Source organism: Marmota monax, unplaced genomic scaffold (genome assembly GCF_021218885.2).
Source record: "Marmota monax isolate L192 unplaced genomic scaffold, Marmota_monax_Labrador192_F-V1.1 WCK01_AAM20220418_F8-fsc00077, whole genome shotgun sequence".
Classification (NCBI taxonomy): domain Eukaryota; kingdom Metazoa; phylum Chordata; class Mammalia; order Rodentia; family Sciuridae; genus Marmota; species Marmota monax.
In genome coordinates, this window is record NW_026694610.1 from 5,124,197 (window position 1) to 5,196,285 (window position 72,089).

At 38.0% G+C, this 72,089-nt stretch overlaps 1 pseudogene; it reads right to left on the reverse strand.

The window, feature by feature from the left end:
- Nucleotides 1–39,545: 39,545 nt before the first annotated feature.
- LOC124077773 (large ribosomal subunit protein eL39-like) lies at nucleotides 39,546–44,814 on the reverse strand (annotated as a pseudogene).
- Nucleotides 44,815–72,089: the final 27,275 nt, after the last annotated feature.

The window sequence follows — 72,089 nt, forward strand, 5'->3', positions numbered from 1 at the left end:
TTTATGGTCGTCTAGAAATAGGTTAAGCAAGCAAATAAACATATAAATTACAAAATTGCAAAATACTAAGAAGAAAATAAAATATCATGTTGGAAACTAACAGTGAAGTCTTTGAGTAATCATAAAGAGCCTCCTATCTCATTTCTGGGTTATACAAAAGGGGCCAAAATATTATTTTACTGTAATCAATTAGGTTTATCTATATGAAACTGCTGGGCTATACTTAAGCTATAAAAATCGCTTGTCCATATAGGGAACCTAATAAAAAGAAACAATACCTTTGTAAATTAGCAAATTAAATTTGGGGAAAATTAATAAAAAATCGTTCTAAAATAAACACATTCTCTGACATGTACCTGCAAACAAACAAACTGTTGTTTCTCATCTTTCCACTCTTTAATAAAAATCTGAAAAGTATTAAAGATAGAACAAAAAGAAAAAGATTGAGGTAGGCATATTTTTATTTCTGTAATATGAGAAAATTAAGGTCCAGAGACATTAAGTAATTTTTCAGAAATTATTCAGTGGCGGAGTAAATGATTCAAATTGGACCTAATGACTGCTTACCTACTATACTTTTTACTTTTATTTGACTTTACTTAGAAATGGAATTTGTTAATTATTTTTACCTTGTCTTTGTGTTTTTATATTTTAAGAAAAAATGTCCTTGCTCAATTGTGGATGAGATTGCTATGCTTTAGTCAAATTCCAAATTTTCTTTCCTTTAAGGAAACATGGCTCAACTACATTTCATGGCCTTTCTTGAATTTAGGTATGTCCATTCACCTGAGCTCCGGCAACAGAATGTGGGTGGAAGCAATGTTCCATTTCCGGGCCAGGTTTATCAAATACTTCCACACAATCTTCCAAACACTCTTTCCTTCAGTGAATGGGAAGAATTCTAAAGTCATGGAGGAAATTGGAACCACAAGATGGAAGAAGGCTGAACTTGGAATGATCATAAGGAAAGTAACCAGACTAGAAATATTTGTCTGAATTATTTGGAACAAGTGGTAAATTTTAATTATATGAAGCCATAAAATTTTTAGACCTTTTTGTTATAAACACTAATATCACTTGTTCTATAATATACAGACATTGTTATTTTTAAGCTGTTTTTTTGATGGTTTTCTAGAGGCCTAACCTGAGTTAAAAGACGTATTACTTTTCCTTAGATGCTGTAATAAATTGCCACAATTTCAATAGCTTAAAACAATAACATTTATTATCTTATAGTTCTGCAGGTCACAATTCCAACATGAGTATGACTAAGCTAACATAGTGTCTTTTTTGGAGGTTCTAGGAGAGAAATCTGTTTGCCTCCCTCTTCTAGCTGCTAGAGATTACCCACCATCCTTGGCTTGTTTCTTCTTTCCATCTCTAAAGTTATCAACCATCAATCAGTCATTTTTTACATCTTGTCACTCTTACACAGACTCCTCTTCCTTCCTTGTCCATAGGTAAGGGCCCTGTGATTGCACTGAATTCACCTGGATAAAATCTTTATTTTAAACTCATGTTGATTAGCAATCTTAATTCCATCTACAACCTTAATTTCCCTTTTTCCATGTGTTCAAATAGATTCACAGAGTCTAAGGATTAGAAGACAGACACCCTTTATAGCCCATTATTCTGCCTGCCACTGAAGGGTACCTAAAGCTTTGCTTATTAATAAAGTGGAACTTAAATTGAGGCTAAGCATCTTTGCCCCAATCTCATTCATGTTCTGATATCTCTCAAGACAAAATTAGTATGCATCTAATTAATAGCAAAGTGACACATGCTATCAAATGTTTTTTAAAATAATTACATGGTCATTAACATCACATAGTCATTATTTAATTTGTACCTTGTTAGAGTCTGTAAACAAGTCTGGATGGCGCCTGGTATTTTGCCAGTGGGAGTGGTTTGTGAAGTAACGCCAGGGAGCCATTAAGTGTGGAGATTCCTGATTGGTTGACTAATGTATCTAGTTTATGCTAATTAAGATAAGCTGTGTGGAATGTATAAATACTGCTCCGGTCCTACAATAAATGGCTCCCACTCCTGCTGTATCAATCTACACAAGTTCTTCGTCACCCCCCACACCCCTGGCTATTTTGCTGCAGCCGGACTGTGGCAGTACCTCCTTTAGAATTCAGTATTTTTTCAAGATAGAATTTGACCACATTTGAACCACATTTTAGGACAGTCTCATCACCTGTGGTAGAAAACAAAAAAAAAAAAAAAAAACTAGGAAAAGTAACACCAAACATCTTTGTGTCAGGTAAGGTTTGAAGAGATGATCAGCCTTTGTATTTTTTCAGAATTCTTAATTAGAAAGAGTATCTATGTGTGAATTCATACACACAATCATATACGTGAATGCATTTCACACATGAGAAAAAAAGAGGTTGAGAAAGAAAAAAAGAAGATACTTGAGCTGAAGTTATAATGAGGAAAGACTCTGCAAAAATAACATTGTGGCTTCTGTGGGATCCCATATTTATCCTCCCAGATACTTCCAGAGCAAATATAGTCCATTTATAAATGAAAGGAGGACTTTGCTGTCAACCTAGAAGCTCCACCTGAGATCTGGGGAGGAAAAGCCCCACCCTGGCTCTTTTAGCTCTTACCTCATTGCCTGAAGCAAACACCTCCACCCCTGAAAATCATTCTTGGTGTCTGAAAATGTGGCCTTGGGTATCTAAGCTCATCTTTGCAGTAGAGAAGAGAGTATTCAAATCTACTCAACAGAAACGATTTCAACACTGTCATTTTTCAAACCTCAACAATTATATGTGAAATGACATTCAGTTAGAATCTAAGATTGTATTTCCTTGTCCTCTAGACTTAGGATGGAATACAAAGACTCTACCTGTGCTCTGCACAAGTTACCTGGGGACTGCAGGAGAGGTGAAAAGGGAAACTCAGCAGAAGATGTTGCCCCACACTAATCTCCAGAGGGGACAAGAATACAGTAGAAAGAGAAGGTTAACAATTTGGGTGAGATGGGTTTGAATCCTGACTTCACTATACTTAGTGACTTACCATGAACAGATTCCAAAAACCCTCTGATTCTGGGTTTTTCACCTTTAAGAAGTTGATAATCATTCTCATCTTCAAAGAAACACAGCTGTGATGACTAAATGAGAATGTGTTTGTGAGAGGACCTAACGCAGGACTTGGCTCATGGTAAGGACATTTGAGGGACTTGGCTCACGGAAGGACATTTGAGGGCATTCTTACATCTTCTCTCACAGTTCTGACCCTATATGCCTTCAGATGGTTCCCCCACCCTACCCTATTCTTCCTCTCTGTATCACAGAGGATATGTCCTGTAGGATACCTTCCTCAGGCTTTTATAAGCTTCTGGCTGGGTTTCACCCATGGGAAGCACTATGCTAGTTAGAAGGCAGGGGTTTCAAGGAGAATTCAAAGCATTTTATCCATCCCTTTACACCCCTAATTGTGCCCGTGATTCTGGCAACAGCTACATTTTCTATATGGTTCCACCTCTTGGCAAACAAGCCCACCATAATTCCAGCTTTGGTCAGGTGATTTCACCTTCTGCACATGGTTGATACCATCTCCTTCCAGGTGAAGGGTGTGGCGGCTAACCTGTGGGCAAGCTCCCAGATGCCTTTGCGGCTTCATTTGGCTTTCTGCTTCCCTATTACTTGTGTTCCTCATTCCCAGCATTAGGGTCCCTGTTAGATACTATAGATACTCAAGATGGTTTCTATTTCTCTGCCTGAACCTGACTAATACAGTTCTTTTCCTCTTTCTTTAGAAGTAACAGTTGAGGGAGCAAGATAAAGGTTGGGAAACTCACACTGTCTTAGATTTAGTTAATCCCAGTAAAGTTCGCTATTGTTACCATCCACTTCGTTAATTCCTTTGTATTTCAATCCTAATTTTTACTTACCAATTGCCTTCTCTCAAGTGATAATTATGATCTAGTGATATATAGAAAAAGAAAGAATACCAAGAATCACTATCTATGGAGGTGGTTTGAAGGATATCATGAATATTTTACTATTAAATGGAACATCTAGTCAGTTTAGCTGTTTGTCATCCTAAAGACCAGAGAGAAAGGATTTCCAAAGGGTAAAATAACTAATAAACCATGGACTAGAAGTATTCTCCCATACACCGGAGGTAACAAGATTGGCAGTATTATACTTGTTCATTATACTTGAGTGTTACAATGACACCTTTGAAAAGCCCTCCCAGGCCACCATACTTTGTGGCACTATCACGACTCTCTCTCCTATAACCCTGAAGTACCGATGAGTACTGACTGGATTTCACCTTACACCTTCATTCCTTTATCATATTTCCTGCACTAGTACAAAACTTTCAAGAGTGCAAAGTCTTTGTTTCTAACAGGCAAGAATATGGCACAATATGGCACTGTACTGGGCACATAGTAGGCACTCAGGAAACATGTGCTTTTGAATGACTAGATGTGAGTACACAGTGTACCGTGTGTCTGATCTGCCCTCTCTGGACCACACACTCCCTACCTCAGTCAAGAGTAGTACCAACATCTACCTGCAAACCCCAAGTTCAACACCAGGATGCCCTTTTTCTGCACTAGCAAAAACCATTTAATCACACCTTTGTTTTAAGCAATGGGCTGTTGTCACTTTCAAGAGCCTATTTTCTTCTTTGTTTCCCCTTTGTAAAATAGCTTTATTGATATATATAATTTACATGCCATAAAATGCAATTTTTGTAACTTTTCTAAAGTGAACAGTTCAGTGGTTTTACTATATTCATGGAGTTGTACAATCATCACCATTATCTAGTTTCAGAAGATTTTCATAATCCAGAACAAAACTCCATACTTACTAGCAGTCACTGTTCCCACCACTCCCATCAGCCCACCCCAGGCCCTAGTACCCATTAATCTACTTTCTCTATAGATTTGCCTATTCTGCACATTTCATGTAAATGATATGAGACATTATGCAGCCTTTTATGACCATTTTCTTGTATGTAGCACAGTGTTTCGAGGTTAATCCATTCTGTATCAGCATTTCTTTTTATCATCAAATAATACTTAATTGTATGGATATAGCTTTGTTCCAGCAGTTGGTAGACATTTGGGTTGTTTCCATTTGTTGGCTATTATGAATAATGTTGCTATTAACATTTGTGTACAAAGTTTGGTAAATTTTCTTTCTCCCTCCTCTCATCTTTATTAAAGAATAATTGACACATAAAAACTGTATCTGTCATGTATAAACATGATACTTTGTTGTTTACTTATTCCAGATCATCCTGTTTGTCTTGCTTTTGTTGTTGTTTGTTTGTTTGTTTCCCAAATATCTCCCTGGATTTGTTCACCTAAGCCTTACTTGACTGTTTGGTCTGAATACCTGGCTAGGTCTGATTGAATGTTTTAAACTAACTGTGAACCCATGTACATGCCTTCCCTTCTTGCTATTGACCTAACTGCTATCAGTACCTAACTTAGACTCTCAGTTGCTGGTTTCCCTTCTTACATATATCCAAGTCCCATGTGTCCCAGTGTTCATATGTTAAAATAACAGAAGGAAAGGGAAAGCACTGAGTGGAAAATAGGTGATACTAAAAATGAAGCAGTTTTTGCTGTATCGTTCTTTCTTGGGTTGGACTTTACTAAAAGCACCTTGAGTTCTGATTTGTTTGAGCTGCTGACTTAATATATAACCTTGAGGAAATCTACTTGACCACGTGATCAGGTTTGTCCCAGATAGCTATGGCATACAGCAGAAAGCCCAGTGCTAATGTCTGAACTGCACATTCCAGGAGGAGCTTCTAATCCTGCACTGAAAAGTAGTAAGTAAAATCAGCCCTGCTAACCCTTACTTGCTGCAGGCTTTAGTGATACATGCGGGCTGTTGAAGCAACATCTTTTTCAATTTCTTACTTCACATTATTTCATGCTTGAGAACAACCTCATTAGGCTTCCTATTTTACTGAGCTAAGATACCTCTTGGCAGAAAAGAGTTGACCTACAAGTTAAGAAAGTAGATTCCAGTTCCAACTGTGCTACTCTTCAGCTACGGGACTTTGAGTATTTTGCTTCTCTTGGTCTTAATGTTCTCATTTCTAGATGAAAGGTTTGGACTTGGATGATCTCTGAAATTATTGGAAACATTACAATCCCATGCAGCCTAGAAAATAAGGAAATGCACTGGTATATGTGGGATTTTGCCAAAATGATACTCAAAATAGTATCTTTACTATGATATGATTAGAGGAACCCTGGAATCCCAGTGGATAATCTCTTTCAGCTTTATAGCTTTCATTTTTTCTTTACCTGTAAAATCAGGAGTTTGAGCAAGATCAACTCAAGCTGGACTTCTCTTCCAAATGTCTTTTAATTCTTATTTCTGTGACTTTAGAAAGTCTATTTGTCTGACATATACTTTGGACACATTTGCATATCTTTGAAAACAGACAACCATGGAGTAGCACTTAGAATTTTGGTGAGAGAGTTGAAAAATCCTTTATCATCTTGATAAAAGTTGTTCAGCCTAGCAGATTTCAGGAAAGAAAATGTATTATTTTATTACTTATGATTAGACAGATAATTTATAGTAGAGGGATCAGAAAATGGAGTAGTATTGGCATGAATGTGTAACTTAATGTGATTGCTAGTATCAGACCATAAACCAGATTTCATCTGTGATGAAAAGTAGTTCCAACAGGGTCCACTCCTTGCCTTTGTTTTATCTTTCACATTTTTCAAATCACACCTAATCCCTAGAGATTGATCTGGTACAGCCAACATCTCTAAGACCAATTAAAGAACCTTTTTATTTTGAACTAAATTCTCAATAACATTGAGAAAAGTTCACTTGTTAGCTTTATTGTAAAATATTAATTGAAATTGGATTAAGAGTCACTAAGGACTTGAAATCTATGATTCAAGTTTTTATTGTTTTCCAACAAGACAAATGGTACTCTGAAAAGGTGTGGGAGGGAGTTCTCTAAACACCAAAGAGAAAGCTGCATGTGAATACCTCTGCTTGTCTTAAAGAGAAAGAGCATCATGGTCATTACAAACAAGGTGGACATGAACTCACGGTGCCTGGCACACGTAGACATTTGGCAGGTGTGACTTTCCCTCCTTCCTTTCTCCCTTGTACAGCAGATTCTAGACAACCCCTAAGATGACCTGAATCCTGAAAGTTCTAAATCCCCATCACAGGGTAATTCACTCTGCCTCTGCACTTTTACTAAGCCTGATAATATCTCTTCACATATCCCCAGGCTGTTCTTTTTGTTTCTGCTAGGGTTTAAGCACAAGATGTGCAGAGTCAAGATGCAGCATGCCTTAAGGATTCTGCCTGACAGGGGCCTATTTTTAAGTCTTGAGCACTGAGAACACGTTGTGTATGGAAGTGAGTAAGGCTTGTTCAGTTTTTCTGGTTTGGGACCTTCCCAAGTCCTTCTAGGACAGCGAAGCTCCAAAGAAATGGGTGGAGATCAGAATTCTCTGTGGGACACACCTACAAAATCTGCTGTAGGGCTCCCAGGCTTTAGAGCACAAACTAGCAGATTTAACAGACTTCTAACCTCCCCCTAATCACTACCACAGCTAATCCTATTAAGTTCTATTCTTTCAGTCATTAGTTTGTGCTTTATTAGTTTTTGTTGTTATTTTTGGTACTGGGGATTGAACCCAGGGGCTCTCTACCACTGACCTACATCCCAGCCCTATTTATTTTATTTTGAGACATGGTCTCACTAAGGTGTGGAGGTTGGTCTCAAACTTGCAATCCTCCTGCCTCAGACTCCTGGGATGATAGGTGTGCAACACCATGTCCAGCAAACTTTTTTTGTTTTTTTGTAGTGCTGAGAATTGAATCCAGGGCCTAGTGCCTACAAGGTAAACACTCTACTGATGTTACATTTCCAGTTCTTGTTTTTAAAATAATAACCATCCAAAAATGTGCTTAGTTTATTTATAAGTATTAACTTAAAATGATGATATGTCATATTTTTAGTTTGTTTATTTATAACCATACTTTTATCACAAAGGATTTAGAATGCTTTAATCAAAATATATGATAAATTTAAAAGACCGAGAAACAGGGCCAAAGGAAAAGGAAGCCTGCATCCAGTCTATATGGTTCCTGTGATTGGACATTTTGATTATGAATACCCTGGCAGCCAGGACCATAATTCACATCAGAGATTAAGCAGTATACCAGTGTCTAGAAAATAGATAAAACTCTTTTTAGTACTAAATTCTAAATAAAATGATACATGGGTTTTCATAAGAAGCAGGATGATTTAAGAAAAGATCTTCAATATACTTAGAACAAATTAAGAAGTGAATTTCAGATGGCATGTTTGATGGTGGCTTTCAATAAAACACTCTGGACACAAGATTAAAGAATAACCTGGACTCTGTTAGGTAATGTTGAGACCAATTCTGAAATGCAGCTGAGCCAAAGGAAGAATACAGAGTGCTTAGAGAAGGGTACAAATATGCGCCTTAGAAAAACTACCCAAAACTGCACTTCTTACAGCACAGCTGCTGAAAGATGATAGAAGAGTTGGTACTCTCAGTTTAAGGCCTAGGCATTTCTGGGCATCTGCCTCAGGGATGAACCTTAGAGCTTTGGAAATCAGATGAACCAGCACCAATGCATTAGGGGCTTACGTCACGCTCCAGCCTGAAGCCCACCCCACCTCTGTACAGAATTTGGCTCTATAGCTGTATGGCTTATGGGAGCATCACAATAACCTGGCTTTATTTAATTAAACTAGAATATGCTAAGGTATAAGTTTTTCTGTTGTTGTTGTTGTTGTTGTTGTTGTTTTTAATCAGTCTGAGCTTTCCATACATCCTTTCATCCAAGACCCAAGTGCACTTCAGCAGGGGGCTCTCCTGACCCCAGGTACTAAGGTAAGCCTCCCCTAGTGCTTGTCCTAGCTTGCAACTCACTAGTCTTTAGTTGTAATTAGGCATTGAATGCTTTTCTTCCCTTCCAGGCAAAAAGAGGTCAGGGAGTATATATCTTTTTTCTACCTAATTATATATCCACTATATTGGGAATAGAGCCTGATTTAATATTCATCCTCAAACCCATTTGTTAAATGATTGAATACCACAGATAATGCTATTTTTCAATGCTGCCTCATAACCACTTGGAAAATGCTCATTCCATTAATTAAGAGTAAGCTTGTGGAATATGTATGTGAAATATAGTAAGTATGACATAATTTAATCTTTAAAAATACCCCATGAGAGAAATATGATGATTATCTCTATGTACTGATGAAAAAGCACCAAGAAGGTAGGTAAATTCTCAAATTCATGCTTTTGGTAAGTGATGAAGTCAGAATTCACTCTCAGGTGTCCTGGCTTCAAAGTCTAAAATCCGTACCTCCAGAAAGTGTAAGACCTATAACCAAATTACCCTTAAGTGTCTTAATAATTTCTCCCCATCACGGAATATGCATCTCACTACACTCTCACTGACTTTTATTATTCATAACTTATTTTAACCTGCCTTTCTTTGATAAGAAGCTGAGATTAAATATTAACTCATTGCTTATTTTTCCCTGTATTTCTCCGGGATATTAGAACATGTATGTTTTAATCAATGGATGAAAAGGAAAAAAAGGACCAAGAGATAGACCAATAGAAAGATTTCAGGATGAACCAACAGACCTACCTAGCTAAATTAACTAAAGTTGTCCATGGAGAGCAGTAGGGGAGATGCCAACATCCACTGTCTCTGTCATTAGGGTGATCAGTAGTTGATCCTGCAGGCCAGTCCTCTTCAGAGAAGAAAGAGGGCTCTGTTTTAATTCTATTAAGACAACAGTCATAAACCAAGATTGTCCTAGACAAGCTGGTATGAGAGTCACCTTACCTATTTTTTACCTCAGCATCAGGCCAGTTTTAGTTTTTGAGCTGTGGTGACTGCTACTGGTTACCCCAAATAGTTTTATTCAATGTATGATGTAAATTACGTTCATTTTTTTAACATTCCAGGAATTCCACAACTGTTTGTACTGTCCCCTTCAATGTATCCTCTTGGGAGACTACACCTATTCCAACGATGTTGCAATTGTTCAAAATACTTTTTGTAATTCTATTTAGCATTACCTTCTGAACCAGCCAATGGTCTTTAAAAAAAAATCAATCTGAACATATCTTGTTAATCTTTTTATTTCACTTAACTCCTTTGCATGTAGAGACACTGTTTAGATATTTGCTGAATTCAATGTAATGGAATTAAATTTCAAATATCTAAATTGCCCTGAGAGAATGAAGATTCATCCCCACTGAGTGTATTCAGTAGACTAAAATTCAGAAAAAAAGACTAGGAAGATATATATACAACATTAACAACGCTTATCCCTGGGTTTTAGAACAACAAATATAAATTCAGAAAACAGACTAAGACAAAAACCAAATCTTTCAATATGAATTTGTATTACCTTTAAATTAAGAAATTCCAAAGAAGAATTTCTTTAAAATGTTACCTAATATTACCATCTTGAGAATATGTGTACAACTTTCAAAAGTGATCACTTTGAAAGGAACAACACACATTTAGGTGAACACATTCTGTAATGTTTGTTTAAAAAAATAATCCACTACTTTATAATCATGCTTCTATTTTAGATATTTTTGTGAATGTAAGTCATGACATGGATTCTATGAGGGACATGATTTTAAAAATACAGGAAATAAACAGATGACACTTAGGGTCAGGGCAAGTAGCCAGCTGCCCGGGGAATAGTCTCCAAAGCTGCGCTCTCCTCTAGGACTGTGAAACACGGCAGCAACACTGGTTCACCCAGAAGTTCTGCCTCACGATAAGCAGTATGGACCTCTGCCCAGACAGATATTTAGAGACACAGAACATGTATTATCATTCCGGTTGAACAGAATGAAATCAAAGCATAGACATTCCAACAATTTGCCTCCATTGGTAGCGTAGTGAGGGCCTGTTGAACTTTCAGACCAGAGCATTGAGAGGGCATACACAGAGGACCCACATCAATACACATATATTTCTGTCAACTGCATAACCAACTAAAACAGACACACCCTCAACACAAACTGCCCCTAAACCAAGAGCTAATTAAACACAAACAGAGTTGTTATCACTCACCGCTGGCTGGAGTGGTGTATGGTAAGGGTGTTCTGAGCCAGAATATCCGAGTCAATAATAAGGCTCTCTGTGAAGAGAACTTTCTGCAACATGTTGATGGGAGAACCGGAGAGGGAAGGGAGAGCACTGTGGCTGGTGGCTGAGAACTCAAGGCCATCCCAAGGCCGCAGTGACTTACATTGAAGGAGGCCATTTTACCAACTTCTTTCGAGCCAGGGCCATTGGAAGGGGGCCATGTTCAGAGCAGATGTTCCTGTGTGACTGCTGCTTTCTCTGTGGGTGCATAAGGGACTGGGCTGAAAAGGAGGTGGGGACCGTGGGAAGCCAAAGCTGGTTCCCCTCTCCCAGTGCAAAGGAGAAGCGTGCTGCCTGTCATAAAAAGAAAACATTGTAAAGTGCCTGTTTATGTGCTGAAGTAATTTCTAATTACTGGAGGCAGGGAACGTGGTCTGGTGTGGTTAAAGGAGGGAGCTGGGCACCAGGACAGTGGCCATTCTGTTCTTTCTGCCCTTAGCCTCCTCGTGTGACTGGCTGCCAGTCACCTCACCTCCTCCCTCCTAGAACTCCCAGCTATATGATTTGGGTAAAAATTCCCATTCATTCAGAACTTAGCATCTGGCAGGTCTCAAGCCCCTTAAAAATTCAGGCTAATTAATAACATCCTTTCGAGGCCGGAAATTACTATTATGAAAGTCTCCTTGCTTGCAAAGAGGAACACAGAGTTTAATGTTCTCCCTCCAGGGGCTAGAATCCCTCCGTGTGGGTAGGAGCTAATCTTGGGCTATCACCACTCAACCCCACACCCTCCCAGACCACACCAAGGAACTCACAGGGTGCTCTGAGGATAAATGAGTGTTTATTCAACCTTTGGGACAACTCAGATTAGGTGTTAAAGAAATACAAAGCATTTCTAATACAGATGGGGGCTTTATTTTCTCAAAGCCACACTAGTATTCCTGAACCCTCAGCGCACTGGGTAGAGCTACTTCCTGGCCATCTTCTCTCTACTGAAGACTGTCATAAGTACAGGCTGTTGGAACTAGGCTGAATTAAGTTTCTTCATTTTACTTGTTAATTTTTCTCTGGGAAAAAAATTACAACATGCTCCTTGAAAAATAAATTTCAAATACTTAAAAAGTACACAATGAAGAGTTGACAGAGCAAAAAGAAAAAAATTCTTCCTTAAAATTTATTCTAGGGGGATCCAACATGGCGGCGAGAGGGGAGGCAGCGCTTTCAGTACCTCCTCAACAAAGGGGTCAGAGAGACGCATGGATACGCTTAGATATGACCTGCTGAGAAACTCCTAGCAAAATTCCACTAAAGAGAGACCGGCCGGGAATTGGAAGGATTTTTGGAGGTGACAGTCTGCGCTAGACGAGTGAATCTCCGCCACGCAGCGCAGAGGTCCAGACCCGCCAGCCGCTGCCCGCGCGACTCGGCGACTGTCGGCTGCCTGCACGCCGCCCCTGCGTCAGGGCGGATAGCCTCCCCGCCACGCAGCGCAGAGGTCCAGACCCGCCAGCCGCTGCCCGCGCGACTCGGCGACTGTCGGCTGCCTGCACGCCGCCCCTGCGTCAGGGCGGATAGCCTCCCCGCCACGCAGCGCAGAGGTCCAGACCCGCCAGCCGCTGCCCGCGCGACTCGGCGACTGTCGGCTGCCTGCACGCCGCCCCTGCGTCAGGGCGGATAGCCTCCGAGGCGCAGCGCAGCAGGAGTGGTGCAGGGACTCTAGGAAGAGGTCTCTCGCCAAGCCTTCATGAAATAGCAAACCGGGAGCTGAAACCAACCAGAGACAGACCAGTCCCACCCCTCCCTTCGGACACTCTGGCAAGGAGCCTGGGGCCTGCCATAGCAGAGTGGTGACATCACCAGAGTTCCGCCGACAGAATTCCTTCCCAGCGGAATCCACATTAGCAGGTGTGTGACTCCCACCCCCTCCAGATACAAGCAGCCAGGAAACCACCGGGGGCGTGTCTGTAGGGAAGCAGAGGGGACTCCAGATCCCCACCTCCCCTTAACACCAGCGGCGACACCCAAGATCTTAGCCGCCAGTTTCTGGGGGCGTGCCCACCAAAGGGGTCCTGAAAAATTTAACTGTTGGTTCCCAGATCACCCCACCACAGCACTGGGGCTTAATTGAATGACAGAGAGGGTGTTCATCGTTCGGGATATAGGACACGCGGTGGGGCTGCAAGTGTAATCAGATCCTTGGGGAACCGCCTCTGGTGAACAGGACCTGGCTGGCTGGCTGGGAGGAGGAACAGGGGGAGGGGCCGGATAAGTGAAAGGGCTCTGGACTAACAGGATTGAGAGACTCCCAGGAGCCACCGTACAGGGATTTCTGTCAGCACATAGAGGGCAGAAGCTCAGCTCAGAGGGCACAGCTCCGCCTATTGGAAGAGAAGAAAATGGGATTCAGCCATAGAGCAGGGGATGCCAGCATGGCAGAGATCTGATGTCATCGGAGAGCGGCCGAGGAGAAAACTTCATCGGTGCCAGCGGCGACGGAAACAGTTGGTCCCCTGGTAGGGAGGGTGAGTCACAGATACCCGAGTCTCTCTCGCTTTGTCGTTGAGCCAGAGGCGAGGAGAGGGGCCGCCGCCCACTCCCGCAAGGTAGGAAGACCTGCGACCAACCTGCAGATCAGGCCCAGCGGTCTGCAGGCGTGGTAAGAGGGGCAGGGCAGAGCCACCGCCCGCGCTGGCAAGGTAAGCAGACCTGCGACAGACCTGTGGATCAGGCCCAGCGGCCTGCCAGCGTGGTACACACTCCACCCCAACTGGAGTAGGGGCAGAGCAGAGCCTTAGCCCGCGCCCAGATCAGGCCCAGCGGCTCGCCTGTGTGGTGGTCAAGTGACCCCAATTGGAGTGGGGGCGGAGCGGAACTGACACCCTTGCCCACAAGGTGGGCAGACCTGCGACCAACCTGCAGATCAGGCCTAGCGGTCCCCGGGCGTGGTAGGAGGGGCAGGGCAGAGCCTTCGCCCCCACCTGCAAGGTAGGCAGACCTGCGACAGAACAGCGGATCAGGCCCAGGGGTCCGCGGGCGTGGTAGACACCTCACACCAATTGGAGGAGGGGCAGAGCAGAGCCCCTGCCCGCACCTGCAAGGGAGAATTTTCAACTATACAAGAGCAACATAAATATATAGGGGGGGGAAAATTTCAAAAACACAACAGTTTCACCAAGAAGAAAGAAACGCAAGCAGTATGAAAAGACAAGGAAAGAAAGGATTACAAGCAATGCAGGTCAGCTCAACTTTAGAAGAGGTAACAGCTGCAGCAGATGGAATGTCAGATAAAGAATTCAGGATATATATGCTTCAGATGATCTGGAGTATCAAGGAAGAAATTAGACAGCAAAATCAGACAATGAAAGATCACTTCGACAAGGAATTACACAAACAAATCCAGGAAGCAAAGGATCAACTATACAGGGAGATAGAGGTTATAAAAAACAAACAAACAGAAATCCTAGAAATGCAGGAAGCAATAAACCAACTTAAAAACTCAATTGAGAGTACTACCAGCAGAGTAGAACACTTAGAAGATAGAACATCAGACAATGAAGACAAAGTATTTCAACTTGAAAAGAACATAGACAGCTCAGCAAGACTGTTAAGAAACCATGAGCAGAACATCCAAGAAATATGGGATAACATTAAGAGACCAAACTTAAGAGTCATTGGGATACAGGAAGGTATAGAACTCCATACCAAAGGAATGAGCAATTTATTTAATGAAATAATACGAGAAAACTTCCCAGACTTGAAGAATGAGACAGAATCCCAAATTCTAGAAGCCTACAGGACGCCGAATGTGCAAAATTATAAGAGATCCACACCTAGACACATTATAATGAAGATGCCCAACATACAGAATAAGGAGAGAATTTTAAAAGCTACAAGAGAAAGGAAGCAGATTACATTTAGGGGCAAGCCAATCAGGATAACAGCTGATCTTTCAACACAGACTCTGAAAGCTAGAAGATCCTGGAATAACATATTTCAAACACTGAAAGAAAATGGGTTCCAACCAAGAATTGTGTATCCAGCGAAATTAAGCTTCAGGATGGAAGATGAAATTAAAACCTTCCACGACAAACAAAAGTTAAAAGAATATGCAGCTAGAAAACCATCTCTTCAAAACATCCTCAGCAAAACATTACAGGAAGAGGAAATGGAAAATAACAATGAAAACCAACAGTGGGAGGTAGGACAGTAAAGGGGGGGGAATAATCAAAGAGGAAAACAAACCATGTTTAGTAACATAAATAAACAAATATGGCTGGAACAACAACCCATATCTCAATAATAACCCTAAATGTTAATGGCTTAAACTCACCAATTAAGAGACACAGGCTAGTAGAATGGATCTCAAAACAAGACCCAACAATATGCTGCCTACAGGAGACGCATTTGATAGGAAAAGACATACATAGGCTGAAGGTGAAAGGTTGGGAAAAATCATATCACTCATATGGACTTCGGAAAAAAGCAGGAGTGTCCATACTCATATCAAATAAAATAGATTTCAAGCCAAAGTTAATCAAAAGGGATAAAGAGGGACACTACATACTGCTTAAGGGAACCATACACCAACAAGACATAACAATCATAAATATATATGCCCCAAACAATGGCGCAGCTATGTTCATCAAACAAACTCTTCTCAAGTTCAAGAGTCTAATAGACCACCATACAATAATCATGGGAGACTTCAACACACCTCTCTCGCCACTGGACAGATCTTCCAAACAAAAGTTGAATAAGGAAACTATAGAACTCAATAACACAATTAATAACCTAGACTTAATTGACATATATAGAATATACCACCCAACATCAAGCAGTTACACTTTTTTCTCAGCAGCACATGGATCCTTCTCAAAAATAGATCATATATTATGTCACAGGGCAACGCTTAGACAATATAAAGGAGTAGAGATAATACCATGCATCCTATCTGACCATAATGGAATGAAACTGAAAATCAACGATAAAAGAAGGAAGGAAAAAGCATACATCACTTGGAGAATGAACAATAGGTTACTGAATGATCAATGGGTTATAGAAGACATCAAGGAGGAAATTAAAAAATTCTTAGAGATTAATGAAAACACAGACACAACATATCGGAATCTGTGGGACACATTGAAAGCAGTTCTAAGAGGAAAATTCATTGCTTGGAGTTCATTCCTTAAAAAAAGAAAAAACCAACAAATAAATGATCTCATGCTTCATCTCAAAATCCTAGAAAAAGAAGAGCAAAACAACAGCAAAAGAAGTAGAAGGCAAGAAATAATTAAAATCAGAGCTGAAATTAATGAAATCGAAACAAAAGAAACAATTGAAAAAATTGACAAAACTAAAAGTTGGTTCTTTGAAAAAATAAACAAAATCGACAGACCCTTAGCGATGCTAGCGAAGAGAAGAAGAGAGAGAACTCAAATTACTAGCATACGGGATGAAAAAGGCAATATCACAACAGACACTTCAGAAATACAGAAGATAATCAAAAATTATTTTGAATCCTTATACTCCAATAAATTAGAAGATAGTGAAGGCATCGATAAATTTCTGAAGTCATATGATCTGCCCAGATTGAGTCAGGAGGATATAGACAACCTAAACAGACCAATATCAATCAAGGAAATAGAAGAAACCATCAAAAGACTACCAACTAAGAAAAGCCCAGGACCGGATGGGTATACAGCAGAATTTTACAAAACCTTTAAAGAGGAACTAATACCAATACTTTTCAAGCTACTTCAGGAAATAGAAAAAGAGGGAGAACTTCCAAATTCATTCTACGAGGCCAACATCACCCTGATACCTAAACCAGACAAAGACACTTCAAAGAAAGAAAACTTCAGACCAATATCTCTAATGAACCTAGATGCAAAAATCCTCAATAAAATTCTGGCGAATCGGATACAAAAACATATCAAAAAAATTGTGCACCATGATCAAGTAGGATTCATCCCTGGGATGCAAGGCTGGTTCAATATACGGAAATCAATAAATGTTATTCACCACATCAATAGACTTAAAAATAAGAACCATATGATCATCTCGATAGATGCGGAAAAAGCATTCGACAAAGTACAGCATCCCTTTATGTTCAAAACTCTAGAAAAACTAGGGATAACAGGAACATACCTCAATATTGTAAAAGCAATCTATGCTAAGCCTCAGGCTAGCATCACTCTGAATGGAGAAAAATTGAAGGCATTCCCTCTAAAATCTGGAACAAGACAGGGATGCCCTCTCTCACCACTTCTGTTCAACATAGTTCTCGAAACACTGGCCACAGCAATTAGACAGACGAAAGAAATTAAAGGCATAAAAATAGGAAAAGAAGAACTTAAATTATCACTATTTGCAGATGATATGATTCTATACCTAGCAGACCCAAAAGGCTCTACAAAGAAACTATTAGAGCTAATAAATGAATTCAGCAAAGTGGCAGGATATAAAATCAACACGCATAAATCAAAGGCATTCCTGTATATCAGCGACAAATCCTCTGAAATGGAAGTGAGGACAACCACTCCATTCAAAATATCTTCAAAAAAAATAAAATACTTGGGAATCAACCTAACAAAAGAGGTGAAAGACTTATACAATGAAAACTACAGAACCCTAAAGAGAGAAATAGAAGAAGATCTTAGAAGATGGAAAAATATACCCTGTTCATGGATAGGCAGAACTAACATCATCAAAATGGCGATATTACCAAAAGTTCTCTATAGGTTTAATGCAATGCCAATCAAAATCCCAAAGGCATTTCTTGTAGAAATAGAGAAAGCAATCATGAAATTCATATGGAAAAATAAAAGACCTAGAATAGCAAAAACAATGCTAAGCAGGAAGTGTGAATCAGGCGGTATAGCGATACCAGACTTCAAACTATACTACAGAGCAATAGTAACAAAAACAGCATGGTACTGGTACCAAAACAGGCGGGTGGACCAATGGTACAGAATAGAGGACACAGAAACCAATCCACAAAACTACAACTATCTTATATTTGATAAAGGGGCTAAAAGCATGCAATGGAGGAAGGATAGCATCTTCAACAAATGGTGCTGGGAAAACTGGAAATCCATATGCAACAAAATGAAACTGAATCCCTTTCTCTCGCCATGCACAAAAGTGAATTCAAAATGGATCAAGGAGCTTGATATCAAATCAGAGACACGCCGTCTGATAGAAGAAAAAGTTGGCTACGATCTACATACTGTGGGGTCTGGCTCCAAATTCCTCAATAGGACACCCATAGCACAAAAGTTAATAACTAGAATCAACAAATGGGACTTACTCAAACTAAAAAGTTTTTTCTCAGCTAAAGAAACAATAAGAGAGGTAAATAGAGAGCCTACATCCTGGGAACAAATCTTTACTCCTCACACTTCAGACAGAGCCCTAATATCCAGAGTATACAAAGAACTCCAAAAATTAGACAATAAGAGAACAAACAACCCAATCAACAAATGGGCCAAGGACCTGAACAGACACTTCTCAGAGGAGGACATACAATCAATCAACAAGTACATGAAAAAATGCTCACCATCTCTAGCAGTCAGAGAAATGCAAATCAAAACCACCCTAAGATACCATCTCACTCCAGTAAGATTGGCAGCCATCATGAAGTCAAACAACAACAAGTGCTGGCGAGGATGTGGGGAAAAGGGTACACTTGTACATTGCTGGTGGGACTGCAAATTGGTGCAGCCAATTTGGAAAGCAGTATGGAGATTTCTTGGAAAGCTGGGAATGGAGCCACCATTTGACCCAGCTATTCCCCTTCTTGGTCTATTCCCTAAAGACCTAAAAAGAGCATGCTACAGGGACACTGCTACATCGATGTTCATAGCAGCTCAATTCACAATAGCAAGACTTTGGAACCAACCCAGATGCCCTTCAATAGACGAATGGATTAAAAAATTGTGGCATTTATACACAATGGAGTATTACTCTGCATTAAAAAATGACAAAATCATAGAATTTGCAGGGAAATGGATGGCACTAGAGCAGATTATGCTAAGTGAAGCTAGCCAATCCCTAAAAAGCAAATGCCAAATGTCTCCTTTGATATAAGGAGAGTAACTAAGAACAGAGTAGGGACGAAGAGCATGAGAAGAAGATTAACATTAAACAGAGATGAGAGGTGGGAGGGAAAGGGAGAGAAAAGGGAAATTGCATGGAAATGGAAGGAGACCCTCAGGGTTATACAAAAGAACATACAAGAGGGAATGAGGGGAAAGGGAAAAATAATACAAGGGGGAGAAATGAAGGTCAATAGGGGGGGTAGAGAGAGAAGAAGGGTGGGGAGGGGAGGGGAGGGAGGAGGGGGGATAGTAGAGGATAGGAAAGGCAGCAGAACACAACAGACACTAGTATGGCAATATGTAAATCAATGGATGTGTAATTGATGTGATTCTGCAATCTGTATATGGGCTAAAAATGGGAGTTCATAACTCACTTGAAGCAAAGTGTGAAAGATGATATATCAAGAACTATGTAATGTTTTGAACAACCAACAATAAAAAAAAAAATAATAATAATATAAAATTTATTCTATCTCATCCCAGCTGCCCCCAGTCAAATTTACCAGTGCCAAACACTGTCCAGTTTCTTCTTGTCCTTCCTGGCAATCACAAAAATAAAGATTAACATCTGGGCAGCCAGAAAATATAGTCTAACTCCCAACTTCATTATTTCCCAGATATATAACTTGGCCCACATTTTTTAACCTAACTTTCAGTTTACCATCTGTAAAATGGAAATACTTAAAATACCTAGCTCACAGAGATATTTTGAAGATTAAATAAGGTACCCACTTTGTTCAGTTAAAGATGAGTCATGAGTTTTAGAAATATATACACTCCTTTATTTTACAAAGTAAAATCATTTGTAAAATTACTTTACAAAACAGAATCATCCCAAGGATAAGTTTACCAAGTACCTACTTTCATCCAACCTTCTGCTGTAGCCAAAAGAGTTTCTCTCCAGGTTAGTTTGTAAAAATGGGGGGCTATTCAGAATATCAGTAACCAACCTGATCCCATTCCTGAGATTCAGAAAGAATGTTTTGAACAATGAGATGTCAGGCAAAAATGCTGAGTGAGTACCACCTGAATATTAGCAATGCCTGGGGAGCAACCTTATTATTCAGTTTCATTTAGAATGTGTCATCATGTTAAATAGTGTTTCCAAAAATTGTGCTTATGTACTTTTGTCAATGATTTCTTGGTTAATTGCTTTATGTCCAGGAACATGCTCTATCCTTTGGCATTGGTTAAGCATTACTTTGGTCCAGCACATGAGTGAATTTTTTGAAAATGTTTCCAGAGTACTTTGAAGGGATGAGTACTGTGCAGTTTCTGGATGCATCCTTTAATATGGCCATAAATTTTTTTTTAACTATGTTGTTCAAATTTCCAAGGCTTCACTGAGTTTTGTTCTTTTTCTATCAATTACAGAGAACAGTATATTAGAAATTTCCCATTATGGTTGCTGATTTTTTTTTTCTTGTTTATTTTGTCAGTTTTGGTGGAGGCCAGACTCAGTGATTTCCAATTATATTTTTATCTAGTCAAGATCCTCTACCAGGGTGGCACACACCTATAATCCCAGCAGCTCAGGAGGCTGAGGCAGGAAGATCATGAGTTCAAAGCCAGCCTCAGCAACAGTGAAGCTCTAAGCAACCCAGTGAGACCCTGTTCCTAAATAAAATACAAAAAAGGGCTGGGGGTGTGGCTCCGTGGTTTCTGAGTGCAGTCCTGGTACCCCCGCCCCTCCAAAAAAAAAAAGGTTCACTACCATTTCCTTATTTATTTGGTGGTTTGGTTTTTGCCTACATTGTGGTACATAAACTAATGACAGCACTAATGGGTTTTTGGATGCTGCATGGTAGAAATTATTTTTAGTCTGATAAATTATACAGATCATTTAATTCATTGCATATTTAAATTCTTATTTAATTTTTAATATAAAATGTACTTTAAAAATAGCAAACCAGGTCATCTAATCCAAGATTTCATGATTAATTGCTTGAAATGGAACTAAAATTAGTTGCTTAAGTTCTTTTTTTAAGTACTTAGTGAACTGGGTTATGAATTACACTAGAATAGGGCAAATATCTTGAAGGTAGCCAACAAAAGACTGAGTTTTAAAAGAACTTAAGCTAGGTAATAAATTAAAGAAAAACCTATTACACAACAAGAAGCATGTCTTTAAATTATTGGAGTCTGCTATGCACCCTCTAGGCAGACAGTAAATACAGCGATGCCTCTTTATAAAGCCATAGTGGGGTTTGGGACTAATGCCAACATTATAGGATAATAATGGTTTTAAAGGTATTTAGTTATTTATACCCTACATTTTTGCAGAAACTACATTAAGTGTTATCTAGGTATACTTAATTATTACCTTTATATATTTACATGGTTTTTTTTTAAGTCTTGCTTTATGTATTTAATGTATAGTTCCTCTGAAACTACCAAATTTAAACTGTTGATTTCAGGTTGAACCTGCGTCCTTCTCTGTTTATGGCGTTGGGGTTATTTCACCAGTGGTTAAAATAAGTTTTGATATGGGATCATTTGTGGATGTTACCCTTCTTAACATCACTAACACAAGTAATGGGGAGTTTCCAGTAGTTAGATAAGTTTAAATGAAAAGGGTTTGGCTTCAATTCCCTAATAGTAGCAAAGCTGATATCTGTAAAGTCTCCAGAGGGTGCAAAGCACTTTCACAGACACTGTTGAATTTCAATTTATACTACCTTATGAATAGATCAGATGATTTTAGGCAATGTGGGATGGTACCCTGGGGGGATTATAATTTAGATTTTTGAAGTTACAGAGTTATCTTTTAGGACATTTGAAAGCAGCTGGTATATTTCAGGAGAAAATGGATTTTATCTTTAGGGAGGGCCTCCCCTTTGTTCTAGGAGGGAACACTGTCAAGAGATAAAACTCAGCACATTCAAGCAGTGTTTGGAAATCCTGTTAGATTGAAATGTTATGAATTTGGTTTCATAATGTAAAATGAATCTATTAGCAAGACTGGGACTCCAAAACATTAAACAACTTTTTATGTTTGTTCTAAGTTTCCTTATATTGAAAACTATTGTTTTTACTTGATATAGTTATTTCCTAAATACTAGCTCATAGGAAAGAAGCAAATGACCAATGGTCAGGAAAAACAAACAAGGTTGACCTATTTTTCATATCACCCTGAAAAGACTGTGAAATGCACTAGGCCTTGTACAGATCTCACTGGCTAAACCAGTTATTTCTCAAATATAGTGTCAATAAGAGCTTCACATCCCAGGCATCAGGCTTTGGTACATATATGGTAAACTATTATTATGGCCATGTCCCTGCCATTTGGGCCAGGCTGTATATATGAGGTGAGGGTTGGCATTTCCTTGAAGAAACTGGATCTCTTACAATAATTATTCATCCTGGCAAAGAAAACAAAACTTGTGATGATAATTCTAAAATATGCCCATTGTTAGGAGCTGGGCTGGTTCTGCATCTCATGAAAGCTTGACAGGAGCTATGCACATCGGTTTGAGTCTAATTATAAGCAAATGTGATTAACCACAAAGCTAATGAAGCTCAATCTTTAAAGGTCTCACTTGGAGGCCTAGCAATGCATATGCATGGTCATTTTTTTATAATTTGCAAAAGCAATATATTTTTGTGTTCTTTTTCTTACAGAAGGCCCCCAAATTTTATAAACCTCATTCTTCTATAGAATCTGGATCTGACCTGTTTCTCAATTAATCTGCATAATACTTTTGTGATCTCTGAGCATTCAATATAGTTCTGTTAAATTTTGCAGCCTTGTCTTGGCTTCTATTTGGAAGAATTAAAGGAGACTGAGCCTATATTGGGCATGACAAGTGTGTGGTCATGGCTCAGTGTCCTGGAGAAGCTAGTAATGAGGTTGACCAGCAGAAAGTGGAACAATGGTCTGGGCTGACCGTTGGGAGCAGGTGACTGGTCTTAAAAAGGAAGGCGTGGGCCAACACAGGAAAGGGCCCCAGCAAAATATACTTGGCACCATTTCTACACAAGTTAGAGGCAGTTAGAGGCGAAGGATCCTTGAACAAATATCCTTTAAAACACTGTATGTGTGAGAATCTATTGGAGTTGTTTTCATTTTAGAGATTAGAGGGACTAAAGACCAAGAGATGAGGCAGACAACTTGAGCCAGACTGTGAAACTAATTAACAGAATTTACAGGAATAAAGCCCAAGTCTCCAGGATTTCACAGTCAGTTCCCATCATTCTGAAAGTGGTACCTTAAGGGCCAGAGGTCCCCATGGGGAAACTGAGCAAAAGGGAAAAAAGCAACATTAAGCTCAATTTAGTTGGGGTCATAGTGAAATATTACCTGTTTACGTGAAGTGCTTGATAACATCCCCAAATTCTTGAGTTTTCAAACTAGACTTCTTAGTTAAGGCTCTGTTACTCTGAACCACTCACTATCTGATTCCATTCCTAAGAAATCCAAAAGAGGGCAAAGCCACTCCATGCTGATAGAAATCAGAAAGTGATCAAGGACGGGTGCAGGAGAATTAATGGAAAAGGAGACCCAAGGGAACTTTTCTTGTTTTGTATCTTATTGAAATCAAATCAAATAATTAGGAACTGCACATTTCATTGTATATTAGATAAACCTCAATTAAAAAATAAAGCAAATAAGACTAGCCAGAACACCCACAACAATAAAAATTAAATACAAATTACTGTGCAGAGGCTTGAATAAAGACTCTCGGGACTCCGGGAGGTAAGACTCGATTCTTCCTGCAAGGGAAAATGTTTCCCACATTACTATGTGCCCTGTATCTGTCATCCTTGTATCTCTCACTGTCACTGAGGAACAATGCCAGAGGCAGACACAGGATGATTATCAGGCAAAACAATATTATTACTAGAAAAACTGGGCAATGTTTCCAGCAAAATCCTCTCCCAGTCATAGGTTATATTGCCTTTCCCTCAAACCTCTGATACTCCCCACTCATTGCTGTAGATTTTTTTTTTTTTTAACAATCTCTATGACCCTGTGTGTGTGTCAGTTCTTCAGTACTCTGGCTCAACAGGACTAATTCCAAGAAAAGGAAGTACAGACTTTCTTTTTTTTTAACTTTTACACTCATTGCCTTATTGATATTTTTTATTTAAATATACATATTTGTTCTTATTATAAAAGAAATAGACCTGGCATAAATATCATCTACAGAGAAAGAATAAATCAAGTTAAAGTGTCAATTGTCCCCAGTGTTGATCTATATTTTAATATAACCTCAATAAAAATCCCAGCAGTCTCTTACAGAGAAATTGACAAAAAAAGATTCTAAAATTCATATTAAAAATAAAGGATCTAAAAAAGCTAAATTATTCTGAAAAAGAAAAACAAAGTTGGGAGGCTTACACTGCCTAATTTGAAAACTTATAATAAAGCTACAATGATTAAGACGGTATAGCATTGGTGTCAAGATAGAAAAATAGATTCAGGAAATAGATTGGAGGGCTTAGGTAGAGACCCATACATATTTTGTCAATTTGTTTAAAAGGTGAAAATATAATTTGGGGTCAAAATGATCAACAAATAGTTCTGTAACAAGTATATATCCACATGGAAGAAATAAAAACAAGTTTGATAACATTCTTTTCACCACAAAAAAAAAATCAACTCAAAAGGAGTCACAAATATAAAGTAAAACCTTAAATTATAAAACTTCTGAGAGAAAATATTTGATCAGGCAAAGAATTCTTAAAGCATTTAATCAAACATTTATATGTATATATATAATCTACAAAATAAAAAATATGAAATGAACCCTATTAAAATTTAAAACTTTTACTCTTTGAAATAATTAAGAAAATGAAAAGGTAAATCACAAACTGGACAAAAAGGCTTGCAAAACAAATCTTGCAAAGGGCTCTACATTCCAACTGTATGAAGAATTCCCACAACCCAATAATAAGTCCAATTCATTTTTTATTCTTTTTATACATGACAGTAGAACATATTTTGACATATCATACATACATACATACATACATGGAGTATATCTTCCCATTCTTGGGGTTGTACATGGTGTGCAGTTACACTGGTAATGTAGTCATACATGAACAGAGGAAAGTTATGTCCTATTCATTCTACTGTCTTTCCCATTCCCATCCCCCCACCCCATTTCCCCCATTATGCCCTGTCCAATCTGGGGAACCTCACCTTCTCTCATCCTCACCCCCTGCCTATTGCCAGTCAGCATCTACATATCAAAGAGAACATTAAATGCCTTTGGTTTGGGGGGATTTGTTTATTTTATTTAGCATTATAGTCTCTAATTTCATTCATTTACCAGCAAATGCCATGATTTTATTCTTCTTTATAGTGGATTAATATTCCATTGTGTATATATACCACATTTTCTTTATCCATTCATCTGTTGAAGGGCATCTACATTGGTTCCATAGCTTAGCTATTGGGAATTGAGCTGCTATAAACATTGATGTGGCTGTGCCACTGTAGTATTCTGATTTTAAGTCCTTTGGGTATATATCAAGGAGTGGTTATTCCATCCCAAGTTTTCTAAGGAATCTCCAAACTGCTTTCTAGAATGGTTGCACCAATGTGCATTCCTACCAGCAATATATGAGTATACCTTTTCCCCCACATCCTTGCCAAAATTTATTGCTACCTGTATTCTTGATAATTGCCATTCTCATTAGAGTGAGATAAAATCTCAGTGTCATTTTAATTTGCATTTCTCTAACTGCTAGAGATGTTAAGCATTTTTTCATATATTTGTTGATCATATTTCTTCTTCTGTGAAGTGTCTATTCAGTTTCTTTGCACATTTACTGATTTGGTTTTTTGGTGTTGTTTTATTCATTCATTCATTCATTCATTCTAACTTGTTGTGGTATTGAGCTCTTTTACTTCTTTGTGTATCCTGAAGATTAGTGCCCTATCTGAGGTACAGGTGGCAAAGATTTTCTCTCATTCTGTAGACCCTCTCTTTTCATGTTTTTGATTGTTTCCTTTCTGTGAAGAAGCTTTTTAATTTGATACCATCCCATTTATTGATTCTTGATTTTACTTCTTGTGTTTTAGGAGTCTTGTTGAGGAAATTGGTTCCTAAGCTGACATGTTGGAGTGTTGAGCCTACATTTTCTTCTAGTAGGCACAGGGTCTCTGGTCTAATTCCTAGGTCCTTGATCCACTTTGAGTTGAGTTCTGTGCAGGGTGAGAGATAGGGGTTCAGTTTCATTCTGCACATATGGATTTCCAGTTTTCCCAGTACCATTTGTTGAAGAGGCTATCTTTTCTCCAGTGTAACTGTATTTATGTGGTTTGTCTCTGTATCTTCTATTCTGTACTGTTGGTCTTTTTGTTTGTTTTGGTGCCAATACCATGCTGTTTTTGTTACTAGTTTTGTAGTAGAGTTTAAGGTGTGATTTTAAGATGGCTCCTGCTTCACTTTTCTTGCTGAGAATTGCTTTAGCTATTCTGGGTCTTTTATTGTTCCAATGAATTTTGTGGCTGCTTTTTCTATTTCTATGAAGAATGTCATAGAAACCTTAATAGAAATTCCATTAAATCTGTACAATGCTTTTGGTAGTTTGGCCATTTTGACAGTGTTAATTCTGTGTATCCAAGAACATGATAGATCTTTTCATCTTCTAAGGTCTTCTTTAATTTTTTTTTCTTAGAGTTCCATAGTTTTCATTGCAGAGATCTTTTACCTATTTTGTTAGATTTATTATCAAGTATTTTTTTGAGGCTATTGTGAATGGGATAGTTTTCTTAATTTCTCTTTCAGTTGATTCATCACTGATGTATAGGAATACAATTGATTTATGGGTGCTAATTTTATATCCTGCTACTTTGCTGAATTTATTTATGAGTTCTGGATGTTTTCTAGTGAAGTTTTTTTGGTCTTCTAAATATAGAATCATATTATCAACAATAGGGATATTTTGAGTTTTTCTTTTCCTATCTGCATCATTTTATTTTATTTTATTTTTAGTTGTAGTTGGACACAATACCTTTATTTATTTATTTATTTATTTATTTATTTTTATTGGTTGTTCAAAACCTTACAAAGCTCTTGACATATCATATTTCATACATTAGCTTCAAGTGAGTTATGAACTCCCATTTTTACCCCAAATACAGATTGCAGAATCACATCGGTTACACATCCACATTTTTACATAATGCCCTATTAGTAACTGTTGTATTCTGCTACCTTTCCTATCCTCTACTATCCCCCCTCCCCCTCCCCTCCCATCTTCTCTCTCTACCCCATCTACTGTAATTCATTTCTCTCCTTGTTTATTTTCCCATTCCCCTCACAACCTCTTATATGTAATTTTGTATAACAATTAGGGTCTCCCTCCATTTCCATGCAATTCCCCTTTTCTCTCCCTTTCCCTCCCACCTCATGTCTCTGTTTAATGTTAATCTTTTCTTCCTGCTCTTCCTTCCTGCTCTATTCTTAGTTGCTCTCATTATATCAAAGAAGACATTTGGTATTTGTTTTTTTAGGGAATGGCTAGCTTCACTAAGCATAATCTGCTCTAGTGCCATCCATTTCCCTGCGAATTCCATGATTTTGTCATTTTTTAGTGCTGCGTAATACTCCATGGTGTATAGATGCCACATTTTTTTAATCCATTCATCCATTGAAGGGCATCTGGGTTGGTTCCACAGTCTAGCTATTGTGAATTGTGCTGCTGTGAACATCGATGTGGCAGTATCCCTGTAGTACGCTCTTTTAAGGTCTTCAGGGAATAGTCCAAGAAGGGCAATAGCTGGGTCAAATGGTGGTTCCATTCCCAGCTTTCCCAGGAATCTCCATACTGCTTTCCAAATTGGCCTCACCAATTTGCAGTCCCACCAGCAATGTACAAGAGTACCCTTTTCCCCACATCCTCTCCAGCACTTGTTTTTGACTTCATAATGGCTGCCAATCTTACTGGAGTGAGATGGTATCTTATGGTGGTTTTGATTTGCATTTCTCTGACTGCTAGAGATGGTGAGCATTTTTTCATGTACTTGTTGATTGATTGTATGTCCTCCTCTGAGAAGTGTCTGTTTAGGTCCTTGGCCCATTTGTTGATTGGGTTATTTGTTATCTTATTGTCTAATTTTTTGAGTTCTTTGTACACTCTGGATATTAGGGCTCTATCTGAAGTGTGAGGAGTAAAAATTTGTTCCCATGATGTAGGCTCTCTATTTACCTCTCTTATTGTTTCTCTTGCTGTGAAAAAACTTTTTAGTTTAAGTAAGTCCCATTTGTTGATTCTTGCTATTAAGTCTTGTGCTATGGGTGTCCTATTAAGGAATTTGGAGCCCGACCCCACAATATGTAGATCGCAGCCAACTTTTTCTTCTATCAGGTGCAGAGTCTCTGATTTGATATCAAGGTCCTTGATCCATTTTGAGTTAACTTTTGTGCATGGTGAGAGAAAGGGATTCAGTTTCATTTTGTTGCATATGGATTTCCAGTTTTCCCAACACCATTTGTTGAAGATGCTATCCTTCCTCCATTGCATGCTTTTAGCCCCTTTATCAAATATAAGATAGTTGTAACTTTGTGGATTAGTCTCTGTGTCCTCTATTCTGTACCATTGGTCCACCCACCTGTTTTGGTACCAGTACCATGCTGTTTTTGTTACTATTGCTCTGTAATATAGTTTGAAATCTGGTATCGCTATACCTCCTGATTCGCACTTCCTGCTTAGAATTGCTTTTGCTATTCTGGGTCTTTTATTTTTCCATATGAATTTCATGATTGCTTTATCTATTTCTACAAGCAATGCCATTGGGATTTTGATTGGCATTGCATTAAACCTATAGAGAACTTTTGGTAATATCGCCATTTTGATGATGTTAGTTCTGCCTATCCATGAACAGAGTATATTCTTCCATCTTCTAAGATCTTCTTCTACTTCTCTCTTTAGGGTTCTGTAGTTTTCATTGTATAAATCTTTCACCTCTTTTGTTAGGTTGATTCCCAAGTATTTTATTTTTTTTTTGAGGATATTGTGAATGGAGTGTTTTTCCTCATTTCCATTTCAGAAGTTTTGTCGCTGATATACAGAAATGCCTTTGATTTATGCGTGTTGATTTTATATCCTGCCACTTTGCTGAATTCATTTATTAGTTCTAGTAGTTTTTTTGTAGACCCTTTTGGGTCTGCTAGGTATAGAATCATGTCATCCACAAATAGTGATAATTTAAGTTCTTCTTTTCCAATTTTTATGCCTTTAATTTCTTTCGTTTGTCTAATTGCTCTGGCCAGTGTTTCTAGAACTATATTGAATAGAAGTGGTGATAGAGGGCATCCCTGTCTTGTTCCAGATTTTAGAGGGAATGCCTTCAATTTTTCTCCATTCAGAATGATGCTAGCCTGAGGCTTAGCATAGATAGCTTTTACAATGTCAAGGTAAGTTCCTGTTATCCCTAGTTTTTCTAATGTTTTGAACATAAAGGGATGCTGTACTTTGTCGAATGCTTTTTCTGCATCTATCGAGATGATCATATGGTTCTTATCTTTAAGTCTATTGATGTGGTGAATAACATTTATTGATTTCCATATATTGAACCATCCTTGCATCCCAGGGATGAATCCTACTTGATCATGGTGCACAATTTTTTTGATGTTCCTTTGTATCCAATTCACCAGAATTTTATTGAGGATTTTTGCATCTAGGTTCATCAGAGATATTGGTCTGTAGTTTTCTTTCTTTGAGGTGTCTTTGTCTGGTTTCGGAATCAGGGTGATGTTGGCCTCATAGAATGTATTTGGAAGAGCTCCCTCTTTTTCTATTTCCTGAAATAACTTGAAAAGTATTGGTATTAATTCTTCTTTAAAGGTTTTGTAAAACTCCGCTGTATACCCATCCAGTCCTGGGCTTTTCTTGGATGGTAGTCTTTTGATGGTTTCTTCTATTTCCTCTATTGATATTGGTCTGTTTAGGTTGTCTATATCCTCCTGACTCAATCTGGGCAAATCATATGTCTTAAGAAATTTATTGATGTCTTCACTATCTTCTATTTTATTGGAATATAGGTTTTCAAAATAATTTCTAATTGTCTTCTGTATTTCTGTACCATCTGTTGTGATATTGCCTTTTTCATCCCGTATGTTAGCAATTTGAGTTCTCTCTCTTCTTCTCTTCGTTAGCATGGCTAAGGGTCTGTCAATCTTATTTATTTTTTCAAAGAACCAACTTTTAGTTTTGTTAATTTTTTCAATAGTTTCTTTTGTTTCAATTTCGTTGATTTCCGCTCTGATTTTAATTATTTCTTGCCTTCTGCTGCATTTGCTGTTGTTTTGCTCTTCCTTTTCTAGGGCTTTGAGATGAAGTGTGAGCTCATTTATTTGTTGGTTTTTCCTTTTTTTGAGGAATGACCTCCAGGCAATGAATTTCCCTCTTAAAACTGCTTTCATTGTGTCCCATAGATTCCGATATGTTGTGTCTGTATTTTCATTTATCTCTAAGAATTTTTTGATTTCCTCCTTTATGTCTTCTGTAACCCCTTGATCATTCAGTAACATATTGTTCATTTTCCATGTGATATAGGATTTTCCCTTCCCTCTATTATCATTGATTTCCAGTTTCATTCCATTATGATCAGATAAAATGCATGGTATTATCTCCACCCCTTTATATTTACTGAGGGTTGCCCTATGGCATAATATATGGTCTATTTTTGAGAAGGATCCATGTGCTGCTGAGAAAAAAGTATATCCACTTGATGATGGTTGATATATTCTATATATGTCAGTTAAGTCTAGGTTATTGATTGTGATATTGAGTTCTATAGTTTCTTTATTCAACTTTTGTTTGGAGGATCTGTCCAATGGTGAGAGAGGTGTGTTGAAGTCACCCATAATTATTGTGTTGTGGTCTATTTGATTCTTGAACTTGAGGAGAATTTGTTTTATGAACGTCACAGCACCATTATTTGGTGCATAAATATTGATAATTGTTATATCTTGTTGGTGAATGGTTCATTTTAACAGTATATAATGTCCTTCCTTATCCCTTTGGATTAACTTAGTCTTGAAGTCAATTTTATTCGATATGAGGATGGCCACCCCTGCTTGCTTGCGAGGACCGTGTGCGTGGTATATTTTTTCCCAGCCTTTCACCTTCAGCCTGTGTATGTCTTTTCCAGTCAGATGTGTCTCCTGGAGGCAGCATATTGTTGTATTTGTTTTTTTAATCCATGTTACCAGCCTATGTCGCTTTATTGGAGTGTTTAAACCATTGACGTTTAGAGTTACTATTGATATATGGTTTGTACTTCCAGCCATGTTTGATTATTTATCTCTCTTTTTTTTTAATTTAGTTTGTTTCTCCATGATTAGCTTTCCCCCCGCTGTCTGTCTTTACTGAGGTTCTTCCCACTGTTGGCTTTGGTTATTGCTTTTCATTTCTTCCTTGTGTAGTGTTTTGCTCAAGATGCTTTGCAATGCTGGTTTTCTGGCCGCAAATTCTTTTAGCTTTTGTTTATCATGAAAGATTTTTATTTCGTTGTCGTACCTGAAGCCTAATTTTGCTGGATACAGAATTCTTGGTTGGCATCCATTGTCTTTCAGTGTTTGAAATACGTTGTTCCAGGATCTTCTCGCTTTCAGCGTCTGTGATGAAAAATCCGTTGTTAACCTTATTGGTTTACCCCTGAATGTAATCTGCCTCCTTTCTCTTGTAGCTTTTAATATTTTCTCTTTGTTCTGTATATTGGATATCTTCATAACAATGTGTCTTGGCATTGGTCTACTGTGATTTTGTATGCTCGGTGTCCTGTATGCATCTACAATTTGTATATCTGTTTCCTTTTTTATTTCTGGAAAGTTTTCTGTAATTATTTCATTTAGCAGGTTACTCATTCCCTTGGTTTGAATCTCTATACCTTCCTCTATCCTGATGACTCTTAAATTTGGTTTTTTTATGTTATCTCATATCTCTTGGATGTTTCTCTCGTGATTTTTAACCAGCCTATCTGAGTTGGCTACACTCTTTTCAAGATGATATATTTTGTCTTCATTATCTGACATTCTGGCTTCTACTTGCTCCACTCTATTAGTGATACTCTCATTTGAGTTTTTAATTTGGTTTATAATTTCCTTCATTTCTAAGATTATTGTTTGATTCTTTTTTATAATCTCTATCTCCTGATAAAGATGCTTAAGTTCTTCTTTTATCTGTTTATGTAATTCATTCTCAATGTGTTCTTTCGCTGCTTGAATTTGCTGTCTCGTATCCTCTTTAAGGTTCCATTCCATCTGTCTAAGGTATTCCTTGAGTTCTTTATATGACCATTTTTCTGATGACTCTATATCCTCCTGAATATTTAGGCTGTCCTGCATTGTTTGTACTCCTTTTCTTCCTTGCTTTTTCATGCTGCTCATGTTGCTTCTTGTTCTGTTTGACTGCTGAGTTACTGTTTACTCCTATAAATTTATTTGATATTTGGGAGGAAAGGTATTAGAAGGGAAGGGAAGAAGTCACTAAAGAGAATGAGAGTAAGCAGGTAGAATTCAAGGAAGGGGGAATAAGAAAATTGAAAAGACAGAAGAAAAGAAGAAAAAGAAAAAAAATAGAAAATTAAAAATAATAATAATAAAAATGAAAATGAAAATTAAAAATAAAATAAAATGAATTTAAAAAATTTTTTAAAAAAAAAGCAACAACAACAAAATTAATAAATGCAGTCTTAGAGTTCGATTAACTACTCTTCCGGTAGGTGGAGCTGTGCCCACTGGGCCAAGCTTCTCCTCTCAGTAGGCGGGAGCCAATCACTGTGCAGCAGCCCTTCCTCCCGGACTGGGCAGGTCTCCAATCTTGAGTGCCTAGGGCCTTCTCTTGTGTCTAGTCACTTCCCCACTTTTCCTCGAGCCAGGCCCCGCTCACTGGTGACGCTCACCACAATACTGGCTACACGCCAGGTCTGCTGCTCCTGTGATCCCTGTTTTCATGAATGCCTGGGCATACTCTCCCTGTTTGCCATTCCCTCGGACCCTAAGTTTGTAGAGCTTGGGGCTGAGAACCCCCAGCGAATTTGCTTGCCCTCTGGTAGCCACGCCCCCGGAAGCTGGTGCAAGAGACCTCAGTTGTCAACACTGGTGGGAGCGGTAGCTGGGAGTTCCGCGCCATGGGTCCGGCGCCACTCCTGATTCCCCCGTGTGGGCAGGGCTGTTCGCAGAGCAGGGCGGGCGGGCCTGTTCGCCACACGGGCAGGGCTGTTCACAGAGCCAGGCGGGCGGGAGCTGTTCACCCGAGGGGGGGGGGCCGTCGTTTGCAGCGCCAAACCGGGGGGGGGGGGGGTGGTTGGTCGTTTGCAGTGCCGAACCACCACAGGCAGTTCACAGAGCCCGGCCGGCAGGGGCCCAGGCAGGCAGCAGCCGATCGTACGTTCGCTGCAACGTGTGGGCAGCAGCCATTCGGCCGCGGCCGGCGGGACTGTGCCCCTGCTCCATGTTGCCGAGATTCACTCGTCTGGGACAAATTGACACCTCCAATAAACTTACTAATTCCCGGCAGGTCTCCTTTCAGCGGAATTTTGATAGAAGTTTCTCAGCAGGTAGCATGTAGGTGTATTAATGGGTCTCTCTGATCCTGTTACTGCGGAGGCATTGAAAGTGCTGCCTCCTTGCCGGCCGTCATGTTGGGTCCCTATTTATTTATTTTTATGTGGTGCTGAGGATCAAACCTAGGGCCCTGCATGTGTGAAGCAAATGCTCTACCGCTGAGCCACAACCCCAGCCCCAAAATACATTTTTAGTTGTTGACAGACCTTTATTTTGTCTACTTATTTATATGCAGTGCTGAGAATTGAACCCAGTTCCTCACACATGCTAGGCAAGCGCTCTACCACTGAGCCACACCCCCAGCCCTCTGCATCATTTTAATTTCTTTCTCCTAATTGCTCTGGCTAGAGTTTCCAATACTATGTTGCATATAAGCAGTAAAAGAGGGCATCTCTATCTTGTTTCAGTTTTTAGAGTGAATGCTTTCAATTTTTCTCCATTTAAAATGATGTTGAGCTTGTATTTAGCATATGTAGTTTTTATAATTGTTGAGGTATGCTCCCCAATCCCTAGTTTTTCTAATGTTTTGAACCTGAATGGATGCTGTATTTTGTCAAGTGCTTGTTCGGCATCTATTGAGATATCCATGTGATTCTTGCATTTAAGTCTACTGATGTGATGAATTACGTTTATTGATTTCCATATATTGAAACATCCTTGTATCCCTGGATGAACCCCACTTGATAATGGTATGCTATCTTTTTAATATGTCCAATAATAAATCAATTCAATAAGAAATTTGAAAAAGATTTGAACAGTCACATCAAAAGAAGATAGAAAATTAGCCAGTTAAATATGTTTACCATGTTGTCACTAGGAATCCAAATTAAAACCACAATGAAATACCATACGATTCTACTAGAATGGCTACAATTAGAAATACTGACAGTAGCAATGTTGAAGAGAACATAAAGCCACTCCAACTCTCATAAATTTCTGGTGGGAATGCAAAATGGTATATCCACTTTGGAAAATAGCTTAGCAATCCCGTGTCAAAATATTTTACCAAGAGAAATAAAAATACATGTCTACACATGACCTGCATGTGAAATAGTCATAGAAGCATTATTCATAACAGCCCCAACATGAAAAATCCCCAAATATCCACTCTACCAGTGCATAAATAAACAAATTTGATATTGTTGTTTACTGGCAATAAAAAGAAGTAAACTATCAATGCATATGACAATGTAGATGAATTTTAAAAAAACAAGTAGGGAAGAAGCCAAATATTAAGTCATGATTGTATAATTCCATTTATATGAACATCTAGAGTAGATGAACCCACTGTGGCATAAAACAAATCATTGATTCCTGAGGATTGGTTTTAAGGGCAGAGAGAACTTTTTATGGTGATGAAAATGTTCTGTTTCTTGATTGTGGTGGTGGTTTATGCTGACTGCCCATCATTGCTGACATTCATCTCAAACTGTTTACTTAAAATGGGTGAATTTTATCACTTGTAAATTATACCTTAATAAACATGAAGAGAGTGGTAAGAAAGGCTAGTTTCCAAAGTATGTATGGTGTTTACCTATTTAGCATAGGAGTAAAGGGAACAAGAAGAGTAGCTTTATCTTTTCAAAACTATTTGAAATTTATTTCAGCAAATATGTTACTTTTGTTATTTTTTAATAAAAACTAATACAATGCTTATATAAAGAATAATATTTAGGGGCTGGTATGTGGCTCAGTTGGTGGAGTACTTGCCTAGCATGCACAAAGCCCTGGGTTCAATTCCCAGCACCACCAAAAATAATAATGATATTTAAAATTCTCAGCCCAAGTAAAAATTTCAGAAAAGATCACATCAGTATTGTTTGTTTGTTTGTTTTATGTGAGAGGGAGAAAAGGAGGAAGAGGTGGGGAGGAGAAGGAAGGTAGGGTTAAAGAAAGAGAGGAATCTCCCAGAACGCTGCCATCTTCCTCCCATAATCAGTAATGCTCTAAACAGGGTTACAAATGTGGTTGTTTTATGTAGTATTTATTATTTCTGGAATCTTCAGTACAGCACTCTTCAATACTTTAACCTAAAAATTTCAGCTCAACCCAATAGTATTTCTTGAATGCCTAGTATGTACCCAACTTTGTAACAGGTTTATGAAGGACTCAGAAGAGGGAGTTCAAGTAACAAATAAAAATATTTGGAACTCATTTATTCAATTTTTATATTTTAAGTTTTGACATGTAATTATAAAGAAAGCATTGAAGCCAGCATACCTGTAATCCCAACAACTTGAGAGGCTTAGGCAGGAGGATTGCAAGTTCAAGATGAGCCTAAGCAATTTAGTGAGGTCCTAAATAACTTAGCTAGACCTGTTTCAAAATTAAAAATAAAGGGCTGGGGATGTAGCTCAGTGGTAAAACACCCCTGTGTTCAATCTTTGCTACAAGAGAAAAAGAAAGATAGAAAACACTGAATTTCAGTTCTTATTATAATTCCTCCAGGAAAAAAAAAAGTCAAATTATTCTAAAAACTTTCAGCCAAATAGAAGTTAATCTTTAACCGATCTGAAGATTTTTTAAAACTGAACAAAAATATACCCTATAAATCACCTGTCCAGCAAGCACAGGGCCCATGATGCTGATTGACGCTAACAATGGTTCACCAGTTTGTCAAAGGCTGAGTCATTGGGCCAATGACTCATTACCCAAAACCTTTTTGATACCTTAGTAATTCTTAGCTTTGATTCTACCAGACTTAATTGTCCATACTTAATCTTATAAAGTCCTTAGAAAAAAATGTCTTCAAATTCAGTAAATCTCAGAATATGAGTGTAAAAAACAGAAGAAGTACTCCTCCAATTGATAGATGAGAAATCTCGCAAATTGCTCCAACACCCTTCCATCACAACCCATGGTCTCTGAGTTATCTTCAGACACCCTTGGGATCCATGGAGGGCTGAAATAGATTAATAAAAATGGGTATACTTCATCATAAATAGTCATCCAAGCTACTAAAATTAAAACTAATTTTAAAATTAAAACTAATTTTTTTCCTTCTCTCTTTTTTTTCAGGACCACAGTACCCTGATCCCAGTGGATGATCTGGAAATGACATATCCAGTTTGTAGAAACAAGAGACTTTCAGAACTAAGTAACTAGGGAGAAATCTCTCTGGAAGCCAAGGTAGTCTACAGGAAAAGGGGTTTTGCCTCTGCCTATTGATTGATCTGAATCCCTGGCTAGAGTAGTCTACAGAATCTAGTCACGTAAAATAGAACTTTGCATCGCAGAGCATGACATAGTTCCCATGTCACAAGGCAGGTGAGGACTGTGATGCATATCTTCTTTCCTTTTTCATAGAAGAATAAACTCGCTTGTATCATCACTTGATTTCAGGAGTATGGTTCTGAAAGCTTAGCCAAACCACAGGCAGCATGAAGACAAACTTCACCAGAAAGCCTTTCCTGTATGTCCAAGAGAACATACAGCCATGCCTCCAGGCATAAAGCTCACTGGTTCTCCAAAGGGTGACCTGATTCTGGTCTCCCTCATCTCCCAGTTTACAGTGGGCCCCTCACCATTCTCTGGACCTCTTCCTAAACAAGAGGCTAGTAAGTGAAACTGAGGCAGCATTAACATGTATGTGTAGGAAAGGTGACAAGGAGTGAAGAGAAATAGAAAGATAAAGAAATCATGGCCAGAGATTAAAAAGGGAAGGGCAAAGAATCAAGCAAGATAACCTGTTCACTCTTGGACATGTAGCGACTTCTTTTATGTGTGGTGCCTCATTCTCCCTGCATCCAGGTGGTGGCACTGGTGCTCTTTCTGCCTTACCTTGTGGGTGGTGTTCAGTTTGTCTCCCTAAAACAGGAGGAACTCTAGGAGTAAAGGAAGAGATGAGAACACTTGGCTGCCCAGTATTGAATCCGTTGAAGCAAAGCTCCCTGGAGGACCATTCCTTTGCAACACATTGCCCTAACAAGGATGTAGCCAGGGGAGCGAAAAGAAAAGGAATTGGGCAATAATGGAACAACAGATGCTATGGGTGGGACATTCCAGGATTGGGCAGGGACAGCTACTCCAGTTTTTTAAGGCAATCTTAAAGGTGTTTGGATTCCATAATTTATATCCTAAATTAATCAAATAGTAGCCATAAAGACATAGGTCAGTTTCTATCTCCTCAACAATTTGTATTCCCCTATTCTACATTATGATATTATAGATGAAAAGAAACAAGCCCAGGGAGGTCTGCTAACTTAGACAAGATCACCTAGCAAAAAGGTAATAAAGTTCTCCAGAGTCTTTTACTAAGTGACACCTGATGACAATAACACAGCTGCATGACTGTGCTAGACTCTCACAAGATTTTCTGGTTAAGCTAAGGAATTCTCTGGCAATATTAGAGGAACTTTTAGACACATGTTTAGTGAATAAGCATTTTTCTGTGTGTTTCCAAACTCAAGACTCAGACATAGAAGTGGATCTAAGTTGCACAAAGACTATCTTAGGCTTTCAACAGATCCTGGAAGAATGACCTTTTTACATTAAACAATTTTTAATGATCTTTGTACATTTAACAAATATGTCTGTAACATGATTTACAATTAAGATAAATAGCATTTTGAATCCTCCTGTGCTTAGATTCCTAAGGATTACAAATTAACATTGTAGGGAAACATACAAAAACATTGTTGTTGGGGACACTTCATTTCCTAGTTCTCCCCTGGTCTCTATCAGAGGTGATCTGGAGTAAGCCACTGTATCTTCTTGCACCGCAACTTCTGCCTCTGTAAAACCAATGAATTCTGTTGGGTTAGTCTTTAAATTCCATTTATCTCCATTCAAGCATCATGATTCTGCTAAAAGTCTCTTTGTGAGCAAACATTTTTGTACCTGAAATTTCTTCTGGCTAGATTTGCTTCCTTGAGCTATTTACCTAAAGACTGAAGTCTATATGAAAAAATATCCAGGTGGGTTAGAATTACCTGCTGCCTTTGACTTCTTTCTCTGATATTTTTATACAGTGTGTCAAGGCCACTGTAATACACTACTGCAGTATATAAACTAAAGTTTAACCAGCAGTGTCCATGGGCCTGATGTATTTAACTGTGTATCTTATTTAAATATCACTTCTCATGGTTATCTAAAACTCTATTGTCAACTTACAAGTTTTTACAGATAAGAGAAAACATGGGCTAAAATTATCTAGGAACAAATGTTCATTCCAGGAATCAAAATCATATGAGACCTTACCACCCAATTGACCACTGAAGTGATCACAGCCTCATTCTGACAATGGAGACATGCATACCCAAAGTTAGGAGTTCTGCCCTGGGCAACGGAACATATCTTGTTCATAATGACACATAGATTGCACTTTTGCTGCATGGCTCTGTGCTCTCAGAAACCATGAGGTTACTCATTAGTGCTGATTAATGTTCATTTTAATTCTTGACTTAATGTGAAATTAGGTAGGCAAAAGTTATGGTTCTATTCTGACCTCTGAAAGTCAACACTTAGTCAAAAGATCCAAATATGGTTGTCTGTTTATCTAAAAGTTGGACCAATTACATGAGCACATATTAAGGCCTATCTGTTAAGAGTTTTATTGCATCTTCTATTTTATAGACATTGCAATAAAAAGATTTTTCTTTCAAATGTTTCACATATTTATTACCAACCAACCAAAACTAGTACTGTAGCACCTTTATAACTAAAGAAAGCCCACATTCCCAGTTAAATATTCTCAACTGTCCAGATAGTGATGACATTTTCAGCTTGATGTAACAAGATGATCACAGCCTTGATACAGCATAAATATGTGTGCCATTTCATGTAATTCCTTATAAACCCAGCTTGGTTCTCCTCCAATGTCTCCTCTTGAAATTGTTCTGGATTTTATTACCAGTTTTCTTTCGAATTCACTGGGGAATGGGATGATTTTACTATTGTTTCTTGGCCAGGAATCACTTGATACTGAAAGTCTTCTGAGAAGCCGTGGTAAGGTACCGAATCAAGCACACACATCATAATGGCTGAAAAAAAAGGTGAAGAGCTAAAAAGACAATTTTAAAAGATTCTTAAAAATTTGCTGAAAAAGTAAAGCTGAAGAGGTATGTAAAGTCATTATATTACTTAAAAGATGAGTTCATTCCAGGTTTCTCGGAATGCATACACTAAATTCTCCAAACTGGAAATGCCTTTTGGCCCCCCCTTTCCCTATTTTGTAAAACAAAATATTTTCCTTTAAGATAAAAAGTTATGGAAGAAATGTATTATGGTTTGGATATGTGGTATCCCCAAAAGCTTACGTGTGAGACAATGCAGGAATATTCAGAGGTGAGATGATTAGATTATAAGAGTTGTAACTTCATCAGTGGATTGATCCACTGGCATGGATTAACTCTGTGGTAAATGTAGGCAGGTAGGGTTAGTTGGGTGAGGTAGGTCACTGGGGATGAGCCTTTGGAGTGTATGTTTTGTCTTTGGTGAGCATTGCTCTGTCCCCCACCCCATTGCCATGTCCTGAGCTGTTTGCCTCTGCTATGCCCTTCTGCCATGAGGTTCTGTCCCACCTTGGACCCAAACCTCTGGAGTCAGCTGACAATGGACTGAGTCTCTGAAACCATGAGCCAAAATAACCTTTTTCTCCTCTACATTGTTGTTGTCTTTTGGTTGGAGCAGTGAAAAAGCTGACTGTAATGAAATTTTACGTTTTCATTCTCTGCAACCCTGAAGTGTTAATGGCTACAACAGGGACACAAGATCATCACTTCAAGCACACATAGGCTTCTTTTAAAGGATGAAAATAATTTTTTATTTCCTCATTTTTATTGGTGCATTATAGTTGTACATACTGATGGGACTTGTTACACATTTGTACATGCAAACAGTACAACAATATAGTTTGGCCAATATCATTCCCCAGCATTTCCTCACTCCCTGTGTCCCTTCCACCTTTTGGACCCTTTCCACTACTGCTCTCCCTTGGATTTTTAGGAGACCCATCCTCACTTTCGTGTTCCTTCATCCTCTCTAGCTTCCACGAATAAGAGAAACATGCTACAACCCTCCATCTTCTAAGTTTGACTCATTTCACTTAACATCATAGTCTCTAGTTCCATCCATTTTCCTGCATAGGCTTTTAAAATCCTAAATTGAAGCCAGAAGTTGTTAGTTTTGTGGGAATTTAGACAAGTAAGCAAGGTGCATTTAAACCTTTACTGCCCCCACCGTTCTTGAAAACCTTGCTCTTCTCAGGCTTAGCTTTGGTTCACATGATAAAATAAATGGTGTGGACGGCCCTCACTTTGTACTGCAGCACCAGAATTCCATTCTCTCTCTTGGCACCTGATTTATCATTCAAATTCTAAGCACAGGAGGATTCAAAATGCTATTTATCTTAATTGCAAATCATGATACAGACAAATTCACATATATCTTCTGACTCCTCAACCCAGTGCTTTCCAAATGTTTTTATGTAGCAATCCCCTTTGCTCCCAAGACCTCTTCTATGGCCACCAAATAAGTAAAGCAGATAAACTGTCTGAGAAACAGAGTACCCAGAGCCTCACTTGATCTATCCCCTCCACTCTTCCCCATCACCCCATAGCTGCCCATGACAGGGCCTCAAATAGAGCTAAGTTTTGAAGTTACTCTCCTCCTGAAAAGTACTTCTTTCCTTCCTCTGTTCTCCTATTTATTCACTGTTTCTAACATTCATTTATTCACTCATTCAGCAAATATTTATTGAGTACCAACTATGTGTACCTTTTGCTTAATTATATATAACCTGATTGTGACACCTATCTAATTATGTCAAAATTCTCAGGTTAAATGTCCACCTTCCTGTAGATCATGGATTCTTCCCAATCTTATGCAGAGCTTTCTATTTTATTTTATTTATTCATTTATTTTGTAATGCTAGGGATTAAACTCAGGGCCTTGCATGTGGTAGGCAAATGCTAGACCCAGCCCAAGAACTTAGAACATAATATGTTCAGTTTTCCCATTTATTCACTTGTTTCTGCTCAAATGCCACTTATTAGATCCTCATTACTATTCTCCCTCAAATCATGTTTTCTTCACCCTTTCTCCCTTTCTTTTTTTTTTTTTTTTTCAACCAAGAGACTTTATTGGGGGGCTGTCCGAAGGGGAAGAAAAGGAGAGGCAGAGAGCTGAGAGAGAAGAGGAGAGCAGAGAGAAATAGACCAGAGAGCAGGGAGAGAGAGAAAGAAGAGGAAGAGGTAAGAGTGGAAGAAGGCAGAGAGCTTGCAAGCTTTGGCTTAAGAAGGGTTGTATAGGTGACATGGCAGGTGCTGATTGGCAGGGTGACTCAGGAATAGCAAGCAGACACTGGGTCCTGTGGGGATTGGTCAAGAAAACCTTTGAATTTGGTGCTCTTTGGCTTGGCGCCCTTTGGAGAGGAGGGGTAGGGGTAAATGATCCCGTGTTGTTCTCCTGAGAGGAAACTTAACTTTGGCGGGGGGTCTTCCAAATACCCAACATTCCTCCCTGTTTGTTTTTGTGTTGGGAGCAGGGCAATGAGATTTTCTGGCTACTTACTGCTGGAGAGGGACGACAAGTGTGAAGGAAGGGAGGGGTGGTCAGGGTGTGGGGACAAGAGAAGCATAGCTGTAAAGGCCAGGGCACTGAAGATGTGAATTTCCTTGGGGCCGAAATCGATGAAAGTTCCTTGAAGCCATAGGTCTTGGGTAGTCTCGATCCAATTTTTGTCCCTGCAAATGGTGGGAATCAGCCAGATGTCCTGTTGGAGGGCTTCTATGGATTCCAAGAAGCAGGTGCACCACGTGATAACTCCCTTTCTCTTTCATCTGATTTGTATTTTTCTAAAACACTTATTACCAGCCAGCATATTATATATAGGCCATTGTTCATCCACTACTATGTCCCAGCATCTAAACAGTGATGGGCACATAAGTTGGCACTCATTAAATATGTGTTGAATAGATAGATTAATAAATAAAATGATAACTATGGCTACATATTGTTAGCTATTAAAACAGAGATTCAAGCTGGGCATGGTGGCACACACCTGGAATCCCAATGACTCGGGAGGCTGAGGCAGGAGGATCACAAGTTCAAAGCCAGCTTCAGTTAAAGTAAGGAGCTAAGCAATTCAGTGAGACCCTGTCTCTAAATAAAATACAAAATAGGGCTGGGCATGTGGCTCAGGGGTCGACTGCACCTGATTTCAATCCCCGGTACCAAAAAGAGATTCATATGAAAATGAATGTGTGGGTTATGTCCCTTACTGTAATGACACCTTCTTAAAAGCAAATGCTCTTATGTTTCTCTTTATTCTTTTTGCTTATCACCCTCTGTGCCAAGCACAGTATTTTGTTCATGACAGATGTTCTAAACATTTATTTAACTGGCTGCTCAAGGGGAAAGAAGAGCAAATGATGCCGTTTCAGTTTGCTAGAGTGGCTGTAACAAAGTACCACAGCCTGGGTAATATAAACAACCCAAGTTAATTTTCTTGGTGTTCTAGAGGCAGCAGGTCCATTGTCAGGGTGTCTGCAGGATTAGTTTCTGCTGAGGTCCCTCTCCTTGACTTGCAGATGGCCATCCCCTCCCTACATCTTCACAAGATCTTCCCTCTGTAGCTGTCTGTCCAAATTTCCTCTTCGTGTGAGGATACCAGTCATGTTTTATAGTCCCCTACTTACTTAATTTTTTTAAAATTTTAAATAATAATAATAATAATAATTATTATTATTATTATTATTATTATTATTATTAGACACAGGGTCTCACTATGTTGCTTAGGTCCTCTGTAAGTTGCTGAGACTGGCAATCCTCCTGCTTCAGCCTCCTGAGTCACTGGGATTACAGTGGTGTACCCCCACACCCAGCCTTAATTACCTCTTTAAAGGCCCCATCTCCAAATACACCCTGAAGTATCAGGACTACCTCAAAATATAAATTTTTAGAGGACATAGATTACCCCATAACAGATGCTATCTGCACTGGACATACCTAAAAGGGCCTGCAGCCCACCTTTGTGACACATGGAGAGAAATGGGAAGACAACTGAAAAAATTGGGAAACAGAAAAATATTAAGATCATTCTCCATTTTTGCAGCAGGTGTAACTAAGGAGTTACTACCATTATATATCTGTTTAGTTTACTTGAAGGGTCCATTGCCAATAGCAGTTAAAAAGCTATGAAGACACTTACAAATTGCTTTATTTAGACCAGATTGTTTTTGAATTAACAACCACATCTCTGTGTGACTAATTCCTATTAAGCCTATATTTACAAAGGATTCTGGATCTTCCTTTTTCCATTCCATCCTGTAGGTATTTGTTCTCTTTATGATTCGAGTTCAATTACACACAACCAAATTCTGATCAATTGTCTAATTTACCTTGAGCATAGTGAATTTAAACACTGTCCCCAACAATTACCTAGCTGGCAAGATCTGGAAAAAGAATTTGGAGCCAGAAACTACTAGGAGAAAGATTTCCTTTAATGATGTCTCTGTACCTTCTAGTGGTTTTCAAATATTCTACTAATGGAAGAGAGATTATCATAATGACATCCCATGGAATTTTAAATATTCAAAATGGCCTTGTCTAAACAGAATTTTAGACAATATCCTTTTTTCTAACACCTTCTCTGTCTTTCCATTGCTTAGAATTTGTAGCTCCCTGCCCTGTATTCCAAACTTTCATCATAAATCTGCCTCCTTCTCTCAACCATACAAAGCCTGTTTTAAAAACAAAACAAAACAAAAAAAAAACAACTCTGTTCCAGAAGGCTCCTGCCAAAAGCTCGTCTAGCAAGTTAGGCTCATTCTTAACCCAGGGCTTTCTTCAATCAGTTTCTATACCTGATGTTTTCTTCCCTGCTCATCTACCCAAGCTCTGTTTGCTCTCCTTCCATAGTCCACCTAGATTCTTCCTCTTCCATGAAGATTTCCCACCAATAGTGAGCTCTCCTTCCCCAAGGGCACCATAGTGCTTACCACACGGTGCCATCCACAGACCAGCAACAATGGCATCATCTGGAAGCTGGTTAGAAATGCAGAATCTCAGGTTCCACTTCAAACTACCAGTAGCAACTGCATTGGCGGCAAGATCCATAGGGGAATTGTATTCACATTAAAGTTTGGGAGACCCCATTATTATTCTAATCTGAGGGTCTTTCCCTTCTTCTATGCAGCCTTAGTGACATCTCTTACTTCATTGCATTGAACTGTTCATTTGTGAAAGCAAGTTTTTGAGTCCATTAACAAATGTAACTTGAACATCTGTGTTCAAGAAGTTAAAATCTGACACAAAATTTCTCTTGCTGGAAAACATCTAAGAGGACACTTCATATGCATTAAAACTGCCCCTCCAGAAAGAAGAGGCAGAAAAGCCATTTCCCCTCTCTGGGCCATTGGCAGAGTCAAATGGGCTAGACAAGGAAGGCCCACAGCAGGACCCTGAAAGTTTGGGGGTATGAGCACCTAGGGGCTCAATTCCCCAGCAAAACATTGACCAACAGCACATTCAACAGCAGAGTTCTACACCTCGAAGGGTTGTCCTCCATCCTCCAGATTTGGATTATCTGAAGTTATAGGAGTCATGACCTTGAGATAAAGGAACAGAGATTCACAAAGGAAGACTGATATTCCTTAAGGTCTCAGAGGAAGTGTGAAAAGCTTGATCATTTGACAAAAGCCAAAGACACTCTTGAGGGAGCTGAGCAGAGGGGAGGGATGATAGTGGAGCAGAATGACCTAGGCAGCAATACTCAAGGTTACCTGCCCCGGGTCCCTGTGTGTGTGTGTGTGTGTGTGTGTACACTTATTTCAATTTTCAATATCGAATGTGGAAATAATTTCCAACAGGAAAGCTGTAAGAATGTCACCTATTGTTAATGTGTTCTCCCCATCTACCTTACCTGTTGCTTTCTCTTCTTTCCTTTTTCCCTTCATCCCTCTGTCTTTTGTCCTATATTCTGTCTCTGTGTTGTATTTAATTATTTTTAACCATTTGAAAGTAAGTTGCACACATCATATTCTTTCACCCCTCTATATGTCAGTGTGTATTTCTGAGAATAGGGACATTCCCTTAAATAACCATAGCTATAGCTTGAAACCTCCTAATTTCCACAGCTTTCTCATGGTGACAACATCCATCTTGGCACCATTTCACCATTAAGATGGCCACTTCCCAGTTGATTAATAACTTCAGAGCTATTCTCCTGCTCTCACCCATAAGCATTTTTTCAGTGTGATTTACTGTTGTGAGTAAAACCTTCAATATCACACCAAGTTTTTCCTATAAGCTCTTGGCTCTGCTCCGCTGTTTCATTATCCCCTCTACCAGACTATTCCTAATAACTGGGCTGTGGTAATGCAGAGAATGGGGAGTGGTCACTAAAAGTTCCTACTTCCTGGGGTCAGCCGAAGCATTTGGTCTGAAGTTCATCTCATTATCCTCAGAGAAAAATCAAATAATATATTTGAGGGGAAAAAAATGAAATCACTTTCATTATGGGCTGTGTCAGGCTTTTGGCTGCAGTTTCAGATTACTGTCCCTTAACAACTGCAAGAGATGAAGAACAGAACCAGAAATGGAAAAAGTCACACGCTGAAATATGCAAGCAACTGGATTGATTTCATAAATTAAAGTATTAAGTCTCAGCCTTTCAATTTATGAAAATAGCATTTCTCACTTTATATGTCCTTTTGAAAAATATAGTTGACTTGAGCCATAACATACACTTCCAAAAGAGATAACGTCTGCTACTCAGAAGGATCGAATTGTGCAAACAACTCTGTGCTTAGTAGAGAATCTCTTTAAAATTTCGACAGAATGGAATTTCATGAAATCTTTTCAGTCCTGTTGAGTTTGTGCTTATTTATAAGATTCCATGTCTTCAGGACCATAAATGATTTTTATTCTTTTTTCACATGTGTATTCCTGGGATTCACAAAACAGTTTCAAATAAATTTATTAAATTGGTCCCAAGTTGGTTTTAATTATTTTAACATGTTAACACTGATTGCTAATGATAGTTTTATGCATGGATAAAGACCTAGAAGCAGGGAATAATTTGTTCAAGTACCCAGTCAGTGTGTAGTCTCTAAATATACACAGAAATAGTGGATTTTGAATAAATAGGAATTCTATCACCATTCCCCATTAGGCCACTTATAAAATGACTTTTATTAAATCAAATTAGCCTTTAGTTTTTAATGTTTCACCAAGGCTTAATCCTTGAACTTCTTTGTCTATATCCCTTTTTGCTTTTTCTAGTAATTGTATTTAATCTCACAACTTTAAATGCAATCTATATGGGGATGACTCCTAAATTTGTGTTCATTCTCGCTCATGAACTCCTAAGCCATGTATACTATTGTCTGTTTGATAGCTGGTGTTGAACATATCCTCCCACTGTACACAACCATAAACTAGATCAAATATATAGAATAATAGTTTGCAGTTCAAAATAAAAATCAACATCAGGCTACAAATTTGAGGGAAGGGAATTACATAGATAAGTCCCCCCCCACCCCCAGCACACACACACACACACACACACATACACACACACAACTTTTCCATGAAGGAATTTTTCAAAGAGCTTCCATTTTCTGAGCAGAAGAAACTAAGATTAGAGCTCATAAATCCTAAAGGATAGTGGCTAGGATTGGGGGGAGGAGATTAGGGACCTAAGTGTCAGAGACAAGGGACCCACAGAGGATCCCCAAAGGTTTGCATGAAAATTCTTCATAGCTGAGTGTTAAGCTATATGGGTACAGGAAAAGATTCCAAGAAGCCTATTAATGAACTGCTTCTGGGATGCTGAGAGTTGAATAAATACTTCAGGAATGGAAGGCAGTCATCTGGCTCAGCCAAAAAGGAGAGGCTTTGGTGAATACTGTGTTGAGACCCATAAAATATCATGAGCTAGAAATAGAAATCATGCTATAGGAGTAGAAAAATAGTCAAACACTAGACTAAACACTGAAAATGACTTGCCAGAACAAAGCTTGAATCTAGTCTTTGGCAGTGTCAAGGTGATACACTAGTAATTTTGAATGAGGAAGAGAAAAAATGTCCAAAATATCTATTATGTCTAGCATACTAACAAAAATTCCTAGATAGGTAAAGAAGCATGAAAGGGCATTTCATTGTATGCTGCAGGTTTATTAATTTTATTTGTTTTTTTTCAAAGAACCAACTTTCTGTTTTGTCAATTTTTTAAAATTCTTTTGTTTCAATTTCATTAATTTCAGTTCTGATTTTAATCATTTGCAGTCTTCTACTGTTTTGGTGTTGATTTGTTTTCTTTTTCTAGGGCTTTGAGATCTAATGTTCTTTTTATTGTTTTAATAAATGAGCTCAATGCAATGAACTTTCCTTTTAGTACTGCCTTCATAGTGTCCCAAAGATTTTGATATGTTGTGTTGGAATTCTCATTTACTTCTAAGTATTTTTTAAATTTCATCCTTTATTTCTTCTGCTATCCATTTGTCATTCAATAGTATATTATTTAGTCTCTGGGTGTTACAGTAACTTCTATTTCTTATTTTGTTGTTGATTTCTAATTTTATTCCATCATGATATGATAGAATGCAGGGTATTATCTCCATTTTTTTTTTGTATTTGCTAAGAGTTGCTTTGTGGCATAAGATATGGTCCAATTTAGAGAAGGATCCATGTGTTGCCAAGACAAAAGTGTATTCACTTATTGATGGATGAAATATCCTATATATGTCTATTAAATCTAAATTATTGATTATATTATATAATTCTCTAGTTTATTTAGTTTTTGTTTGGAAGATCTGTCCAGTAGTGAGGGAGATACGTTAAAAATCACCCAGTATTATTGTGTTGTGGACTATTGATTCTTGAAATTGAGAAGGCTTTGTTTGGTGTACATAGATGCTCCATTTGCTATAAATATTTATAATTGTTATGTCTTGATTATACATAATTCCCTTGAGCAATATAAAATGTCCTTCTTGTCCCTTCTGATTAACTTTTACTTGAAGTCCATTTTATCTGATATGAGGATGGGAATCCCTGCTTGTTCACAACAGATACTACTGAAATACAGAAGATAATTAGAAACTATTTTGAAAATGTATTCCCAAAAAATAGGAAATCTGGAAGACATCAACAAATTTCTAGAAACATATGAACTATATAAACTGAATCAAGAGGACATATACAATTTAAACAGATCAATTTCAAGCAATGAAATAGAAAACACCATCAATAGCCTACCAATTGGACTAAGGTTTTAGCTCCATGGTAGAGCACTTACCTAGCATGTGTGAGGCACTGGGTTCAATTCTCAGCATCACATATAAATAAATTAATAAATAAAATAAAGATCCATTGACAATTTAAAAAATATTTTTTAAAAGTCTGCCAATCAAGAAAAGTCCAGGACCAGACGAATTCTCAGCCAAGTTCTAAAAGATCTTTAAAGGAGAATTAACATCCATAATCCTCAAAGTATTTCATAAAACAGAAAACTCATTCTGAGGCTGATATCATCCTGATAACAAAACAAGACAAAGACACATCAAGGAAAGAAAACTTCAGACCAATATCCATGATGAACAAACGTGCAAAAATTCTCAATAAAATTCTGACAAATTGAATAAAAATATTTAAAAAGTGCATTATGATCAAGTGGAGTTCATCCCAGAGATGCAAGGTTGGTTCATCATACATAAATCAATAAATTTAATTTGTCACATCAGTAGACCTAAAAACAGTGATCATCTCAATAGATGCACAAAAAGCATTTGACAAAATACAGCACCACTTCATGTTCAAAATACTAGAAAAACTAGGAATAGTAGAAACATACCTCAATTTTGCAAAAGCTATTTATGCTAAGCCCAAGGCCAACATCATTCTAAATGGAGAAAAATTGAAAGCATTCTCTCTAAAAACTGGAATAAGACAAGGATGCCCTCATTCACCACTTCTATTCAACATAGTCCTTGAAACTCTAGCCAGAGCATTTAGACAGGAGAAAGAAATTAAAGGATATGAATAGGAAAAGAACTTAAACTATCACTATTTGCTGATGACATGATTTTTTATTTACAAGATCCAAAAACTTTCACCAGAAAACTTCTAGAACTAATAAATGAATTCAGCAAAGTAGCAGGATATAAAATCAACACCCATAAATCAAATGCATTTCTATACATCAGTGATGAATCTATGAAAGAGAAATTAGGAAAACTACCCCATTCACAAAACCTCAAAAAAATAAAATAAAATACTTGGGAAACAATCTAAACAAACACATGAAAGATCTATACAATGAAAACTACAGAATGCTACAGAAAGAAATTGAAGAAAACATAGAAGATGGAAAGTCCTTCCACACTCCTGGATAGGCAGAATTAATATTGTCAAAAAGGTCATACTACCAAAAGTGTTATACAGATTTAATGCAATTCCTATTAAAATCCCAATTATATACTTCATAGAACTAGAAAAAGCAATCGTGAAATTCATTTGGAAAAATAAGAGATCTAGAATAGACAAAGCAATCCTTAGTAAGAAGAGTGAAGCAGGAGGCATCCCGATACCAAACTTTAAACTATAATAAGAGCCATAGTTTTAAAATAAAAAACAGCATGGTTTTGGCACCAAAACAGACACATAAACAATGGTACAGAATAGAAGACATAGAGACAAACCCACATAAATAGAGTTATCTCATATTAGACAAAGGCACCAAAAATATTCACTGGATAAAAGATAACATCTTCAACAAATGGTGCTGGGAAAACTAGAAATCCACATGTAACAAAATGAAATTAAACCCCTATCTCTCACCTGCATAAAATTCAACTCAAAGTAGATCAAAGACTTAGGCACTAGAATAGAGACCTGGTGCCTAATAGAAGGAAAAAGTAGACCTAAATCTTCACCATGTTGGCCTAGGATCTGTCTTCCTTAATAAGACTCCTGAAGCACAAGAAGTAAAATTAAGAATCAATAAATGGGGAAAAAAAGCTTCTTCTCAGCAAAGGAAACAATCAACAACATGAAGGGAGGGCCTATAGAATGAGAGAAAAGTCTTTACCATATGCACCTCAGATAGAGCATTAATCTCTAGGATATATAAAGAACTCAAAAAACTTAACACCAGAAAAACAACCCAATCAATAAACGGTTTAAGGAACTGAACAGACACTTCATAGAAGAAGAAATACAATCCATCAACAAACATAAGAAAGAATATTCAACATCTCTAGCAATTAGAGAAATGCAAATCAAAACTACTCCAAGATTTCATCTCACTCCAGTCAGAATGGCAATTTTCAAGAATACAAGCAATAGTGGGATTGGGAGGTAGAGCATGGGAGGAATAGATGAATTCTAGATAGGGAAGAGGGGTGGGAGGGAAAAGGAGGGGGCAGAGGATTAGCAAGGATGGTGGAATGTGATGGACAAAGTACATGTATGAAGACTTGAATTGGGTGTCAACATACTTTATATACAGAGATACAAAAATTGTGGTATATATGTATATTAAGAATTGTAATACAAAAAAATAGTATTACCTTAGATTAGGTAGAGGGAAGTGAAAGGAGGGGAAGGCAGGGGATGTGGGGATAAGAAAGATAGTAGAATGAAACAGACATTATTACTTTATGTATGTATGTGACTGTATAACCAATGTGATTCTACAATATGTATACTCAGAAAAATGAGAAATTTTATCCTATCTATGTATGATATACCAAAGTATATAAATGCATTCTACTGTCATGTATAACTAATTAAAACAAAAAAATTTAAATATTATGGAAGATCAAAATACTGAAAATATAATTCTGGAAAAATAAAAAAGAAGAAGAAGAACTCTGACCACTTACAGGTTTCCTGTGAAGTGAGATTTTTCCCGTTTTTTCACCATGTATGTTTTCCATGTAGAATCTGTGTGTAATTCCAATTTTTGTTGCTATTCTCTTACAAATAATAAAAACGTAATTTCAAAAAAATACAAGCAACAATAAGTGTTGTAAGGATGTGGGGAGAAAGGTACACTCATACATTGTTGGTGGGAATGCAAATTGGTGCAACCATTCTGGAAAGCCATATGGAAATTCCTCAGAAAACTTGCAATAGAACCACCATTTGATCAAGTTATCCCACTCCTTGGTATATACCCAAAGGTCTTAAAATCAGCATAATACAGCTGATACATAATGCAGCCACATTAATGTTTATAGCAGCTCAACTCACAGTAGCTAAACTATGAAACTAACAGAGATGTCCTTCAACAGATGAGTAGAAAAAGAAAATGTGGGATATATACACTATAGAATATTACTCAGTCATAAAAAAGAGTGAAATTATGGCTTTTGCCCATAAATGGATGGAGCTGGAGAATATCATTCTAAGTAAAATAAGCCAATCCCCAAAAACCAAAGGCCAAATGTTTTCTATTTCTTTAATATTTATTTTTTTTTAGTTGTAGTTGGATACAACACCTTTACTTTATTTATTTATATGTGGTGCTGAAGACTGAACCCAGGACCTCACATGTGCTAGGTGAGCACTTTACCACTGAGCCACAACCCAGCCCCTGGCCAAATGTTTTCTGATATGCATATGCTAATTCACAATAGGGCAGGAGTGCTAGGGAAGAATAGAGGTACTATGGATTAGATAGAGGGGAGTGAAGGGAGGGCAGAGATATGGGGGTAGGAAGGACAGTAGAATTAACCAACAGTATTACCCTATGTACATATATGACTACATTACAGGAATGATTCTACACCATGTACAACCAGAAGAATGAGAAATTATACTTCACATATATATATACGATGTGTCAAAATGCATTCTACTGTCATGTATAAATAATTAGAACAAAATTTTTAAAAAGAATCCAAAAAAAGCATAGAAAAAAACATATTATCCTCAGAGGACCAAATATCTACATTATGACTGATTCTCATCTGAAACATTGCAAGCCAGGAGATAATATAATGACATCTTTTAAAAGTTGAAAATTTTGTCAATCTAGAATCCTATACCCAATGACAATATTCTTCAAATTTGAAGTAGATGTTCCGACACAAACAGAAACTGAATAAATTCAAAAGCAGCATACTCACTACAAGAAGCACTAAAGGAATTCTTCAGGCTGCAGGACAATTTTTCCCTCCTCTGTTTCACTCCCTTGTCCTTCCCTGGAATCACAAATAAACTACCCACACGTTAGCCTTAGTCTCTGACTCTGCTTTCAGAGGAACCCAGACAAACGCACCACCTTCAAAAACATGACTGCATTCTTATTACAGGTCAAATAGTGTTTGATTCGTAGCCCTTGATCCAATAATGGGCTATTTATGGAAAATATAACATAAATAAAAATTATATACATGAAACCTAGTTTTCCTACCAAACAATCTAATGCTAGCTCCCTTGATTTCAAAGTCAGATGCCCATATTCCTATAGAAAATATTTTAAATAAACATTGTATAACTGACCAAAACAGGAAACAAAACATAAAACTTTGTTTAATATAAAAGTTAGATGATCAAACTGTTAAAAAAAAATCTTATTTTTCTGACTGCTGCCTTAATTTTATTCAATATATCAGAAGAACATTTTATGTGAGTAAATTCTGACAGACATCCATGAGAAAATGCCAAACTACTTTAAAGGCAGTTGAAAACATAATTCAGGAATGTTAGGTTTCCAGCTCTTGGGCTTTTTCTAGTCTTTTCTAATTTTTAAAGTTTTCATGTGGCAGGATAGGCTTGAGAATCAGTGGTTAGATTTTTTTATTTTTTTTTTTTTGCTACATGCACTATTTTCAAAAATTTTCTCAAAATCACCTCTGTTTGCCTGCAATAACTTTAATTAAGTGGTAACAGGTTATATCTGGCAAAACATCATCTAACTTGGATCACGGTAATAAGCTGAAGATAGTGTCGTGAAATCTCAGTGTGGTGGCCTGCTGCTACAAGCAAACACCAAAACCACTTAGAGTGGCAATCTATATATTTTTAACAATAGGCAGATATCTCACAAAGTATTCTGTTGTCCATCAAGAGGTTCTATAGGGAAGTGTTTATGGTAGAACTATTAAAGAAATAGTCAAAAGGCAAGTCCTTCTGATGGTGAATTTCCAACCTGCATGGGCCTACTTCAACTGGAATGAAGGGGAAAGTCCCTTTCTCAAGGGAAGACACCAGGGTCTAATTTCTGCCTCCTCTATTTCAAGCTCTGCCATCTTGTACAATTTGCTTCACCTTTCTAAGCCTCGTGGATTTTTTTTTAACCTGAAGAGTGGTAGTAATAATAATAATACCAACTTCACATGCTATGAGGATTAAATAATAATTTATGAAAAGAAATTAGTACAAGTAAATGTCAATTGCTGCTTCTGCAGTAGCAGCAGGGGCAGCCTTGCCTTTTCTTCCAATAGATCACTTAAACTTGCCTATCTTCTCTGAAACATCTAGCTCCTTTTTTCCTGTCTTAATGTTTGCATCCCAATATCTTGAGCAATATTTCTCTACCCCTTTAGCTCCATTTCTATGAGCAAAAAATGTCCTACAGTGCACCCTACATCCTGATGTTCTACTATCAACATCATTGAAAATCTTCATAGCTAATGAAGCACTTCATTTGAATTTTCGTTTAGCTTTACTTTTGGTAGCTCATATTATAAAGTTTATTTATATTTCTGTTCTTGCAGGCCTCTGTGCTCCAGCAATCACGTTCCACATTACATCTCCCCTCCCCAAAAGTGCATTTCCTTTCTGTTTTCAAGAAGTTCAGAAGGGAAAACAAGCAAGCCAGTAACCTCAACATAATTTGGAAAATTTTTCAAGTTCATGAATATAAGAATAAAGGAGGGTATAACAGATTCAAGCTGGGATGGAGGTCAGATGCCCTTCCAGGTAATTCTTCTGCCTTCTAACTCTCCAAACTCCTTTTCAAAGCATCTTTTAGTGGTCAGTCCTTAAACTCACTAGAAAATAGTCCTGGGCTCATCATTATCACCCTCTATCCAGATTCTCCATCATTATTTTCTTCCTTATTAAAATCCCATTAGCTCAAAACTAAAATTTCAGTAACTATCATAAGAAAAAAGAGCAGATCATATTCGCTCACATTAGAAAGAATAACTGATTGCTGCCTCAACGTACTAGCTCATTCAATTTTCAGCTCCTTACATTGGCATGCCCTTCCCCTTAGCATGGTAATAAAAGTATGAAGAGAGAGTATCAAGAACTTCTAGTGTTCTCCTAAAGGGTCTACATTACAGTCTTGAGCTAGTTCTCCCTAAGGGCTACATTCCCAAAGGTGGAATTTCAGTGTGACTGGCCCATGTGTATGTGAAGGAAAGTGGGGAGGTTTGCCTAGATGTGAACAATTGCCCCTTACATAGCTCTTTGGAAAGTATGAATTTTTTGCATATTAAGTGGTCTTAGTGTACACCCTATCTATGAAGAGAAAATTTCAAACCTGATACATGTATTGCTGAGGCACATAAATGGCCCTTTGCAAATATGTAAGTATCCTTTTTACTGTAGATAGCTTATGTAATGGAGAGACATAATTTAAAATGAAATGTAAGAGTATGGAATGATTATAAAGTTTCAAGGTAGATTCTTACACTGTTGGCATCTTTGAGAAATAAAGCTTAATCCAAGATGATTTGAGAAGATGAATCAGAGGTTAAAGAACACTACACAAATACTTCTGCTGTCTAAAGCTAAATTGCTTTTGGGCATTCCTCCATCTGTAAAGAGGTAGGAGACAAGATTAATGTTTGTTTGACATTCTAGCCATTAGGTATAAAGTTTAGTCTTCAGTGAGGAAAGAGAATCATTTGTAGTTTCAAAAATGGGGGACAAAAAGCCTTCAGCTAAGGAAGGAAAAGTTTAGACTAGATATTAGGAAAAAGAATGTTCTCATGAACAAGAGCCACAGAGTATTAGAGTAGATGCCCAGAAGAGGTCAAAGGAGCTTCTGTGCATAAAAAAGAATGGTTGCATTAAGACGCTATGGGAGTCTAAGGAATGGCTTGGGAAATGCAAGTAGAGGCAACGCCTTTTTCTGATTCTCTGACCTAACAGGTCAGAAGGCTGGACCACTCAATAAGAAGCCATGTTCAAGGCCATGAGGGAGAAGAGTAATTCCTGGAAGAACGACACGCTATTGATGAAAACTGTAGAGATTAAACAATCTCCTCCTTCATATTGACATCTAAAAAGCCTTTCAGAAATATACTAAGATAAGCATATCAGGTCAAAGTGGAAAGAGTCAAAGGTGATCATGAAAACCCAGAACTTCAGAGAACTTCAAACAGATTAGCATATGCATTTTTAATTCCCTGAAGCTTGGGAGCAGAACAATAGCTTCTGGTGTGGAAAATCACTTCATGGAATGGCCAAGGCCAGACATTTATGTATGTATGCAATAGGGCAGCTTTTCAAGAGATAAGGAAATCTTTAAGACAGACATCAGATGTTCCTGTTTATAATTCTAAATGTGACACACTATGTTCTTGTCACCAATCACACATTCCACTAAAGCCAGCAGAACTTATTCCAAATTACACTCCTGAAAATCTTCCCCCACATAAACTATGTAAAACTGGGATCCCCTCCACAGGCTAAAAGAAAAATCTAGCTTACATTTTTGAGCTTTAAAATTTGAACCTAAGAGCATCCTATGTGTTAGAGTTCTAAAATTCAATTAACCACTTGTTAAGGCACCCTCACTATTTAATTTGACATCTTTTACTGAATTAATCTATTATTTTTATGGTTACCATTTTTTTTACAAGAACACAAAAAGTGGTGATACATTATGGGCCATCTTCTGAGATATAAGTCACCCCATCAGTGGGCAGAGTTGACTGGCTAGACCCATGACACTTCTATACCTCACCTTTATATATATTTCTTTCCCATTCTCAAAGAGGATGAACATCCCTAAGAGCAAAAAACTTTTGAAAATTTGAAGAAATCTCTTTTTTTTTATTGGTTGTTCAAAACATTACAAAGCTCTTGACATATCATATTTCATACATTAGATTCAAGTTGGTTATGAACTCCCAATTTTACCCCAAATACAGATTGCAGAATCACATCAGTTACACATCCTAAAATAATAATATTTATTATTTCTTATAGTAGTAAAACAGGATTTCTGCTCAGTTAAGCTGTATAGACTCAGGGTCTCTCAAGTGGCTGTCACTATCTAAAGGCTTGAGTTGGGCTTGAAGCTGCACTTCTAACAGAGCTTACTCACTTTTCTGGCAAATTGGTGGTGACCTTTAACTGGGGTTGCAGTTGCTCTCCCTGAGGACCTCTCTATAGGACTCTTTAGTGTCCTCAGTCATGGCAGCTAGCTTCCTCCAGAGAAATTGACCCAAGACAGCAAGGATGAAACTACAATGCCTTTTATGATCTGGCTCTCAGAGTCACACCCCTTCACTTCTGCCATATTCCAAAGGTCGCACTGGGTCAGCCCTGATTCAGTGTGAGAAGACAACTTAAAACTGCATGAACAATAAGAGACTAAGATCACTAGGGCCCATCTCAGTAGCTCGTCACTGTATTCAAGTGTAGGCAGTATACTGATAAAATATTTATAGATGCATAAGCTACTCATTGAATCCAAAGGTTGCCTTAGCTATCTGGGATATATTATCTTTTATGGTTTGTGTCTATTTCACATCCAGGCTAGGTAGCTCTTTCTTTTTCTTGGTTTTGGAGACACCATGTCTTTTCTTCCTTGGTTTCAAATATGATATGTCAAGTTCATGTTTAAAATACATATTTTTATAGACACTAGAGCATTATTGGGTGATTCTAGCCTCCATATGATTCTACTCAACCCCTTTTGAATTTGTTCATTGAACAAACATTTGTTAAGTATTTACTGTGTTTATGAATACAGTGTTGAACAGGTCACGCAAAATTCCTAGTCTCATGGAGCATATTCTAGTGAAGGAAAACAAGCAATAAAAAGAGACAAATAAATATGGAAATATCCAATAATGATAAATACTAGAATTAAAATTAAGTAAAATAACCAGATAAATAGGGAATGGCTAGGAAGGGTGGTTTATTTAGATTGTGTGGTCACAGAGTCCTGCATGACCAGAATACAAACATGTGAGGGGCAATCATTCTAGGACCGGGGTGGGGGACAGTCAATGCAAGGTCTTTGAAGGAAGTATATGTTAAAAACAGAAAAACATCTGAATGGGAAAGGGTAACAAAAGGATGATAAAGGCCATCTCTGTGGGAAGGAGCCAGATCTATAGACCAAGTAAATTAGCTCGGATCTTATCCCAAGGGTGACTGTAAGATATTCCAAGGTCCTTTACCTTATAATAAGTATTGATTTCCTTTCCTTCATTTCTTTCATATTCTCTTCTTTTCTACAGTGCAGTGTCTATGTTTTGGATTTTTTTTCTCCTTCCAGACATACAGGAGAATTATTTCTCTCTACCCTTGCAAGTAGGGTCAGGTGACTAGTACTGGCCAATGGATTGTGTTACTTCAGGCTGAAAGCCATTAATTGCCAGCGCAAGACCAGTAACTCTCACTTCTTCACACCCAAATTATACTCAAATGAAAGATGATGAAACCTTCATCAGATGGGTCCTTCGGTGACTATAAAATGAATATAATTGAAAAAAAATTCTGTATGTCCTTAAACCACTGAGATTTTGAGGTTGTTAGTTAACAGAACACACCCACCTTCTTCTGATTAACACGCCTCCGAAATGTTCTCCATTGAAAAGTAAGTTCTAAACTGAGTTGTTGCCTGTCAACCCAAATCACTTTTAACCCCTTACTGATTGTTCCCACACTATAAATTAAACCATTATTCTTTCTGATCTTCAGATTCTCTGAACAGTTCTCTTTACTCTCCATTTCTGCTCCCACCTTTAGTGAATAGAAGACACAAAGTATTGTCACCATTTGTTAATAAATCAAGAAACTAACAATTTATGAAGTTCATGTGTTCTTGTGCAGAAAAGGGAGTGGAGTTCGTTATTTAAGTTTGGGGAGGAGGGTAGATATCTTGCTCCCAAGCTGCTGCCATCCAGATGTTGGGAAGAATTTCAAAAAGGGGAGTAGGGCATAGAAACACCAACTCCATTTCTACACTCGAAACAATACATAGCACCCAAGGGGGTAAATGGAATTGCTTACCTTATATATTTTCCTTCTCAAAGTCATATGGAAGGACACACATTTAACTTTCCCTAACTCCCACAAGGTTCATTGTATTTGTTTGAAAACCCCCATCAGTAAAGAAAATCTTCTCCATCTCTATTACATGGCAGCTTGATGCTTCTGCCAGGGGTATATTGTAAATGGGAATTCCAAGCAACACAAATAAGCCTAGAAACACTTAATTTCTTTCAAATGTCCTTCTTGGCTCACACCACTTCATCCAGGCACAGCATTCTTTAAGCCATTTCCAATTCCTCTGATCAAACAGGCTGGACTAATATTACCTGGGGGTTTTGGCTCCATCCAAGAGATTTGCTTTACCAAACCATCTGTTAAAGCTCCTGGATTCCTTCTATTCAGTGAGGCTCACACGTCATATGGTATACATTTTCACCCTCTGAACCATGCCCTAGATATCTTATTGGAGCAACTTACCTCAATCACACATAATCTTTTCATATTTTGAAAACTTAAGGAGTCTCATATTGTAGCAGAACTCTTCAAAAGGTTCTGCATCTATAAAACAGACATAAAACAAGAGTACGCTCTCCTTCTAGTTTTGGTTTCAGGTTCTAGGGCTTTGGGGTATTGAAGGGATGGTGAATTGCAAGAAATATATCAGCTATTAAAATTTTGAAGTAAAGACAACCAAGAATCACCCAAGAATCACAAGTATCAAGTGCAATGAGTGGTTTTTTTGTTTGTTTGTTTGTTTTATGTACTGATTTAGCAATGTGCTTATACCGAAGGGTCTCTTCCTCTACCTTCATCAGAACAAACTTCATTAATCCTTTCTGTTTCTGATAGCAATAATAATGGGGCAAATACAAAAGGCCTGATCTTTCCTGGGTTCAATGGTCAAAAATATGAATGTTAACTCTTCCTTAATTATGTAAAAAGCAATATTTGTTTGGCACACACTTTATATACAATGTAGGTATTTTGCAATTTGCCTTTTGCTTCTAAAATTGGACTTGATGAGAAAATGAATAGGTGAAATAGTAAATAACCATAACAAGATAAATCTCTCAAAACCACCCTTTCCTTCTTAAGAAAATAATTAAATATCACAGGCGTTTTCATTGGTCATTCATTCTGTGTACCTATACATCCCATGTACCAGAAGTATTTATCATAGAAAATTTTCCATTTTATCCTCAGAGCTCTGTAAGACAGTTTTTTTCCCCCATGTAGCAGATGAGAAAAACTAAAGTTCAGAATCACAGAACAAGTTCATGCTGAGCTCAGATAGACGGTAAATTCAGAGTTAGAACTTGAACCCAAATTCTGAGCTCCTTCCCTTCCTATCTGCTGCTTTGCAAAGCCTGAGAGATAGAGAGAAGGCCACAGTTAATTCCTGAAAAGTATCTTCTTTGAATATCAGAGGTCACAAAATGCAAAATAAAGACTACTTTCCTAGTCATTCATCTATGTGAGGTATTAGCAGTATAACTATTATTTAGCCCAGTGAAGTTTTGATTGTCAACTCATGTCAATAGTAACATACAATGTTTCTCACTAATGTTTTAGTTATATTTTTGTAAAATATAAATGTATTAGGAAAATGCCAACTATTATTCTATTCTACAATAGCATTATCTCATCAAATGTGATAAACTTGAAAGCTAATTTGTTAATAGAAAATCAATTTAGAGCAGATATTTATTGAATATTATGCTCACTTACATTAAATGTTTATTTTAGCTAAAACATATCAACAAATGTTTGTACACAAATCTTTTCATATGTGTGTACAAACTCTGTTAAAGTACAAGCCCCTTTACACTAACAACTAACCATCTGAAAAGGAAATTAAGAAAACAATTCCATCTATAGTAGCATCAAAAAAGAATATATTTCTTAGAAAATAAATTTATCCAGGATGATATGAAACTAAAAAACACTGCTCGAAGAAATTAAAGAAGATCAAATCAATGAAAGGATAGCCCATGTTCATGTCTTGGAAGACTTCATATTGTTAGACTGGCAATACTCTCCAAAGCAACCTACAAATTTAATACAATTCCTGTAAAATATCCCAATGACCTTTTTGCTGAAATGAAAAACATTCACTTAGCATTCATCTTTGAAACCCCAGCCAGAGCAATTCGACAAAAGAAAGAAATTAAAGGGATACAAATAGGTAAATAAGAACTCAAACTATCATTATTTGCTGATGACATGATTCTATAACTAAAAGATCAAAAAAATCCCACCAGAAAACTTCTAGAACTAATAAATGAATTCAGCAAAGTAGCAGGATATAAAAGCAACACCCATAAATCAAACACATTCCTATACATCAGTGATGAACCAACTTAAAGAGAAATTAGGAAAACTACTCCATTCACAACAGCCTCAAAAAAAAAAAAAAAAAAAAACTGGGAATAAATCTAACAAAAGAGGTGAAAGACCTCTACAATGAAAACTACAGAACACTAAAGGAAGAAATTGAAGAAAACCTCAGAAGATGGAAAGGCAGAATTAATATTGTCAAAAATGGCCATACTAGCAAAAGCATTATATAGATTTAATGCAATTCTTATTAAAATCCCAATGACATCCTTCATAGAAATAGAAAAAGCAATCATGAAATTCATCTGGAAAAATAAGAGACCCAGAATAGCTAAAGCAATCCTTAGCAAGAAAAGTGAAGCAAGAGGCATCTAATACCAGACCTTAAACTATATACAATAGTAAAAAAACAAAACAAACAAAAAAACATGGTATTGGCACCAAAATAGATATGTAGACCAATGGTACAGAACAGGTTTGTCTCTGTGTGAGACAAACCCACATAAATACGATTATCTCATATTAGACAAGGGTGCTGAAAACATTCACTGGAGAAAAGATAGGCTATTCAACAAATGGTGCTGGGAAACTGGAAATCCATATGTAGCAAAATGAAACTAAACCTCTATCTCTCACCCTGCACAAAAATCAACTCAAAGAGGATAAAAGACTTAGGCACCAGAGCAGAGACCCTGTGCCTAACAGAAGAAAAAGTAGGCCCAAATCTGCACCACATCAGCCTAGGATCTGACGTCCTTAACAAGACAGCTAAAGTGCAAGAAGAAAAATCAAGAATCAATAAATGGGATGCATCCACACTAAAAAGCTTCTTCTCAGCAAAGGAAACAATTAATAACGTGAGGAGAAAGCCTACAGATTGGGAGAAAATCTTTACCACATGCACCCCCGATAAAGCATTAATCTCTAAGATATATAAAGAACTCTAAAAACTTAACGCCCCAAATCAAAAATAGCAAAGTCACTGGCATAAATGCAATAGCGAGGCACTGGCATAAAGACAGATATATAAATTAATGGGATAGAATTTAGAGTCCAGAGAGAAACCCAAACATCTATGGTCATTTGATTTTCAACATGCCAAAACTACACTCAATGGGGAAAGAACCAATGGTGCTGAGAAATTGGATATACCCACAACAAAAGAATGAAGTTTTTGTACCCACACCTCAAACTAGACAACCATTGTTATGGAATAAAAGTTTGTGTCCCCCAAAAAATTGTATGTTGAAGCTCTAACTCTAACCCCATGTAAATGTATTTAGAGAAAGATCTTTTGGGGAGGTAATTAGATGATGTCATGAAGGTAGGGCCATCACGGTGGGAATAGTACCTTATAAGAGAAAATACCAGCAAATTCTCTCTCTCTCTCTCTCTCTCTCTCTCTCTCTCTCCTGTGAGGACCCAGCAAGGCAGCCACATGTAATCCAGGTGTGGGTACAAAACATGTAATCCAGGAAAAGTGCACTAACAAGAAACTGCTGGCACCTTGATCTTGCATTTCCTAGCTTTCAGAATTGTAAGAAAATTTTTGTTGTTAAAGTCACCACTCAATGGTGTTTTGTTATGGCAACCTGAGAAGTTTAATACCAATATTAACTCAAAAGGATCAAGGACCAAAATGTAAAAAGTAGAACTATAAAATTCTGCAAAGAAAACAGTGATAAATCTTCATGACCTTGAATTTGGCAATTGTTTCTTAGATATGACAATAAAAGTATAAGCAAAGAAAGAAAACATAGACAAACTGGACTTCTTAAAAATGAAAAGCTTATATTATATCAAAGAATACTGTCAAGAAAATCAAAAACAGTCCAAAGAATGGACAAAAATATTTTCAAATCATATATTTTATAAGGATATAACAGCCATGTTATATAAAGTCTGAATTCCCTAGTTAGAATACTTCCCCACTTTCCTCAGTGTACCTTCCTTCTAACAGATCATCTCCAATTTCTAGTTTCTACTTCTTTAAAGTGAAAATATGAGTGCAGACTTTTCCATATTTTTATAGTCTTTTTCAATCTTTGGCAAATTTTCTTGCCCATACTGATTTAGTAAAATTTGTCTTATAAGTTCATCATCCTTTAGTTTTTCCAAAGTATTCCATTTGGTATTTCTCTTTTCACTTTCCTAATTCACCAATTTAGAGAACACTTATCTGGTGTCATTTCAATGGCACTTACAAATGAACTAAGTAGGCTGCTTGGCAGGCATCAGAGAAGAGCTGCTCCCATGCTGGAGTGCAGCCTGCCAGCTTGAGCATTCATGGCATCATGGGGACAGGCAGAGGATAATGCAGTGAGACAGACGCATGGATTGGTTCACAGAGCTTCCTGGGAGGAGTGGGTGTATAAACATATTTTAATTGCTGATGAATATTTTAAGAAATTTTCTAACCCTTGACGAATTAAACTGACTTCCAAATCACTGAGGTGGCAGCATGAACTGATGTGATTTGGCAAACTGTCAGAGATGACACTGAACATCTAGGATAATAGAAGAGTTCATGGATCTCTACAGACTTGTTGCTAGTTTGGAAAATGCGGAAAAGTCAACAAGGATCCGGTTTGGGCAGTTCAGTGACAAATTTGCCCTGAGAGAGGGGGGCAGGTTCTATGGTCCTGGTGAAGAAGCCATATTTTATAGCATGAGAGAAGCAGCAGAAGTTAGTTTGATAAGTAAAACTGAGATTTTGAGAGGAACACTTAGTATTATGGATTTCAGAGTCTGTTTACTGGACTATTTGAAAAGAGAAAGTTCCTGTGGTTCAAGAGGGGACAAGCTAAGAAATCTTTTAGTGGCTTCAGCAGGTTCAACTTCACAAATTCTGCATTTAGGAACCATAGTCCTCTCTGGATTTAAAGGATTTTAAAAATTTATATTTTGGCCTAAAATATCCAGATTTACTAGATCTATCTTTCCTCGAATGGAGCTGTAAGACTCTTCTCCCTTATTGGGAAGAAAAACACTCTCAGACTCTTGTGAAGGGAATAGCAGTATGAAAGGGTCTGGGGTAAGGTTACCACTTGGCATGCAACAGCCTCTTCTAAGAGTTTTGCATCTATGTAAATATTACTATTTACTTGATAAAGCTTAAATTGCTGCTGGTGCAGTATACTTAATTTAATATTTTATTATACTTAATTTAATATTTTATTATAAATATTTACTTTCTCCCACTTCTAGGAAGATATATAGTAAAACAAAAATGTGTAGGGTATTTTCCCCCTTCAGTCATTTATTGGAAAGATAGAAAAGCTCAACTCCAAAATACATTAAATCTAGATTGACATAGGTTTCATTAGCATGGCCTTAGAAGCCATCCTTTCTCTTTTTAGGGTAAGGAAACTGAACATTGAGTTGCTGAGGATCACACAGTAGAACAGCAGAACTAGAGTACAGTTTCTTGCCTCTCCACCACCATATACTTTACTGCTCCCAGAGTTTTTATTTTGTGCCCAAATTCTTAAAATCATCAAATTCTATTAATGCTAAAGTCCATGGATGAGCTTTATGGGGTTCCATGAACCTCCAGAAATTATCAACAAAATGTAATATGTGCATCTTTCTGCCAAAAAATATATTTCTCAAAATGATTCCATAACTCCCCAAAGGCTAAACATACTAGATAAGTATATTGTAGGGGAAAAGGATCTAGTATTTCCAGAGCTCATTTTTTTTTCTTCTCCTACCACTTTTTTTCATGTAAATTTTTATTTGAGTTGTTTTCTTCTGTAGGAGCCTCCACAAACCAAGGTGGGAATTGGGGTATACGTGGGGCCAATTTAACATACAGTTTTTAGTGATTTTTGGAGCAATATTTCCACACTCATATAAAATATAGCATAGATCTCAGAGGAAGGTAGAGCATGGTATCACTATCTTGATCCCATTACATGGAAATGTCCTACTTCCAGGAAACAATTTGTTGGTATTCTTCTAAAACTTAAAAGTAAATATCAGAACTGAAAAGTACTTTTTAAAATTATTCTACTCCAACATCTTATTTTACAGAAGAGAAATTGAGTCTTGGATTCACATACCATTTCTGTGAAATAGGGGACTAGTGGATCACTAAGCACCTTTGTCTTAGAACTATTTAAGGAAAGGTATGGGCAATGCCAGTACAACCCTTAGCACGATGCCTAGTAGGTAGCGAGTGCTCAGCATACAGTAGCTCCTTATCACTGAAAAAGAGCAATGCCTGTTCTGGGTTGCATCGCTGATTATTGGTAAATTCAGCTTTCCAACAATGCTTGGGGTACCAAAATTCTCCAATCCAAGCCCAGTAAGTTTTTCCTATTGTAATAAACCTGATCTGGCCTAAACTTGTTAAGAGCCTGATAAACTGGTTAAGAGCCTGATAAGTTTTCTAATATTTGAAAGAACTCAGGGAGCTGAAGGGCACAGGCCTGTTCACAGACTTCCTCTTAGTCCTTAGACTGAAAGCCATACTAACCTACTGGGCCCACAAGCTAACAGCTTGTGGGCCCCTCTTCCTTTCCTGCCAGAGGAAGAAAAACAGCACACAGCAGGCAGCCCAGTGGAGGCTGGCTGGCCCACCAGCTCTTGCCATGGGCCATCACCAGAGATAACCTGATCAGTAGTCTGCGTCTTAGTCTGGGTCTGGTGAGAACTAGTCCTCATAATCCACAATCCCGAGCCTAATCCACTTATAATAAAAAAGAAAAAAAAAAGTAGGCCCTGTGTTTCCCTTTGACCCTTGTCCTTCACTATCTCTATGGACCCTCTCTAACTGTGCTGAATCATCACTTTCTATCTTTTTATCTTTGCTTTCCCAGCACTTCCCCAGGCAGATGCCCAAACTCAAAATATTTACCAATTTGCTGCCTGGATTTCAGTGGAATACTCTTTCATGTTAAGCTTTGAAGGCTATAGTAAAGATTGCATTAGGGACAGTTACCTGCCAGCTATTAACCATTGCCTCTGGTCTGACCTGAATTCACAGAGGGCACAGTCACCCAACAACTTAATCAATGAACCCCTTTGGCTTTAGGGTGGCAGGGGCCAAGAGCTTCATCAAAGAAGCCAATGTGCTTTCAGCAACTCAGAAGATTCCAGTTGTTTTCAGCAGGCCTGAGAGGTTAAAATAAACAAATAAGAAAATGCCAGGTTGCCCTCTCATTTCTTCTCAAACCTTGTGCCAGCCAGGGCAAGTGCCGGACAGGCTGCCCCAAAGAGACTGCGGTGGTGCCCATGAGGCCAAGCCATGCAACCAGAGCCTTCACTGCACTAAGTGCCTGCTTCTCTCTCCTCACTCTGTTCTCCGTTTCCAAAAAATGCATGAAATAGCCATTGCTGTAGAATTACCAAATGAATAAAAGGCCCTCCAACCTCTCTCTCCTGGCGCAGAATTCATCCAGAGGGTGTAGCCCGCAGCCTTTGGGTACATTAACACTTTTAGCAGTGTTTGAAAACAAAACCTTATGCAGAAAAGCCCAGAAAATGTTTGCATTTTCAACTCCTTCATTGTGATTTTTCTTGTGCTGAAGCAGAGAGGACGGGGACATGAGTGAGATCTCCATGGGACCTTTCAAAAAAGCTCATAAACATGTTGAGCTGCCAGACAGCTCACAGAAGAGTGGACGCTAACTGAGCAATTGTTCAACCTGAGAATTCTGCTCATAGAGCAACTTCAGTCAGGTAGTTTAGGGCCCTCTTTCAGATCTTCTGATTGCATTGAAATTGAAAGAATGTTTTAAGTGCTTAATATTTTAAACTAACCAATTTTAAACGTCAGCATTCAGTCTTTATACTCTGAACATAAGAGCATTGTGTATCTTTCTTGCCTAAAATGAGAAGAAAAGTTGTATAAACGATTTGTGTCTGTTTGGTTTGTGCATCAATGATGGATTTGCTGTGTGTGCAGTGAACTTATTACATGAGTATGCACAACACACAGCCACGAGGGTGAGTGTGCTTAAAGTAGGACATTGCTGGAACTGAGGGGAAATGTTGCAACTCAGCCTCTGCTAACACCGCTTTCAAAAATCAACAGTGAGTTCCTAATCTCCTAATCAGTGGCTTCTTCCTCAATCCCCTTGATGTTCTGGTGGCATTTAATGCTGTTGATCATCTGCCCCGCTTTTCTTCAAACTAACTCTGTTTTGCAAAAGCATTAAAAAGCCTTCACCATCCTGGTTCTTTCTGATCTTTTTGACCACTGGTTGTCTGGTCCTCATCAACTTTTGCCTCCAGACAACCAAATTGCCCAATCTGACTTTGGCTATCTTTTCTTCTTCCTCCAGTCCCTTTGGGGACACTTTCCTTCTTCCCAGACTTCAAGGGCTGCCACTATGTGAAAGATTACCAAGTAGATGCCTCTGGCCCTGCCTCTGCTTTAATATCTTATATCTTTCTCAGCTCAACCCAGATATCATAATGAAATTTCAAACTCAGCATATGCACAACAGAATTTAAAATATTCACCCATTCTCCCCCAAATCCCAGCTTCCAGATCTGCTCCTGCTCTTGCATTCCTTATGTACGATCAGATTGCCAGCATCTGTCTAACCACCAATTAAAACCCCAGAATCATCCTGATTCCTTTCCCCTTCTTACCCTATCATGGGGTGGGGGGGCGGGCAGCTGATGAATTTATCTGATGCTCTAAATGTCCTGTGGAATTTTTCCTTCTCCCTTCCCTCTGCTTCTATACTAGTCAAGCTTCTCTTATTCTCACCAAGAATTTTATGAGGATCTCCAAGAATGTCATGGCTCTCTTCCCCGTCTTTTCACTCCTTCCTGTGCATTACACTCAGATTAATCATCTATACAATTTTCATTATATTACTCCTCACCACAAAAATCAATGGCCCCACAGCCTTTACAATAAAGTTGAAACTCTGTAGCCTAAAATTAAAATACTACTCCAGGATCTGGCCACAGTCCATCCTGTGTTCAGCCAAGTGGAACTCTCCAAAATTCCCTATAAATATTTTTCATTAACATTTCTGTGTTTCTTCTCGCTGTTCCTGCTACCTAGAATCCCCCACCCAAGTGTTTGTGTTCAAATTTACAGACTTTTTTAAATTGGGGGGGGGGCTACTGTGGTCTGTCACCCAAGGGTTACTTGATGTAACCCTATGCTGGCCACTTGATGTTGGGACCTTTAAGAGATACAACCTAGTGGAAGGTAACTAGGTCATGCAGGTGCCACTCTCAGAAGGGACTAATTAATGCCCTCTCGTGGGAATGGGCCATATCTCATGGAATTGGATTGTTACACAGCAAGTTCAGCTTCCATGGTTTGCTCTCCTGCTTCCTCTCTCCCTTTGTGAGCTTTCTCACATGCTCTCTGTCTCTCTCCATGTGATGCTCTGTGCACCTTGGAATTATGCTGGCAAGAAGGCCATTGCCAGATGTGGCCTCTTAACCTTGGACCAGAACTGTGAGCCAAAAAAAAAAAAAATCTATTTTCTTTATAACTTACCCAGTCTGTGGTATTATCATTAGCAATAAAAAATGGACTAAAACAATATCTTAGTCATTGTTATGGACTGAATATTTGCATCTTTCCAAAGTCCTTATGTCAAATTATTAACCCTCAATGTGATGGTATTTAGAGTTAGAACCTTTGGGAGGTAATTAGGTTTAGATGAGGTCATTAGAGTGGAGCACATATGATAGAATTAGTGTCTTTATAAGAAGTGGTGAGTGCCAGAAACCTTACTCTTTCTCTCTCCCCGAGTGTGCACAAAGGAGAGGTCCTAGGAGTGAGAAGACAACCGTTTGCATGCCAGGAAAAGAGCTCTCATCAGAACATGACCTTGATGTCACCCTGAGAAATGAATTTCTGTTGTTTAAGCCACCCAGTCTATGGTATTTTATTACGACAGCCTGAACCCATAAGTAAGGCACTCGTTGTCCATCCCCATTGCTTAGCACAGCGCCTGACCCATCAAAACTCCTAAATATTTTCCAAATGAATGAATGAATGTGATTGTATAATGTGTCAAATTTAACTTAATTCAGGGTTGGGGCTGTAGCTCAGTAGCAGAGCACTTGCCTAGAATGTATGAAGCACTGGGTTTGATCCTTAGCATCACATAAAATAAAAAAATAAAATAAAGGCATCCTGTCCATCTACAACCTCAAAAAAAAATAAATAAAATAAAGCAAGTGGGCTCCCTGATGTCCACTAAGGCCCACTACTCAAGTTCTCCCATATTTTGACTTCTCCACTGAGGCTGACATATCTCCTGTGCTTCATCTCAGCCCAAACAGTGCAAACTCATCCCTCTTTCTAAGCTAGAGTGACAAACTGACATCCCAGAAGCTAGATATTGCCCATAATTACTTTCTTGCTCAACTCATAGTGGTTTTCAAGTTCTGAGTTCATTGCCAGCATTTAAAAATTGGAAGATTTCATATGAATATATGGACTTGAGCAATGATAGACCCTCGATGTCAGTTGACTGCTTTATAAACAGGGCTTCTACTCTTTAAGCCACAGCCCCAACTCCTTTATGTTACTATCTTGGCCTTTGTATTTGAGTCTGAGAACCATGTTCTTCGGCCTTTCCCACTCACCTTCAGCTCTGTAGCAAAATTCTACATCTCTAATCTCTAAAATTCTATATCTTAAACCCAGAAAAAATTCACCAAATACTCAGCCTGAAATCACCTCCTCTTCTCCTCCTTGTTTTTCTGTAGACCATCAGAGTTAGCATTAAATCTTCAGGAAATCGGAGTCCAGCAACATTGCACTTGTTCAACTTTCTCACTTCTTCAGGAGGAAGGTTAAAAGTGAGGCTCCAAGGTAAGAGGCCTAGAAAGGCCAAAGCAATTCTTAGCAAGAAAAGTGAAGCAGGAGACATCACAATACCAGACCTTAAGTTATACTACAAAACTGTAGTAATGAAAAACAGCATGGTGCTGGCACCAAAACAAGCATGAAGACCAACAGAACAGACGACACAGAGGCAAACCCACATAAACGCAGTTATCTCATATTAAGACAAAGGCACCATAAGCATAATTTGGAGAAGATAGCCTCTTCAACAAACGGTACTAGAAATCTATATGTGCCAGAATGAAATTGAACCCCTATCTTTAGCTTAAAATTATACTTTTGAAATTCATCCATGCTCATTATATTGTATTCCATTGTAAGAATAAACTACAATGTGTTTTTTTAAAAATTGAACCTCTATCTCTCACCCTGCTCAAAACTCAAAGTGAATCAAGGACCTAGGCATTAGACCAGAGACCCTGTGCCTACTAAAAGAAAAAGTAGGCCCAACTTTCCATCATATTGACTTCGGAACCAACTTCCTCAACAAGACTCCTAAAACCCAAGAAGTAAAATCAAGAATCAGTAAATGGGATGCCATCAAATTAAAAAGCTTCTTCACAGCAAAGGAAACAATCAAGAACATGAAGAGAGAGTCTAGAGAATGAGAGAAAATCTTTGCCACCTGTACCTCAGATGAAGCACTAATATCAAGAATATAAAAGAACTCAAACAACTTAACCCCAAAAAATCCAAATAACCCAATCAATAAATGGGCAAAGGAACTTAACAGACACTTCACAGAAGAAGAAATACAATTGATCAACAAATACATGAAAAATATGTTTAATTTATCTAGCAATTAGAGAAATGCAAATTAAAACTACACTGAGATTCCAGCTCACTCCAGTCAGAATGGCAACTATCAAGAATACAAGAAACAGTAAATGTTGGCAAGGACATGGGGGAAAAGGTACACTCCTACATTGCTAGTGGGACTACAAATTGGTATAACCACTATGGAAAGCAATATGGAGAGTCCTCAGAAAACTTGCAATGGAAACATGATTTGACCCAGTTATCCCACTCCTTGATACATACCCAAATGACTTTAAAACAGCATACTACAGTGACTCAGCCATATCAATGTTTATAGCAGCTCAATTCAAAATAGCTAAGCTATGGAACCAACATAGGTACCCTTAAACAGATAAAGGAATTGTGGTATATATACACAATTGAATACTACTTGGCCATAAACACTTTATGATTTTTCCAGTAAATGGATGGAAGTGGAGACTATCATGCTAAGTGAAATAAGCCAATCCCCAAAAAACCAAAGGCCAAATGTTCTCTCCGATATGTGGATGCTAACACATAACAAGGTTGGGCAGGGGGAGGTGGGTAAGAATAGAAATTCAGTGGAGCAGACAAAGGAAAATGAAGGGAAGGGAAAGGGGCTGGGAAAGGAAAGACAGCATAATGAATTGGACATAACTTTCCTATGTTCATACGTGAATACATGACCAGTGTAACTCCACATCATGTACAACCAGAAGAATGGGATCCTAATTAGAATAAGTTATACTCCATGTATGTATGTCAAAATATACTCTATCATCACATATATCTAAAAAAATAAATATAAAAAAATAAAATGAGGCTCCAGAAAAAGGGGCCAGTGTATTTATTCTCACAAATGATGATTGACAGGACTGGTTTCAAACCCAGGTCTTAAGACTCCAGGTTTTATTCTTTGTCTCAGTGGTGAGTTCTTTCTTTACCAGTTTGTGCTGCTAGCTTCTGCAATTCAATCCAACTTAATTTAGTGTTAAGTACTGAAAATATTATAGGAACTCACTACTCTTTGTCTTGGAGTTGTTAAATATTCTCATTCTAATTATTGAGAATTCTTACTCTTTGGCTGACATTTTGCCCATTGACAGAAAACTGCCTCTAGGGAGAAAGAAATTCTCTCCTTCACATAGTACTCTGAACTAATGAATATCCACTTTGTTGGAGCACTATGCTGAATGCTAGGTTTACAGAGGTAAATAAAAGACAATATTTCCTTATCCTGATG